This window comes from Ornithorhynchus anatinus, chromosome 8, assembly GCF_004115215.2.
Source record: "Ornithorhynchus anatinus isolate Pmale09 chromosome 8, mOrnAna1.pri.v4, whole genome shotgun sequence".
Taxonomy (NCBI): Eukaryota; Metazoa; Chordata; class Mammalia; order Monotremata; family Ornithorhynchidae; genus Ornithorhynchus; species Ornithorhynchus anatinus.
Genome location: NC_041735.1, coordinates 33,392,495 through 33,464,271, shown reverse-complemented (window position 1 = coordinate 33,464,271; position 71,777 = coordinate 33,392,495). Strand labels below are relative to the sequence as shown.

The following is a 71,777-nucleotide window of genomic DNA, read 5'->3' as shown; positions in this document are numbered from 1 at the left end:
CAAGCTAATTAAGTTGTCCCACGTGGGGCTCACAGACTTAATCCCCATTTTACAGATGACTTAACTATACCAAATTATACAAACTATACCAAACTATACAAATACCAATATTATTATTATTATCATTACTTATGATAATAATGATAATGGTATTTGTTAAGTGCTTACTATGTGCAAAGCATTGTTCTAAACGCCGGGGTAGATCCAGGGTAATCAGGTTGCCCCACGTGAGGCTCACAGTTAATCTCCATTTTACAGACGAGGTAACTGAGGCACAGAGAATTAAGTGACTTGCCCACAGTCACACAGCTGACAAGTGGCAGAGCCGGGAGTCGAACCCATGACCTCTGACTGTGAAGCCCAGGCTCTTTCCACTGAGCCACGCTGCTTCCCAATCTAAACCGAATAAAGTTATATAACAAAGCACGACTGCACCAATACAAGATCAAAAAACAAAAAGAGAGTTTGGTCGCAAAGTAAATGTTGTCTTTGAATTAGTCTTGTACTTCTTAGCACTTTTCAGGAGTGAATTTAAGTACATTTTACACAAATTATTAAAAGGATAAAAAGAACACTCCCATCCAAGACTTGGTCTGCCTACCATATGGCAATATTAATTTGTGAAATTACTCTTTAAGTGGTTGAAGTGTCACCAGTAGTCAGGATGAGCCTTTCAGTGAATCTGGAAATGAAACCAGTGGGCTAGAAGATGATGAACAGAGGCTAGATGCAGCCTGGCTCAGTGGAAGCAGCGTGGCTCAGTGGAAAGAGCACGGGCTTTGGAGTCAGGGCTCATGAGTTCGAATCGCAGCTCTGCCACTTGTCGGCTGTGTGACTGTGGGCAAGTCACTTAACTTCTCTGTGCCTCAGTTCCCTCATCTGTAAAATGGGGATGAAGACGTGAGCCCCACGTGGGACAACCTGATTCCCCTATGTCTACCCCAGTGCTTAGAACAGTGCTCGGCACATAGTAAGCGCTTAACAAATACCAACGTTATTATTATTATTATTAGATAACCAGGATGTGGTAAGACCAGATTGCCAAAGATTTTGTTAAAGTTAAATAAACTCATTTTGAGTGCAGTATAAAGTATAGAGGAAGTCTTTTTTAGGGAGATGGTTTCATCACCCTAGGATGTTATTATGTGCAGGAGCAGATCTACAGGAGGAATCAGAATCCTTTAAAACTGATACTCACTGAGGATTCAACAGACGTTGTAAGCAGCTAGGACTTGGAAGGAACTGGGTTTAAGGAAAATTAGTGATGATAACCCATGCCTGCTGGAGCCCAGGGTAAACAGGGGAGAAGGAAAGAGGGAGAGTGGATTAAGATAAAACAGCAACCTGAATGACTGTTTGAATCTATTAAAAGCCTAAATGCAAATATTAAGAGCATAAAGAATTAAATCATTCTTATGGAGATTTGGGAATAGTTTAGTCCAGTGAATTGTTGAGGGACTAGATTGTTTTTGGTGGTAGGTGAAATGAGAATGTAATGGCCTGCTAGAGTCCTAGGGATATATTTGTCTATGTGCATGTGTATGTTGGTGTCATGTGTGTGTGTTTGTGTGTTGGTGAATCCATGTGTGTGTTAGAGTGTTTGGGGGGCAGGGTTTGCCTTTCAATCAAGGGTTGAGAGAGAAGAGAGAACGGCTGCAGTAACCTGTTAATTTCAGGAAAAGACCCAGTCTAGTGGCCCTCAAACCCATAATAATGTTGGCATTTGTTGAGTGCTTACTATGTGCAGAGCACTGTTCTAAGTGCTGGGGTAGATACAAGGTAATCAAGTTGTCCCACGAGAGGCTCACAATTAATCCCCATTTTACAGATGAAGCAACTGAGGCATCGAGAATAATAATGTTGGTATTCGTTAAGTGCTTACTATGTGTAGAGCACTGTTCTAAGTGCTGGGGTAGGTACAGGGTAATCAGGTTGTCCCACGTGAGGCTCACAGTTAATCTCCATTTTACGGATGAGGTAACTGAGGCACAGATAAGTTAAGTGACTTGCCCACAGTCACCCAGCTGACAAGTGGCAGAGCCAGGAATCGAACCCATGACCTCTGACCCCGAAGCCCAGGCTCTTTCCACTGAGCCACGCTGCTTTTGTTAAGTGACTTGCCCACAGTCACACAACTGACAAGTGGCAGAGCTGGGATTCGAACCCATGAGCTCTGACTCCTAAGCCCGTACTCTTTCCACTGAGCAACGCTGCTTCTCCCCTGCCCAGCCTGTGACCAGCCCCAGCGGAAGTGTTCCTGCAGCTCTGGGAGCAGAGCAGAGGGACAGGGAGAAGTGAGAAAGGGTTTGTCTCAACCACAAATTGGAGAGACGTGCTGAAAATATGGTGGGGGGGGGGGGGGAACGGGTGTCCTGGGAAGAGTGCTGGCTCTCTGCTGACAGGTCCCCAAATCTGAGAGGGAGAAGCCTGTGCCGGATATGCAGCTGGGAGGCAGGAAAATGATGCAGAAAGTGACTGAGGATAGAATCAGAAGCAGGTGGCTCTCTCAGTACAGCCAGCCCATCTGATAGAGGGTAGAGGGACCAAGGAAGGATGAGAAATCTGCCTTGGTCTGGCGAGGAAGCTGGGGTAGTGTAATTGTCCAATTTTCGGCAGAGATTGTCTCTATCTGTTGCTGAATTGTACATTCCAAGCACTTAGTACAGTGCTCTGCACATAGTAAGTGCTTAATAAATACTATTGAATGAATGAATTGTCAGGCTTTGGGGGAACGGCCACTTCTAACAGTCATGTTACCTACTGATTTTGTTGACCAGTCCTCTCCAGGTCCAGGTCCGCATGACCCCTTTGGCTCACAAAAAAAGATGATCTCCTCTCCTGTCTGACCATACAGTCGGCAAGAAGGAGAAACTCACCGTGCTGCCATTTGATTCCAGAACCAAGTTTCTCTTGTCCCTGGGTGGTGGTCAGGTGGGTGTTTATAGGGAAGGGTTTCATGTGCTCATCTCCCTCCAGTCCAGTGATTTCCTTTTCACTAGCTGGATCCTGACATTGTCAAGCATGAGTAGGAGATGGGGAGTCCCCAGTGTCAAGAAACCACCTGTGTCTGTGCATTAGAACAACTGGCCCGACACAGAAGGGCCGCTGTTCTTCTGGCTTCCTGAACCAAATTATAATAATAATGAACATCATAATTATAACAGCACTAATACTAATGATAATTATCGTGCTATCTGTTATGCTCTTTCTAAGTCCCAGGTACTTCATTAAGTGCTGGGGTGGATACAAGATCAGACACAACCCATAACTCTCATGGTGCTTGCATTCTAAGCAGGAGGGAAGACAGCTATTGAATCCTCCTTTCACAGGTGTGGAAATTGAGGCACATAGAAGTTAAGTTACTTGTCCAAGGTCACACAGCAGGAAAATGGCAGGACCAGGATTCCTCTGATTCCCAGGACTAGTCTCTTTCCACTAGGGAACTCCCCTTCACATGTATTAAGCATTCAGTAAGTACCACTGATGGGTTGATTAACAGAGTGTGGAACTTGCAATCAGTTAGCACAGCAGATCTGAAACACTGATTCTCTATTTTCTCACCACGCAGATATATACTTCTATTTTACTAACATTATTAATGCACTCATTGATTTACACTTGCCTAGCGATATCTCAAAGGGATAGAGATAAGTGAACATGTATATAAACATACATGTAACAGTGTATCCCTAATGAAGAGAGATACATGTGTTTGTGTGTGTGTGTGGGGGGTGTTTATGGAGATTTAAAAAGAGAGAGAATATATTCCTATTCATTCGAGAGATAATGAGGAATGAAGTAGAGGAGCATGAAGTAAAACAGTTCTAGCCCACCTGAAGATCCACAGAAGGGTAGCTGAGTCCAAACTTCCCTATGGTCGTGGGACATGGTCCTTCCATAAGTGACTCATCCGACTCCTTGAGCAGTTCTGTTATTATAATGCCCGAACCATACTCAACATCAACATCGGGAAGTAGTCTGGCCTAGTGGAAAGACCCCAGGCTTGGGAATAGCGGTGCTGGCCTCTAATCATGGCCCCCCCACTTGTCTGCTGACTGACCCTGGGCAAGGCACTTAACCTCTCTGTACCTCAGCTTCCTCAGCTGGAAAATAGGGGTTAGAGCTGTAAGCCCCATAGATTACATGGACTCTGTCCAGCTGGATGTTTTTATATCAACCCCACTGCTTAGTACAGTGCCTGGCACATGGAAAACACATTAAAAAAACACTATTTTTTGTGTGTGTCAATAAGTGATCACAAACACCAAAGCCATCAAACTATAATATTTTTATTCATTCATTCAATCATATTTATTGAGCGCTTACTGTGTGCAGAGTACAGTACTAAGCACTTGGAATGTACAGTTCAGCAACAGATAGAGACAATACCTGCCCATCAAGGAGCTCACAATCTAAAAGAGTGAGACATAAAGCAAAAAAAACAACTAGTCAGGCATCAATGCCATCAAAATAGATAGAATCTTCGATATATAAACATATTAATAAAATGAATAGAGTAATAAATAATATGCACAAATATATATGAGTGCTGTGTGGAGGAGGAGGGAGTAGAGTAGAGGTAGGGGGAATGGCGAGGGGAGAAGGGGCAGACGTAAAGGGATGGTTAAATCTGGGAAGGCCCCCTGGAGGAGGTGGGCTCTAAGTAAAGCTTTGAAGAGGGGAAGAGAGTTAATTGGGTGGATTTGAGAAGGGAGGGCGTTCTGGGTCAGTGGCAGGATGTGGGCCAGGGGTCAACGGGGGGATGGGTGAGAACGAGGCTGAGTGAGGGGGTTAGCTGCCCCAGTGGAGTCGTGTGTACCAGGTGGGCTGTAGGAATAGGGAAGGAAGGTGAGGTAGGAGGGGACAAGGGGACAGAGAGCTTTGAAGCCAAGAGTGAGGAATTTTTGCTTCATGCAATGGTTGATAGGCAACCCCTTGAGATATATGAGGAGGAGTGTGAGAGGGTGACATGCAAGTCAGGTAGAGGACAGAGTTTGGGAGGGAAGAGAAGCAGCTTGGCTCATTGGAAAGAGCATGGGCTTTGGAGTCAGGGCTCATGAGATCGAATCCCAGCTCTGCCACTTGTCAGCTGTGTGACTGTGGGCAAGTCACTTACCTTCTCTGTGCCTCAGTTCCCTCATCTGTAAAATGGGGATTAAGACTGTGAGCCCCACGTGGGACAACCTGATTCCCCTGTGTCTACCCCAGCGCTTAGAACAGTGCTCGGCACATAGTAAGCGCTTAACAAATACCAGCATTATTATTATTAAGATAAAGAGCTCAGTCTTAAGCATGCAGAGTTCATTCCAGCACTCCAAGATCTCTAGGCTGACTTTCCCTACAGTCATCATGAATTGGGACTGTGGGGACCTAATTTTTTCTCCTTTGAATAACAGAGTCAATTGAGATAACATCTCTCCTGTATTTTCATTTAACTTGTCTTGCCCAGCAAAGAAATGGCACGGCTGTTTTGAGTGCTTGGGAGAGTCCAGTACAATAAAGTTGGTAGATACATTTCCTGCCCATAAGGAGCTCACAATCTAGAAGGTATTTTTTGGTATCTACTGTCTGTCCATCTGCCCCTCCCTGTTCCACTCACATGTCTTTACCTTGTTCATTCCCTCACTCGCTAGGTTAAAAACCATGAAAGTAGCGAGAGAAATACAAAAATATAACAATTACTCGGGACACCCCAACACCTTTTTTGCCTGTTAAATTCTTGGTTGAGATGTTATTCCCATTTGATTTAATGGGGAAAAGGACTATAAAATGGGGGTGAGCTTTCTATTCTCTCTATCCCTTTTACTGTGATCTCCATGTGGGACAGAGATTGTGTCAGATGTGAGTATCTTGCATTTATCTCAGTATTTTATATAGTACTTGGCGATACTAAGTGCTACACCCCCAGTCAGGTTCTGTCTGGCTCCTTCTTGACAGCCCCTTCTTCTTGTCTTCCTTGATCTTAAGTTCCACTTTGATGAGGTTAGCACTGAGCCACTCCCACCACCTATGCCATTCCAAGTCACCTTGCCACCCAGCCTCCTCCTTCCACCACCTCCTCCTGGTGTTTGGTTGTTCTGCAGTAAACCAGACTGAATTCAAAATCAGTGTAACAATCAATCGTTTGAATTTATTGAAAGCTTCCTATGTGTGGAGCACTGTATTAAACTCTTTGGACATGACAATACACAGAGTTGGTAGGCACATTCCCCGCCCACAATGAGCTTACAGTCTACAAGGTGAGACTGACAGTCACTAATATAAATAAATGAATTACACGTATGTACATAGGTTTTTGAGGGAGCGGTCAAAAAAAAGAATAACTCTAAATTCAAGGGTGATGCAGAGGGCAGTGGGAGAAGAAGAAAGGAGGGCTGAGACAAGGAAGGCCTCTTGGATGAGATGAGCCTTCAGTAAAGCTTCGATGGTGGAGAGAGTAACTGTCTGTCAGATCGAAGGGGAGGGCTTTCCAGGCCAGGGTCAGGACCCGATTTAGAGATTGGCAGAGAGATGAGATCTATGCAGAGTGCTTAGCTTGACTCCACTTCGATTTCCTTATCAAAGAGGTCTGGCAGATAGCACTCTGGTCTGAGGGGATTTGAGGGTTCTATTCCCCAGAAAATCATCTAGGAACCTAATGACCCTTCTGTCACAGGTGAGCAATACAAAGGGGCTGATAGTGGCATACCGACTGGCTATAAACATGGCTGCATTGGAGAGGGCAGCATTATTCTTCAGGGATGTCCCTAGAAACATGGAAAAGACAAGGTCTCCACGGTAGAAAACTACAAAGCAGCTCACCAGCAGCACAGTGGTCTGGGTGGCTCGTCTTTCTGGAGATGTTTTGGGGGTTTGGCTGGGGTTGTGAAGATGCTGGACCTGGTGCCCGTGTCGGTGCAGGAGAAGGACCATGTACCCACTGCAGCAGCTCATGAGCCCCAGGGCGAGGATGTCGCAGAGAGCCATGAAGTTGAGAATCAACCCCTGCAGGAGTGTGTTTATAGGCACCAAATAACAGTTGGTATCCGTGTTGGTTGTATTGGAAGAGGCGAATATTTGGAACAGAAGGTTGGTGCTTATCAGTGAGTTGGGAATCCACAAGATGGCTAAGACAGGACAGATGGCTTTTGGGATCTGAACCTTGAGCTGGAACAGATAGGAGGTGCTAGAACCGATGGTGATGGCCTGGACCACGCTCAGGAAGGAGGTAGTGCAGATGGAGAGGGCGCGGGTGATGCGGTAGACATAGATGAAGAGCTTACACTCAGCATCATTCTGGACAAGGTGCAGCCCCAACATCCCTGATGCCATGATGATCCACCTTGTAAGAAGCATCACGGTGTGGACCATGGCCAGGTGGATGATGGTGAGGTCTGTGGACTTCAGTTTGGAACCCAGGAGGAACGACGTGAGGTAGAGTGTGATGAAGAGAGAGTTCCCCAGGATACCTAGTCCAGTCTGGTAGAGGAAACTAACTCCCTGAGCCACATCAACAGCCATCATTTCAGAAATAAATTTCTACAGGAGCACACTGGAGAAATCAGGATGGATGAGAAACATGAGAATTAGATCCTGGAGATGAAAAGAAAACTTGCAAAGGATCCAAAATGAAGTATGTCAGTCAGATTGGTAGGGAATGGTCAAGTTTCCACAATCCATTTTGATCAACCCAGGTTTCAAAAGCCTTTTGAACTTCTCAGCATATTATGCCCACTGCTTACCTGACACCTACAGACTGAATGGTCAATTCAAGGAATTCCAGCACATATATAGGACACAAGGACCCTTAACAAGCAGCTGCAGCCGATGGCCAGGGGTATTTTGAGCCAAAGCCCCAGAGTGAACCACCCAATCTCTGGGAGCCAACATCCTGGAGAGAATCTACTCTCCACTCTCTCCCATGGCCCGCCCAGGCCCCTGTTCCAGTTGGGGAGTAGTCATTCAGTGGGCACAGCTTGACTCATATATGCTCACTGGAGGCTGCCCTGCTCCTTTATCTATATCGTTCATGAACTTTCCTCCCAGCATTTAGCACAATATTTTGCACATAATAAGCATTCAATGAATAATGCTGTTGAGACTGAAATGTTGACAGTGAAAGCGTTCTATTGTATTTTATAGCATACTGCTTCTGCCTACATGATCACCAAATCACTGTGGAAAGGAGCCCACCCTATCATTCAACCATATTTATGAGCGCTTACTGTGTCCTGGAAGGACTGGAGAAGAGACAAGAGAGACCAGATGAGAGACAAGGGTGAAGTAAACTAGGAAGAGAGATTGAAGAGACACAATTATCCTAATCCAGATAGGGCTGCTACCTTGATGGAGTAGCCTGAGGACAGGGAGAAGTGATGGGGGTATAGTGCTGAACTGTGTCCCGGGACAGGCAGCCTGCTGGACTACTCCATCAGACAATAAAGTCCAGCTTGCTGGAACCACAGACTCCCCTTCCTGTTCTACAGGAGGGTCAAACCATGGTTCTATGAGCACGATCTTGAAAAGTAGGACTCAAGTCCTGAATCGATCACCTGATGAAGATGAGCAAGACCCCAGGCTGACCACCAGCCCTGTAGGCCTAGGTCTTCAGAAGTGAGTTTACTGTCAAATATATTCAAAATTGGGGTGAGCCCTTCAAGGACTCAAGGCACCCCTGGAGGTCAGCCAAGATGTCAATCTAGGACCTAAAGGGACTCCAAAAGGAGGGCCAACAGTGGTCTTTGTATGTCCTATCGGGGGCACTTACTTTGTAGAAGAGGTTTGCACTCCAGGTAATAAGGTCAGCAAGGAAAAAAAGGGGCCATTCTATTCCAAGCAGTCCTGGAAGTGATGTGTCCTCCTGGAGAAAAAGGAGGCCATGTGCATCAACCTACTTCTCCCCCATATTTCTGGCAATTCATTCTCAGTCTCTTTCACAGGCTTTTCCTCTACTTGCCACCCCCTACTGTGGGTTTCCCTCAAGGTTCACTTCTCGGTCACCTTCTATTCTCCAACTACACCCAGCCCTTGGAGAACTCATTTGCTCCCATGGCTTCAACTATCAACTCTATTCAGATGAGAATCAAATCTACATCTCCATCCCCCACCTCTCTCCCTCTCTTAAGTCTCTCATCTCCATCTGCCTTCAAGACATCTCTACTTGGATGTCCACCTGTGAACTCACACTCAACATGCCCAAAGCAGACCTCCTCGTCTTCCCACCCAAACCCTGTCCTCCTCCTGACTTTCCTATCACCATAGAGAGTACCACCACCATTCCTTTCTCACAAGCCCGTAACCTGGGCCTTATCCTTTAATCCTCCCTCTCTTTTATCCCACATATTCAATGCAACACAATGTGCTGTCAGTTCCACCTTCATGAGACTGCTAAATTCTGCCCTTTCCTCTCCAGCCAAACTGCTACCATGTTCCTACAACTGCTTATCCTATCCTGCCTTGATTACTGCGTCAGTCTCTTTGCTGACATCCCAGACTCTTGTCTCCTCTCCCCTCTTCACTCCAAACTTCACTCTACTGACCAGATAATTTTTCTACAAAAACGTTCAGGACGTTTCCCCACTCCTCCACACCAAGCAGAAACTCCTCACCATTGGCTTTGAAGCTTTCAATCATCTTGTCCCTCCTACTGCACCTTGCTACCCTCCTAGTACAACACAGCCCACACACATCCCTCCTCTAATGCTAACTTTCTCATCGTACCTCAGTCTCATCTATCTTGCCACAGACCTCTCCCCCACGTCCTTCCTGTGGCCTGGAACCCCCTCCATCCTAAAATCCAACAGACAATTACTCTCCCCTCCTTCAATGCCTTGTTGAAGGCACATCTCCTCCAAGAGGCCTTCCCTGGCTAAGTCCTCCTTTCCGCTTCTTCCTCTCCCTTCTGCATGCCCTGAATTGCTCCCTTCCTTCATCCTCACTCCAAGCCCCACAGCACTCAAGTACGAATATGTAATTTATTCATTTATATTGATGTCTGCCTCTGGTTATTGACTCTAAGCTCACTGTGGGCAGGGAATGTGTCTGGCATAGTGTTGTACTGTTGTGTCCCAGGTTCTTGGTATAGTGTTCTGCACACAGCACATGCTCAGTAAATATGATTGATGGACATCTCAGCCTTAATGGAAGAGGCTAGAGCCTCCAGGAGGTTAAGGAGGCCCATCAGGCATTTATGAGTCACTTGACCACGGTCGTGGAACTGAGGTCACCACAGTTACAGGAAAAGACAAAGGAGAGAAGGGACCAATGAAAGGCATAGAGAAGTAGTTCTGAGGCCTCTACGAGAACTTAGCTCAAGTGGGGGGATGAACTCCCGGAGTCTGTCCCATGGCGTCCTCAGAAAAATAGGGGACATTGTACCCAGAGCCTCTGAGGGCACAGAACGATCCCATGCCTGTGAACGGTATGGTGATTTCCCCAACCTAGGGAGGGACCATAAGGATAGAAGCAGTGTGGCCACGTGGAAGAAGTGCAGGCTTGGGAGTCTGAGGACCTGTGTTCTAGTCCAAGCACTACCACTTGTTGGCTCTGTGACCCTTGGAAAGCCACTTCAATTTTCTTTGCCTCAGTTATGTCATGTTTAAAATGGAGTTTGAGACCGTGAAGCCCTCGTGGACTTGGACTGTGTCCCACCTGATTACCTTGTATGTATTCCAGAACTCAGTACAGTGTTGGGCCCACATTAAGCACTTAAATAACATTATGAAATCAACCTCAGCCAAAACTAAGATGCCAAGGAGTTTCTGTGTGGACACATGGACATGGACCCTTGATTTCGCAGCAGTCCATAGACCTCTGGACCCTGAGGCAATATTCACTCTCTCAAACTAGACTTTTGCATTCTCCTCTCCCCAGTGCTTAACACAGTTTCCTGCACTAAATAAGCACTCAGTAAATACCACTGAGTGATTGGTTTTATAATTCATTCGAGGAGGCAACCTGAGGTGTGACACAAGCAGGAAATAAAAGAGACCCTAAGGAATTTGTGTGAGGTGCAGGGCAGCCTACTCTGTAAGATAAAGTTACTTTAAAAAGACATATTAATCAGTGCATTTGCTAGAAGTAAGGAGACATCTTGAGAGGGAGTGGAATAATGGGAGGAAATTTGGGGAGATGGATTGATTTAGAAATCCAACGACTTAAGGAATTAAAGAGGACATTTGCACTGGGGAGTACAGACAGAGAAATGGGATGACGTAAAGGTATGACAGAGTGCATTGGAGAAAGATGAAGTTGAGCAAGAGTTCAGACATTGTTTACATGAAGACTACACCTTCTCTTTTAGACCTCATGATCAATTAAATCAATCTATCGATGGTATTAATGAGTAATAATAATAATAATAATGTTGGTATTTGTTAAGCACTTACTCCGTGCAGAGCACTATTCTAAGCGCTGGGGTATACAAGGGAATCAGGTTGTCCCACATGAGGCTCACAATCTTCATCCCCATTTTACAGATGAGGGAACTGAGGCACAGAGAAGTGAAGTGACTTGCCCACAGCCACACAGCTGACAAGTGGCAGAGCTGGGATTCAAACCCATGACCTCTGGCTCCCAAGCCCGGGCTCTTTCCACTGAGCCATGCTGCTTCTCGTATATAGTATATATAGTATATAGTATATGCAGGCCCTCTCAGGATTAGAGAAGCAGTGTGGCTTAGGGGAAAGAGCACAGGATTGAGAGTCAGAGGGGGTGGGTTCTGATCCTGGCACTGCTGCTTTTCTGCTGTTTGACCTTGGTCAAGTCACTTAACTTCTCTGACTCAGTTATCTCATCTGTAAAATGAGCAATAAGACTGTGACCCCCAAGCGGGATAACCTCATTATCTTGGATCAACTGCACGGTTAGAACAATGCTTGGCACAGAATAAGACCTTAACAAATGCCATCGTTATTATTATCACACCTGGAGAGTTTCCAGTACTCTACCAGTATCTGCTGTGGATGGCACGACCATCCTTCCTGTCTCTCAGGCCCGCAATCTCGGTGTCATCCTTGACTCGTCTCTCTCGTTCACCCCACACATCCTATCCGTTACCGAGACCTGCCGGTTTCACCTTTACAATATCGCCAAGATCCACCCTTTCCTCTCCACCCAAACGGCTACCTTATGGCTACGGGCTCTTGTTATATCCCGGCTAGACTACTGTGTCAGCCTTCTCTCTGATCTCCCTTCCTCTTCTCTTGCCCCGCTCCAGTCTATTCTTCACTCCACTGCCCAGCTCATCTTCCTGCAGAAACAATCTGGGCATGTCACTCCCCTTCTTAAACACCTCCAGTGGTTGCCTATCAACCTCCGCTCTAAACAAAAACTCCTCACTCTAGGCTTCGAGGCTCTACATCACCTTGCCCCTTCCTACCTCTCCTCCCTTCTCTCTTTCTACTGCCCACCCCGCCCACTACGCTCCTCTGCCGCCCACCTCCTCACCGTCCCTCGGTCTCGCCTATCCTGCCGTCGACCCCTGGGCCATGTCCTCCCGCGGTCCTGGAACGCCCTCCCTCCTCACCTCCGCCAAACTAATTCTCTTCCCCTTTTCAAAACCCTACTTCAAACTCACCTCCTCCAAGAGGCCTTCCCAGACTGAGCTCCCCTTCTCCCTCTACTCCCTCTACCACCCCCCCTTAACCTCTCTGCAGCTTAACCCTCTTTTCCCCCCATTTCCCTCTGCTCCTCCCCCTCTCCCTTCCCATTCCCTCAGCACTGCACTCGTCTGCTCAACTGTATATATTTTCATTACCCTATTTATTTTGTTAATGAATTGTACATCACCTTGATTCTGTTTAGTTGCCATTGTTTTTACCAGATGTTCTTCCCCTTCACTCTATTTATTGCCATTGTTCTTGTCTGTCTGTCTCCCCGATTAGACTGTAAGCCTGTCAAAGGACAGGGACTGTCTCTATCTGTTGCTGACTTGTTCATTCCAAGCGCTTAGTACACTGGTCTGCACATAGTAAGCGCTCAATAAATACTATTGAATGAATGAATGAATGAATGAGTGAATGAATACGACAACCCCGTATCCTATCTTGCCTTGATTACTGCATCAATCTCTTTTGCTGACCTCCAGGTCTCCAGTCTCTCCCCTTTCCAGTCCATACTTAATAATGTTGGTATTTGTTAAGTGCTTACTATGTGCCGAGCACTGTTCTAAGCGCTGGGGTAGACATAGGGGAATCAGGTTGTCCCACTTGGGGCTCACAGTCTTAATCCCCATTTTACAGATGAGGGAACTCAGGCCCAGAGAAGTTAAGTGACTTGCCCACAGTCACACAGCTGACAAGTGGCAGAGCTGGGATTCGAACTCATGAGCCCTGACTCCAAAGCCCGTGCTCTTTCCACTGAGCCACGCTGCTTCTCATACTTGACTCTGCTGACCAGATCATTATTCTACAAAAGAGTTCAGGACATTTCCCTACTCCTCCACACAAAGCAGAGACTCCTCACCAATGACTTTGAAGCACTCAATCACCTTGCCCCACTCCTGCTGCCCCAGGCTACACTCCTAGTTCAACCCACCCCACACACTCCCCTCCTCTAATGCTATCTCACTGTCCCTGAGTCTCATCTATCTTACCACAGACCTCTCGCCTATGTCTTTCCTCTGGCCTGGAATCCCCTCCATCCTTCAGTGTAGCAGACAGTTACACTCCCCCAATTCAAGGCTTTATCAAAGGCACATCTCCTCCAACAGGCCTTCCCTGACTAAGCCCTTCTTTCCTCTTCTTCTTCTCCCTTCTGCTTGCCCTGACTTTCTCCCTTCATTCATCGCCCCCGCCCCCCAGCCCCACAGCACTCAAGTATGCATATGTAATTCATTCATTTATATTGATGTGTGTCTCTGCCTCTTGTCTCTAAGCTCACTGTGGGCAGGGAATGTTTCTGGCATAGTGTTCTATTGTTCTTTCCCAAGTTCTTAGTATAGTGTTCTGCACACAATAGATGCTCAATAAATATGATTGACTGATATCACAGCCACAGCCACAGCCACAAATGAAGAGGATAGAGCCTCCAGGAGGTTAGGTAGGCCCAGCAGGCAGTCATGATTCCGTTGACCATGGCTGTGGAGGTGAGGTCACCACAGTTACAGGAAAAGGAAAAGGAGAGAAGGGGCAACTGAAAGGCATAGCGAAGATGCTCTGAGGCCTCTAAGAGACCTAAGCTCAACTTGGGGGATTAACTCCTGGAGTCTATCCCTTGGTGTCCTCAGAAAAATGGGGGACATTGTACTCAGAGGTGTTGAGGGCACAGAATGATCCCATGCCTGTGAACCCATATGGTATTTGCACCAACCTAGGGAGGAACCACAAGTAGAGAAACAATGTGGCCAAGTGGAAGAAGCGCAGGCTTGGGAGTCAAAGGACCTAGTTTCCAATCCCAGCTCCACCACTTGTTGGCTGTGTGACCCTTGGAAAGTCATTTCAATTTTCTGTGCCTCAGTTACCTCATTTTTAAAATGGGGTTTGAGACTGTGAGACAATCTGGGACATCGACTGTGTCCAACCTGATTACCTTGTGTCTATTCCAGCACTTAGTACAGTGTCTGGCCCACAGTAAGCACTTCAATAACATTATCAAATTAACCTCGGCCAAAACTCTACTGCCACGAAGTGTCTGTGTGGATATGTGGATACGGACTCTTTGATATATCAGCAGTCCACAGAGCTCTGGACCCTGGGGCAGTATTCATTCTCTCACAGTAGACGTTTGCATTCTCCTCTCCCAAGTGTTGAATACAGTTCCCTGTACTAAATAAACACTCAATAAATACCATTGATGGATGGATTGATTGGTTTTACCATTCATTTGAAGAGGCAATCTGACAGGTTGCACAAGTGGGAAATAAAAGAGAAATAAAAGCGACCCCAAGGAATTTGTATGAGGTGCAGGGCATCCTACTCTATAAGATAAAGTTACTTTAAGAAGACATTAATCGGTCTGTTAGGTAGAGGTAAGGAGACGTCTTGGGAGGGACTGGAATAACGGGAGGAAATTTGGGGAGATTTCTTTAGAAATCCACCTAATTGACATTTGCACTGGGGAGTACTGACAAGCAGAGAAATAGGATGATGTAAAGGTGTGATGGCGTTCAGTGGAGACAGGTGAAGTTGAACCAGAGTTCAGACTTTATTTACACGAAGAATGCACCTTCTCTTTAAGACCACATAATCAATCAAATCAATCTATCAATCTATCAGTGATATTTATGAGTACATATTTTATATATATATATGGCAATCTGTTAGAAGTCAGATCTCATCGGTGCTGGGCAGCAGCTGTACGAGAGAGGTTTGAGGGCAGAAGCTCTAATGTATGCAGGTTAAGAAGGTTATGGTAAACCAGTTCCATATTTTAACCAAGAAACCTCTATGGATACACCTCCCAGAATTGCAGATGTAGAGTGGGGCATTCTGGGAGATGTGTGTCTGTGGAGTCACTATGGGTCCAGATGACTGGATGGCACAATACAAGATGTTATATGCATATCAGGGTGCTTGGAAATGCTTGGAAGAGTAGAACAGAATAAAGTTGGTACACTTGTTCCCTGCCCATGGTGAGCTTACAATAAAAACCTCAATTTTAAATTGTCTCTTAAGAGTTAATTTTAGAATAATTTCTTTGGGAGAAGGGTGCAGCATAACATGGTGGGGTGCTTAATTGCCAAGCAATACAAAGAAAAGTGAATGGCAAAGAAAAATTCTGGATTTCTCTTGAAATGTAAATTGTGTTTTCTTCTGAAGAGACTCAGGGAAGTTTTAGGACTTGGATTCCTAGGATTTAGGCAGTCACAGTTGAAGGGTCATTTTGTGCTATGGAGTATGATCAGAAAAGAATTGTTTCAGATTTTACCAACTGTGTCTGACTACCTGATTCTACTGGGTGTTTTTCTACCTGCCAATCGTTTGGTTAGGATTGACCCTTCCTAGGATTTTACAGGACATCACTGATGCAATGGGCCACTCTGGTTTTGATCTCTGGAGATGCCTCAAGCCTGAGCTGGGATTTGAAAACATAAGAGAAGGGGCGTTCTCTGGCAGATCAACTGGTCCAGGAAAAACAGACAGTGGCATCATCTGAAGAAAGATGAGGCCTTCCAAACCACAAGGACATTATTTGTTTTTATTTCACCCCAAATTGGCATGAATCATTGGATGCCATTTTCTGTCTACTACTACCACTACTAATTATTCATGGTATTTGTTAAGCACTTAGTATGTTCCAAGCACTATTCTATGCACTGGAATAGATACAACCTAATCAGGATGTCCCATGTGGGGCTCACAGTCTTAATCCCCATTTTACAAATGAGGCAACCGAGGCTCAGACAAGTTAAGTGGCTTGCCCAAAGTCACACAGCTGACAAGGTGGCAGTGCCAAGATTGGAACCAACATCCTCTGACTCCCAAGCCCAGGCTCTTTCCACTAAACCAGATCGTACTGACTTACGAGAAGAGAGAGAACTGATCTCAGAAAGGTTTCTGTCTCACCATGTGCTCAATCCCAAGACCCCAAGACATACCAGGAAAACAAGCCACACAGACTTCCAGTTTACATAAGAAACACGTTTTAAAAAGCATTTTGTGAAAGCTTACAGAGGGTCCAAGTAGTAAGTAAACTCATAAGTATCAATCTAGACTGAATAAAGTTATATAACAAAGCAAGACTGCACAATACAAGATAAAGAAAAAAAAGAGAGTTCAGTCACAAAGCAAATTCTGTCTTTGAATTAGTCATGTGGTTCCTGGTAAAGTTCAGGAGTGAATATATTTACATTTTACACATATTATTAGAAGAACAAAAAGAATACTCACATCCAAGACTTGGTCTGCCTACCACATGGCAATATTAATTTGTGAAATTACTCATTAAGCAGTTGAAGTGTCACTGTAGTCAGGACGAGCCTTTCAGCGAATCTGGCAATGAAACTGGAGGGGTAGAAGATGATGAACAGAGGCGGGATGACCAGGTGTGGTAAAACCAGATTGCCAACAATTTGTTAAAATAACTCAATTTGAGTTCAATGAAAAGTATAGAGGAGGTCTTTTTTAGGGAGATGGCATCATGGCCCTAGGATGTTATAATATGCAGGAGCGTTTCTACGGAAGGAATCAGAATCATTTAAAAGTGATACTCACCGAGGATTCAATAGATAATTTAGGCAGTGAGGACTTGGAAGGACCTGGATTCAAGGAAAATTAGTGTAGTTATCCCACGCCTGCTGGAGCCCAGGGTAAGTAGGGGAGAAGGAAAGAGGGAGAAGTGGATTAAGATAAAACAGCTGCCTGAATGACTGTTTGCATCTATTCAAAGCCTAAATGAATTAATTAATATCGCCAAGATCCACCCTTTCCTCTTCAACCAAATGGGCTATCTTACTGGTACAGGCTCTCATAATATCCGGTTTGTATTATTGTGTCAGCCTTCTCTCGATCTCCCTTCCTCCTGTCTCTCCCCGCTCCAGTCTATTCTTCATTACGCTGCCCGGCTCATTTTCCTGCAGAAACGCTCTGGGCATGTCACTCCCCTTCTTAAAAACCTCTAGTAGTTGCCTATCAACCTCCGCACAGAACAAAAACTTCTCACTCTAGGCTTCAAGGCTCTCCATCAACTTGTCCCCCCTACCTCTCCTCCCTTCTCTCTTTCTACTCCCCACCCCGCACGATCCACTCCTCTGCTGCCCACCTCCTCACCATCCCCCGTTCTCGCCTATCCTGCCGTCGACCCCTGAGACACGTCCTCCCGCTGTCCTGGAATGCCCTCTGCACTCACCTCTGCCACACTAATTCTCTTCAAAGCCCTACTTAGAGCTCACCTCCTCCAAGAGGCCTTCCCAGACTGAGCTTCCTCTTTCCCTCTGCTCCCTCTGCTCTCCCTCTACTCCCCCTTCACCTCCACTCAGCTAAGCCCTCTTTTCCCCCCTTTCCCTCTGCTCCTCCCCCTCTCCCTTCCCCTCCCCTCAACACTGTGCTCGTCCACTCAATTGTATATATTACCCTATTTATTTTGTTAATGAGATGTGCATCCCCTTCTTTCTATTTATTGCTGTTGTTTTTGTCTGTTTCCCCCAATTAGACTGTAAGCCCATCAATGGGCAGGGACTGTCTATATCTATTGGCGATTTGTACATTCCAAGCGCTTAGTACAGTGCTCTGCACGTAAGAGCTAATAAATACTATTGAATGAATGAATGAATGAATGAATGAATGAAGAACCTCTTCATTTCAGGAAAAGACCTAGGGGTGTGGCCCTAAAATCCATACTGTTCCCTTCCCAACCTCTGGAGAGCCCCAGCAGAGGTGGCCCTGTGGCTCTGGGGCCAGTTGAGGGACGGGGATAAGTGAAAAATCGTTTGTTTCAATCACAAATTGGAGAGACTTTCTGAAAATCTGGGGTGCATGGGTGTCCTGGGAACTGGGCTATCTCTCTGCTGAAAGGTCCCCAAATGTGGGAGGGAGAAGCCTGTTCTGGACATACAGCTGGGAGACAGGAAAATGATAGAGAAAGTGACTGAGGATACAGTCAGAAGCAGGCAGCATTCTCAGTCAGCCCATCTGCCAGAGGGTAGAGGGACCAAAGAGGGATGGGAAATCTGCCTTGGTCTGGCAAGGGTACCAGGTTGGTGTCATTGTCAGGGTTTGGGGGAATGGCCACTTGTAACAGTCATGATTTTGTTGACCAGCCCTCTCCTGGTCCACATCTACATGACCCCCTTGGCTCACCAAAAAATGATCTCCTCTGCTTTCCCGACCATAGAGTCAGGAAGACGGAGAAACTCACCATGCTGCCATTTGATTCCAGAACCGTGTTTCTCTCGGCCCATTGTGGTGACCAAGTGGGTGTTTATAGGGAAGGGTCTCATGTGCTCATCCCCCTCGAGGCCAGTGATCACCTTCTGTCACAGGTGAGCAACACAAAGGGGCTGATAGTGGCATATCCACTGGTCCTAAACATGGTAGCATTGAAGACGTGAGCATTAATCTTCATGGATGTCCCTTGAAACAGGGAAAAGACAAGATCTCCACAATAGAAGACTACAAAGCAGCTCACCAGCAGCACAATGGTCTGGGTGGCTCATCTCTCTGGCGATGTTTCGGGGGCTTGGCTGGGACTGTGAAGATGCTGGACCTGGTGCCCGTGTCGGTGCAGGAGAAGGTCCATGTACCCCCCGCAGAAGCTCATGAACCCCAGGGAGAGGATGTCACGGAGATCCATAATGGTGAGAATCAGCCCCTGGAGGAGTGTGTTTATAGGCACCAAATAACAGTTGATATCTGTGTTGGTTGTATTGGGAGAGGAAAACATTTGGAACAGAAGGTTAGTGCTTATCAGCTAGTTGGGAATCCACCAAATGGCTAAGACCAGGCGGATGGCATTTGGGATCAGAACAGATAAGAAGTGCTAGGACTGATGGTGATGGCCTGGACCATGCTCAGGAGGGAGGTGGTGCAAATGGATAGGGCCTGGGTGATGTGGTAAACAAAGGCCAAGAGCTTACACTCAGCATCATTCTGGACAAGCTGCAGCCCGAACACCCCTGCTGCTATGAGGATACACCTTGTTAGGAGCATCACAGTGTGGGCGAGGGCCAGGTGGATGATGGTCAGGTCTGTGGGCTTCGGTTTGGAACCCAGGAGGAACGAAGAGAGGTAGAGTGTGATGAGAAGAGAGTTCCCCAGGTTACCTGCTTGGGTCTGGGAGAGGAAACATATTTCCTGAGCCACATCAACAGCCATCGCTTCCTGATATGAATTTCTGCAGGACCACTGGAGAAATCAGGATGGACCACAGACATGTGAATTAGTACCTGGAGGTGAAAAGAAGACTTTCAAAGGATCAAAAATGAATTGAGTATGTCAGTCAGGTTGTTAGGGAATTGTCATATTTCTATAGTCCATTTTAATCAAGCCCAGGTTTCAAAAGTCTTTTGAACTTCTCAGCATACTATGCCCACTGCTTACCTGACACCTACACAATGAATGGTCAATTTAAAGAATTCCAGCACATGCGTAGGATGCATTGAATCTTTAGCATTTAGTACAGTATTTTGCATATAATAAGCATTAATTGAATACTGCTGTTGAGAATGAAATGTTGACAGTGAAAGTGTTCGTGTGTATATTATAGCAAACTGCTTCTGCCTATGTGAAAGCCAAAACAGTGTGGAAAGGAACCCGTCCTATCATTCAATCATTCAATCGTATGTATTGAGCCCTTACTGTTTCTCTGAAGGACTGGAGAAGAGACAAGCGAGACCAGATGAGAGACAAGGGAGAGATAACCTAAGAAGAGAGATTGAGGGGACACAATTAGCAAAAACCAGGCAAGGCTGCTTCCTTGATGGAGTAACCTGAGGACAGGGAGAAGTGATGGGGTATGGTGCTGAACTGTTTCCTGGGACAGGCAGCCTGCTGGGCTACCCTATTAGGCAATCAAGTCCTGCTTACCATGGACTTGAACCATGGACTCCTTTTCCTGTTCTACCAGAAGGTCCACTGGAGTTTTGGGCTAAAATGTTGGCTCTGAGAGCACGATCTTGAAACGTAATACTCAGGTCCTGGATTGATCACCTGGAGAGGATGGGTAAGACCACAGGTTGACCACCAGCCCGACAGGCCTGGGTCTTCATTGGAGAGTTTATTGCCAAATATATTCAGAATAGGCATAGGCCCCAAGGTCCCAAGACATCCCAAAATGTGAGGTAAGATGTCAATCTAGGACCTAAAAGAGACCCCAAAAGGAAGGCCAACAGTGGTCTTGGGGTGTCCAGTGAGGGGCATTTACTCACTGAGTAGACAAGGTTTGCTCTCCAGGTAATAAGGTCAGCGAGGACAGAAAGGGGCCATTGTATTTCATTCATTACTGGAAGAGATGAGGGTCGTCTTGGAAAAAATGGAGACCATGTGCATGAGCCTAGTTCTCCCCCTAACTTTCTGACATCTTATTCTCAGTTTTTTCACGGGTTTCTCTTCTACCTTCCGCCCACTAACTGTGGGCTTTCCTCGAGGTTCAGTTCTGGGTCCCCTTCTATTCTCCAGCTACACCCATTCCCCTGGAGAAAGCATTTGCTCCCATAGCTTCAACTACTCAAATCTCCATCTCCAGACACCATCTCTCTCCCTCTCTGCAGTCTCGCATCTCCACCTGCCTTCAAGACATCTCTACTTGGATGTTCTCCCGTGACCTCACATTCAACGTGCCCAAAACAGACCTCCTCATCTTCCCACCCAAACCCTGTTCTCCTCCTGACTTTCCGATCACCATAGACAGCACCACCAACATTCCTGTCTCACAAGCCCGTAACCTTGGCCTTATCTTTTCATTCAATCGATAGTATTTATGGAGCACTTACTATGCTCAGAGCACTGACCTAAGCGCTTTGAATGTACAATTTGGCATCAGATGGAGAGAATTCCTGCCAATGATGGGCTCACAATAATAATGTTGATTTTTATTAAGCGCTTACTATGTGCAGAGCACTGTTCTAAGCGCTGGGGTAGACACAGGGGAATCAGGTTGTCCCACGTGGGGCTCACAGTCTTAATTCCCATTTTACAGATGAGGTGACTGAGGCACAGAGAAGTTAAGTGACTTGCCCACAGTCACACAGCAGACAAGTTGCAAAGTCTGGATTTGAACCCAAGACCTCTGACTCCAAAGCCACTGAGTCACGCTGCTTCTTACAATCTAATCGGGGAAGACAGACAAAAACAAAACATAATCACGATAAATAGAATCAAGGGGATGTACACCTTATTAGCAAAATAAATAAGGTAATAAAATATATACAAATGAGCACAGTGCTGAGGGGACGGGTAGGAGGAGGGGGAGGAGCGGAGATAAAGGGTGCTTAGCTGAGGAGAGGGGTGGGGGAAGGGGGAGGTGCAGAGTGCGGGGGGGAGCAGGAAGGGAGCAGAAGAAAAAGGGGAAGTTCAGTCTGGGAAGGCCTCTTGGAGGAAGTGAGCTTTCAGTAGGGCTTTGAAGAGGGGAAGAGAGTTAGTTTGGCGGAGTTGAGGGGGGAGGGCATTCCAGGATAGTGGTAGGTTGTGGGCCAGAGGTCGACGGTGGGATAGATGTGAATGGGGGACGGTGAGGAGGTGAGCAGCAGAGAGCAGAGCGTGCAGGCTGGGCAGTAGAAAGAGAGAAGGGAGGTGAGGTAGGAGGTGGCAAGGTGATGGAGAGCCTTGAAGCTAAGAGTGAGGAGTTTTTATTTCGTGCAGAGGTTGATACGCAACCACTGGAGGTTTTTAAGGAGGGGAGTGACATATCCAGAGAGTATCTGTAGGAAGATGATCTGGGCAGCAGAATGAAGAATAGACTGGAGTGGGGAGAGACAGGAGGAAGGGAGATCAGAGAGAAGGCTGACACAATAATCCAACCGGGATATTGTGAGAGCCTGTACCAGTAAGATAGCCCGTTTGGTTGTAGCGGAAAGGGCGGATCTTGGTGATATTAATTAATTCATTTAGGCTTACAATGGATTCAAACAGTCATTCAGGCTGCTGTTTTATCTTAATCCACTTCTCCCTCTTTCCTTCTCCCCTACTTACTACTCTCCTCCACTCCAACGGACAATTACTCTCCCACTCTTAAATGTCTTATTGAAGGCACATCTCCTCCAAGAGACCTTCCCTGACTCAGGCCTACTTTTCTCTGCTTCCTGTCCTTTCTACCAGCCCTGACTTTCTCCCTTCATTCATCCCCCCTCCCAGCCCCACAGCACTCAAGTTTGTTTATGTAATTCATTTATTCAAATTAATGTCTTTCTCTGCATCTTGATTCTAAGCTTATGGGGGGCAGGGAATGTGGCTGGTATATTGTACTATTGTTCTCTCCTAAGTATTTAGTTTAGTGTTCTGTGCACAGTACATGCTCAATAAATATGAGTGGTTTACATCACAGCCTTAATGGAAAAGGATAGAACCTCCAGAAGGTTAAGGAGGCCCATCAGGCTGTCATAAATCAGTTGACCATGGCCGTGGAGCTGATGTCACCACAGTTGTAGAAAAAGACAAAGGAAAGAAGGGGCAATTGAAAGACAGAGCGAAGAAGTTCCAAGGCCTCTAAGTGACCTTGGCTCAACTCGGGGGATGAACCTCTGGAGTCCGTCTTTTGGTGCCCGCAGAAAAATAGGGGACTTTGTACCCAGAGCCATTGAGGGCATAGAACGATACCATATCTGTGAATGGTATGGTGCTTTCCCCAACCTAGGGAGGGATCATAAGGAGAGAAGCAGTGTGGCCAAGTGGAAGAAGCAGAGACTTGGGAAGTCGAGGTTCTGGGTTATAATCCCAGCTCCACCATTTGTTGGCTATGTGAACCTTAGAATGTCTCCTAAATTTTCTGTGCCTCATTTATGTCATGTTTAAAATGGGGTTTGAGACCGTGAGGTCCATGTGGGACATGGACTATGACCAACCTGATTATCTTGTATCTATTCCAGAATTTAGTACAGTGTCTGGCCCACAGTAAGCATTAGTCGATTAGACTGTAAGCTGTCAGTTGGCAGGGATAGTCTCTAACTTTGCCAAATTGTACACTCCAAGTGCTTAGTACAGTGCTCTGCACATAGTAAGTGCTCAATAAATACTATTGAATTGAATGAATGAATAAGCACTTAAATAACATTAACAAATTAACCTCGGACAAATCTAAATTGCCAGGGAGTTTCTGTATGGACACAGGGACATGGACCCTTGATTTATCAGCAATGCACAGCCCTCTGGACCCTGGGGCAGTGTTCACGGTCTCTCACTAGACTTTGGCATTCTCTTCTCCCCAATGCTTAGTACAGTTCCCTGCACTAAATAAGCACTCAATAAATACCAAGGATGGATGGATCGATTCGTTTTACCATTCATTTGAGGAGACAACCTGAGGGGTGGCAGAAGTGGGAAATAAAAGAGAACCTAAAGAATTTGTGTGAGGTGCAGGGCAGCATACTTTGTAAAATAAAGTGACTTTAAAAAGAAATATTAATCGATGTTTTTGCTACAAGTAAGGAGATATCTTGAGAGGAAGTGGAATAATGGGAGGTAATTTGGGGAGATGGATTGATTTAGGAATCCAACCAATTAAGGAATTAAAGAGGACATTTGCACTGGGGAGTAGTGTCAAGCAGAGAAATAGGATGACATAAAGGTGTGATAGAGTGCAGTGGAGAAAGATGAAGTTGAACAAGGGTTCAGACATTATTTACATGAAGAATACACCTTCTCTTTTAGACCACATCATCAATCAAATTAATCTATCAATGACATTTATCAGTATATATTATATGCAGCCCTTCTGAGGATTATAGAAGCAGTGTGGGTTTGTGGAAAGGGCACGGGCTTAGGAGTCAGAGGACGTGGGTTCTGATCCCGGCTCTGCAGCTTGTCTGCTGTGTGACCTTGGGCAAGTCACTTAACTTCTCTCTTCCTCATTTATCTCTTCCATAAAATGTGCATTTAGACTGTGACCGCCAAGTGGGAAAACCTGATTATCTTGTATCTACCCTATGATTAGAACAATGTTTGGCACATAGTAAGAGCTTAACATATGCCATCATCATTGTTATCACACCTGGAGAATTTCCACTACCCTACTAGTATCTGCTATGACAGGGAGAGTCCAGCAGAGGCAAACCCATTCTATTCCTAGCTTGGGCTAGTGGCTAGTGAGAGGAAAGCAATCTGTTACAAGTCAAAACTCACCCGTGCTGGGCAGCAGCTGCACCAGCAATAATGGAGGACAGAAACTCTAGTGTACTGCAGGTACACTATGCAGTAGTGTATAGAAGAAGGCTATGGTAAACCACTTCCATATTTTTAACAAAAAACCTCTATGGATACATCTCCCAGAATTGCAGATGGAGAGTGGGATGTTCTGGGAAGGGTGCATCTGTGGAGTCATTATGGGTCCAGACGACTCCACAACATGACATTATATGCAGATCATTGTGCTTGGTACTGCTTGGAAGAGTAAAGTGAGTTTACAATTAAAACCCAAACATTAAAATGTCTATTAAGAGTTAATTTTGGAATAATTTATTTGGGAGAAGGGTGCAGCGGAACATGGTGGGGTGCTTAATTGCCCAGCCCTACAAAGAAAAATGAATGGCAAAGAAAAATTCCAGATTTCTGTTTTAAAGCAAATTGTGTTTTCTTCTGAAGGCACTCAGGAAAGTTTTAGGACTTGGATTCCTAGGATTTAGGCATTTACAGAAGGGCCATTTTGTGATAGGGAGTATGATCTGAAAAGAATTGTCTCAGATTTTATCAATTGTGTCTGAGTAGCTTATTCTACTGGGTGTTCATCTGCTTGGCAATCGTTTGGTTAGGATTGAAACTTCCTAGGATTTTACAGGACATCACTGATGCAATGGGACACTCTGCCTCTGATCACTGGAGATGCCTTAAGGCTGAGTTGGGATATGAAGGCATCAGGATAAGGGGAGTGCTCTGGTAGATCACCTGGTCCAGGAAAAGCAGGCAGGGACATCATCTGAAGAAAGATGAGGACTTTCTAACTACAGGGACATTAATTGTTCTTATTTCACCCCGAACTGGTATGAGTCATTGGATGCCATTTTCTATCTATTAATAATCATAATTAATAATTATGATATTTGTTAAGCACTTAATATGTGCCAGGCACTATTCTATGCACTGAAATAGATACAAACTCATGAGGTTGTCCCACGTGGGGCTCACAGTCTTAATACCTGTTTTACAGATGAGGTAACAGAGGCACAGAGAAGTTAAGTGACTTGCCCAAGGTCACAAAGAGGACAAGGTGGTAGAGTCAGGATTAGAATCCACATCCTCTAACTCCCAAGCCCGGGCTCTTGCCAATAAAGTACACTTTACTGACTTTTGAGGAGAGAGAGAACTGATCTCAGAAAAGTTTCTGTCTCATCGTGTCCTCAATCAGGAGATCCCAGGACATACCAGGAAAACAAGCCATACAGACTTCTATTTCATAAAGAAACATGATTAAACAGTGAAGCAGCATGGCTCAGTGGAAAGAGCACGGGCTTTGGAGTCAGAGTTCATGGGTTCGAATCCCGGCTCGGCTACTTGTCAGCTGTGTGACTTGGGGCAAGTCACTTAACTTCTCTGTGCCTCAGTTACCTCATCTGTAAAATGGGGATTAAGACTGTGAGCCCCACGTGGGACAACCTGATTCCCCTGTGTCTACCCCAGCACTTAGAACAGTGCTCGGCACATAGTAAGCGCTTAACAAATACCAACAAAAAAAGAATTTTGTCAAAGCTTAAAGATGGTTCAATTAGTAAGTAAAATCATAAGTATCAATCTAGACTGAATAAAGTTATGTAGGAAAATTGACTGCTCCAATACAAGATCAAAGAACAAAAAGAGAGTTCGATCACTAAGTAAATCCTGTCTTTGAGTTAGTCATGTAGTTCCTGGTACAGTTTGGGAGTGAATAGAAGTATGTTTTCCTCAAATTGTTAAAAGGATAAAAAGAATACTTACATTCAAGAGTGGGCCTGCCTACCACATGGCAATATTAATGTGTCAAATCAGCCTTTTAGCAGTTGAAGTGTCACCCGTCATCAGGACGAACCTTTCAGCGAATCTGGAAATGAAACCAGCGGGCTAGAAGATGATGAACAGAGGTGGGATGACCAGGCTGTGGTAAAACCAGATTGCCAACTATTTGTTAAAGTTAAATTAACCCAATTTGAGTTCAATGAAAAGTAGAGAGGAGGTCTTTTTAAGGGAGATGGCATCATTGCCCTAGAAAGTTATAATATGCAGGAGCAAGTTTACAGAAGGAATCAGAATCATTTGAAACTGATACTCACTGAGGATTCAACAGAAGAAGTAGACAAGGAGGAACTGGAAGGAACTGGACTCCAGGAAAATTAGTGAAGATATCCCATGCCTGCTGGAGCCCAGGGAAAAGAGGGGAGAAGGAAAGAGGGAGAAGTGAGGTAAGATAAAATAGCAGCCTGAATGGCTGTTTGAATCTATTCAAAGCCCAAATGTGATTTTTAAGAACATAAAGAATTATATCATCCTTATAGAGATTTGGGAATAGTTTAGTCCAGTGAACTGTTGAGGCACTAGATTGTTTCTGGTGGGAGGTGAAATGAGACTTTAATTGTCTTGCCAGAATCGTAGGGATATATTTATGTGTGTGCTTGTGTATGTTGGTGTCATTTGTGTGTGTATGTGTGTGTGTGTGTGTGTTTGTGTGTGTTGGTGAAACCATTTCTGTGTTAGAGTGTTTGGGGGACAGAGTTTGCCTTTGAATCAGCCGTTAAGAGAGAAGAGAGAAAGTCAGCAGTAACCTTTTCATTTCAGTAAAAGACCCAGTCTAGTGGCCCTAAAACAGATCCTGTTCCCCTTCCCAGCTTATGGCCAGACCCAGCGGAGGTGTCCCTGCCGCTCTGGGACCAGCAGAGGGATGGGGAGAAGTGAGAAAGTGTTTGTCTCAACCACAAATTGGAGAGACCTACTGAAAATCCAGGAGGCACGGCTGTCCTGGGAACAGGGCTGTCTCTCTGCTGAGAGGTCCCCAAATCTGGGATGGAGAAGCCTGTGCCGGACATGCAGCTGGGAGGTGGGAAAATGATGGAGAAAGTGACTCAGGATACAATCAGAAACAGGCAGCTCTCTCAGTACAGTCAATCTCGTAGAGGGTAGATGGACCAAGGAAGGATGGGAAATCTGCCCTGGTCTGGCCAGGGTGCCCAGGCAGTATCATTGTCAGGATCTGGGGGAACGGCCACTTCTCATAGTCATGCTTCCTACTGATTTTGTTGACTAGCCTGGTCCAGGTCTACATGACCCCTTTGGCTCACGAAACTAGATGGAGAAAGTCACTGTGCTGCCATTTGATTCCAGAACTGAGCTTCTCTCAGCCCAGTGTGCTGGCCAGGTGTGTGTTTATAGAGAAGGGTTTCAGGTGCTCATCTCCCTCCAGGCCAGTGATTTTCTTTTTACTAGCAGGATGCTGGCACTGTCAGGAATGAGCAGGAGAGGGCAAGTCCCCAGTTTTCAGAAACCACCTTTGTCAGTGCATCATAGCAATCAGTCAGATTTAGCTGGGCCACAACTCTTCTGGCTTTCTGAACCAAATCATAATGATAATGAACATCATAATGATAACAGTAATATAAGTAATGATAATTATTGTGACATCTGTTAAGCTCTTTCTAAGTGTCATGCACTGCATAAAGTGCTGGGGTAGATACAAGATCAGACACAGCCCATAACCCTCGTGGGGTTCGCATTCTAAGTAGGAGGGAAGATAGCTATTGAATCCTCACTTTACAGATGTGGAAATGGAGGCATATAGAAGTTAAGTTTCTTGCTCAACGTCACACAGCAGGAAAATGTCATGGGCAGGATTAGAACCTGGGGCTTCTGACTCCCAGGCCTGGTCTCTTTCCACTAGGCAACTCAGCTTTACATATAGTAAGCATTAAGCAAGTCCCACTGATGGGTCGATTAACTGAGTGTGGAACTTGCGATGAGTTAGCACAGCAGAACTAAGACACTGATTCCCTATTTCCTCATCACGCAGATATACATGTCTAATATACTGACCTTAATAATGCACTCACTGATTTACACTTACCTATAAATATCTCAAAGGGACAGAGCTATGTGAACAGATATATAGAAACATACATGTAACAGTATATCCCTTTTGAAGAGAGATACATGTATAGGTGTTCGGGGGTGTATGGTGATTTCAAAAGAGAGAATATATTTCTGTCTCTTCGAGAGCTAATGAGGTAGAACAGCATGAAGTAATACACTTCCAGCCAAACTGAAGATCCACAGAAGGGTAGCCGAGTCCAAACTTCCCCATGGTCATGGTGCATGGTCCTTCCATAAGTAACTCATCTGAGTCCTTGAGCAGTTCTGTTGGTATAATGTCTGAACCATACTCACCATTAACATCGGGAAGCAGTGTGGCCTAGTGGAAAGATCCCAGGCCTGAGAATAGAGGTCCTGGGTTCTAATCATGGCCCTACCACTTGTCTGCTGAGTGACTTTGAGCAAGTCACTTAACCTCTCTGTACCTCAGCTTCCTCAGCTGTAAAATAGGGGTTAGAGTTGTAAGCCTCATGGGTTCTGTGGACTCTATCCAGCTGGATGATCTTATATCTATCGCGCAGCTTAGTACAGTGTCTGCCACATAGAACACGCCTAACAAACACTATTCTTAGGGGGAAATAAGTGATCACAAACACCAAAGCCATCTAGCTATGATATCTTCATTCATTCATTCATTCATATTTACTGAATGCTTACTGTACGCAGAGCACTATGCTAAGCACGGGATGTACAATTCGGCAACAGATAGAGACAATCCCTGCACAACAGGGGACTCATAGTCTAAGAGGGGGAGACAAAGAGAAAAACAAAGCAAGAAGACAGGCAACAATACCATCAAAATAGACAGATAGAATCATAGATATATACATATCATTGATCAAATAGAGTAAAAAATAATATATGCAATATATGTGCTGTGGAGAGGGGAAGGGGATAAAGGGAGGGGAGGAGGGGCAGATGGAAAGGGGGGGCTTAATCTGGGAAGGCCTCCTGGAGGAGGTGAGCTCTCAGTAGGGCTTTGAGGAGAGGAAGAGAGGTAATTTGGCATATGAGAGAAGGGAGGGCATTCCTGGTCAGTGGTAGATTTGGACCAGGGGTCGACGGCAGGACAGGTGAGAACAAGGTCCATTGAGTTAGTGGTGGCAGATGAGCAGAGTGTATGGGGTGGGCTATAGGAGGAGAGAAGGGAGATGAAGTAGGAGGGGCAAGGGGATGGAGAGGTTTGAAACCAAGAGTGAGGTGTTTTTGCTTCATGTGAAGGTTGACAGGCAACCACTGGAGGTTTTTGAGGAGGGGAGTGAGCGTTTCTGTGGAAAGATAATCCGGGCAGAGGAATGAAGTATAGATTGAAGCAGGCAGAGACAAGTGGATGGAAGATCAGAAAGGATGCTGACACAGCAATCCAAGTGGGGTATGATGTGATATTGTACCAACAAGGTAGCGGTTTTGATGGAGATGAAAGGGCAGATATTGGTGATGTTGTGGAGGTGAGACCAGCTGGTTTTGCTGACAGATTGGTTGTGTGGGGAGAATAAGGGAGCGGAGTCAAAGATGACACCAAGGTTGCGGGTTCGTGGTACGGGAAGGATGGTAGTGCCGTCCACAGTGACAGGAAACTCATGGAGAGGACAGGGTTTGGGAGGGAAGAGAAGGAGCTCAGTCTTGGACATGCTGAGCTCAGTCTTAGACATTCTGAGTTCATTCTAGCCCTCCGAGATCACTGGGGTAGCTCTCCCCACAGTCATCATGTATTGGGTCTGTGAGGACCTAATTTTCTCTCCTCTGTATAACAGAGTCAGCTGAGTTTCCATCTCTCCTGTATTTTCTTCATTTAATTTGTCTTGCTCAGCAAAGGCAAGACATGGCTGTTCTGAGCGCTTGGGAGAGTCCGGTACAATAAGGTTGGTAGACACATTCCCCGCCCATAAGGAGCTCACATTCTAGAGGGTATTTTTTGGTGTCTACTGCCTGTCCACTTTCCCATCCCTGTCCCAGTCACATGTCTTTACCTTGTTGATTCCCTCTCTCACTAGGTTAAACACAGCGACGATAGCGAGGGAAGTACACAAATACAAGAATTTCTCTCATTCCCCCCACACATCCAATCTGTTACCAAGACCTGCCTGTCTCACCTTTACAATATCACCAACTTCCGCCTTCCTCTCCACCCAAATGGCTATCTTACTGGTACAGACTCTCCTAATATCCCGGCTGGATTATTGTGTCAGCCTTCTCTCTGATCTCCCTTCCTCCTGTCTCTCCCCGCTCCAGTCTATTCTTCATTCCGCTGCCCGGCTCATCTTCCTGCAGAAACGCTCTGAGCATATCACTCCCCTTCTTAAAAACCTCCAGTGGTTGCCTATCAACCTCCGCACGAAACAAAAACTTCTCACTCTAGGCTACAAGGCTCTCCATCACCTTGCCCCCTCCTACCTCTCCTCCATTCTCTCTTTCTACTGCACACCTCGCACGCTCCGCTCCTCTACCGCCCACCTCCTCACCACACCCCGTTCTCGCCTATCCCACCGTCGACCCCTGGGCCACGTCCTGCTACTGTCCTGGAATGCCCTCCCTCCTCACCTCCGCCAAACTAACTCTCTTCCCCTCTTCATAGCCCTACTGAGAGCTCACCTCCTCCAAGAGGCCTTCCCAGACTGAGCTTCCCCTTTTCCTTCTGCTCCCTCTGCTACCCCTCTACCCCCCTCTTCACCTCCCCACAGCTAAACCCACTTTTCCCTTCCTTTCCCTCTGCTCCTCCCCCTCTCCCTTCCCCTCCCTTCAGCACTGTGCTCATCAGCTCATTTTTTTGTAAATCTGGTGATTCCATGGGCCTCAAGTCCATGGGCCTCAACTGGTCTCTTAAATAATAGTAATGATGGTAATAACAATGATGATGACAGTGTTTGTCGAGTGCTACCTATGTACATTAATTAATTCATCCATTCATTCAGTCGGTCATATTTATTGAGCGCTTACTGTGTGCAGAGCACTGTCCTAAGCTCTTGGAAAATACAATCCAGCAACAAATGGAGACAATCCCTGCCCACACCGGGCTTACAGTCTAGAAGGGGGGAGACAGGCATCAAAACAAGTAAACAGGCATCAGTGGCATCAATAAGAATAAATAGAATTACAGATACATACACATCATTAATATAAACAGAATTATAAATATGTACATATATACACAAGTGCTGCATGGCGGGGAGGGAGGTAGAGCAGAGGGAATGAGTCAGGGTGATGAGAAGTGGAGGGGGAGCAGAGGAAAAGGAGGGCTTAGTCTGGGAAGGCCTCCTGAAGGAGGCTAGCCTTCAGAAGGGTTTTGAAGCAACGAAGTATGCTAGTTTGGTGGGTTTGAGGAGGGAGGACATTCAAGGCCAGGGTTCGGATGTAAGACAGGGGTTGATGACGGGACAGGGTAGAAGGAGGTCCAGTGAGGAGGTTAGAAGCACCAGAGGAGTGGAATGTGTGGGCTGGGTGGAGAAGGAGAGAAGGAAGGTGAGGTAGGAGGGGAAAGGGGGATGGAGAGCTTTGAAGCCAAGAGTGAGTAGTTTTTGCTTCATAGGAAAGTTTATAGGCAACCCCTGGAGATTTTTGAGAAGGGGTTGACATGCCCCAAACGTTTCTGTAGCAAGATAATCTGGGAGGCAGAAAGAAGTATAGACTGAAGAGGGCAAAGAAAAGAGGATGGGAGATCAGAAAGGATGCTGATGCTGTAATGTAGTCAGGATAGCATGAGCGATTGTACTGAGGTGGTAGCGGTTTGGAGGAGAAGAAAGGGTGGATCTTGGCGATGTTATGAAGGTGAGACTGGCAGGTTTTGGTGACTCGATATGTGGGGTGAATGAGAGAGCAGAGTCAAGGGTGACACTGAGGTTGTGGGTTTGTGGTACGGGAAAGATGGTAGAGCCATTCACAGTGACGGGAAAGTCAGGGACAGGACAGGGTTTGGGAGGGAAGATAAGGAGCCCAGTCTTGTACATGTCGAGTTTTGGGTGGCAGGAGGACATCCAGGTGGAGGTGTCCTGAAGGCCGGAGGAGATGCAAACCTGGAGGGAGGGAGAGAGAGCTCTTCTAAGTGGTGGGGCAGATACAAATTGATTATGTCGGGCACAGTGCCTACTCCAGAAAGGACTCATAGTCTAGTAGGAGGGAAAAAAGGTATGGAATCCCCATTTTACAGTTGAGGGAATGTAGCTACGATGAAGTGAAAGACTTGTCCAAGATCACACAGCACATAAGTGGCAGAACTGGGTTTAGCATCGAGACTTATGAATCGCAGATCTGTTCTCTTTCCACTAGGCTTCTCTGCTTCCCCACATCAAGAGAGACAGAGGGCAGATCCCGTGAATTTTCCAGAGAGATCCAGCATAGCTTTGTGGGAGTTGCTAAAGCCACTAGAGGGATCTTGGCCATGAGACGGGGAAATGTTCCAGAAGAGGGATGTCTGGACAGATTCTCGGTGCCGTAACCCCTCACCTGGCCCCCACCAGTGAAGCCCTGATTTTCTGCAGGGATTGGATCTAGGAATATCCTTTGTTTACTGGTGATATTGTTCCCCCAAGATCTCATTGCTTGTGAAACAGGATCTCCATTTGGATTTCCATGTCAAAGAGGGCTGGCAGATAGCATTGTGGTCTGAGGGGATTTGAGGGTTCTAGTCCCCAGAAAATCAGCTAGGAACTTAATGACCCTTCTGTTACAGGTGAGCAACACAAAGGGGCTGATAGTGGCATATCCGCAGGCCACAAACATGTTAGCATTAAAGAGGACAACATTATTCTTCATGGATGTCCCTAGAAACATGGAAAAGACAAAGTCTCCACAGTAGAAGACTACAAAGCAACTCACCAGCAGCACAATGGTCTGGGTGGCTCGTCTCTCAGGCGAGGTTTTGGGGGCTTGGCTGGTACTGTGAACATGCTGAAGCTGGTGCCTGTGTCGGTGCAGGAGAAGGACCATGTACCCACTGCAGCAGCTCATGAGCCCCAAGGACAGGATGTCACGAAGAGCCATGAAGGTGAGAATCAGCCTTTGGAGGAGTGTGTTTATAGGCACCAAATAACAGTTGGCATCCATGTTGGTTGTACTGGAAGAGGCAAACATTTGGAACAGAAGATTGGTGCTTATCAGCGAGTTGGGAATCCACAAGATGGCTAAGACCGGGTGAATGGCATTTGGGATCTGAACCTTGAGCTGGAACAGAAAGGAGGTGCTAGGACTGATGGTGATGGCCTGGACCGCGCTCAGGAGGAAGGTGGTGCAGATGGAGAGGGCCCATGTGATGCGGTAGAGATAGGCAAAGAGCTTACACTCAGCATCATTCCGGACAAGCTGCAGCCCCAGCATCCCTGCTGCTGTGACGATCCACCTTGTAAGAAGCATCACGGTGTGGACCAGGGCCAGGTGGATGATGGTCAGGTCTGTGGGCTTCGGTTTGGAACCCAGGAGGAATGAAGTGAGGTAGAGTGTGACGAGGAGAGAGTTCCCCAGGATACCTACTCCTGTCTGGGAGAGGTAACAGACTCCCTGAGACACATCAATGTCCATCGCTTCCCGATACAAATTTCTGCAGGACCACTGGAGAAGTCTGGATGGACCAGAGACATGAGAATTAATTTCTGGGGATGAAAAGAAAACTTGCAAAGGGTCCAAAATGAATTAAGTCAGTCAGATTGGTAGGGAATGGTAAAGTTTCCACAATCCATTTTGATCAACCCGTGGTTTGAAATGCCATTTGAAATTCTCAGCATACTATGCCCATTTCTTACCTGACAAGCAACAGACTGAATGGTCAATTCAAAGAATCCCAGCACATGAGTAGGACTCAGTTACCCTTAACCAGCACTTAGAACACTGCTCTGCAAGTAGTAAGTGCTCAATCAATACCATGAATTGATTGATTGGTTAACACATGTCATGTTGTCTTTCTTCCAGCGGACAATAGTTTTTTATGGGCCTAAACTTGATGGCAACCCCTCAACCATTTACAGTTAGAGAAAGGACTGAGCAATCCTGAAGGGAAAGGTGATAGGTGAATGCTTTTCCACATTGGGGTCCGGAGGTTAGGGTCCCTGAGGAGGAGGCTTCCATCCCTGGGGTGTCCTCCTGGGACTCGGGAAATCAAGAGAGGGTAGACATGCAACCTGGGATTTCTGAAGAGGCTGAAGGGCAAGGGTCAGAGAGAACGAAACCTACAGGAAAATAGGGTCCTGGGGAAGGGAAATGTATGAATGGAAAGGTCATGGCATTATTATAGAGGAATCATTTCACATTAACTAATTCGTTGGTTAAAGATCCTGTCGATTCAAGTGTTACAAATCCAGTAACATTCTAACATTTCTGTGTAGCTGGGGTAGAGAGTCAGTGAGTCCCTGGGTGTTCGAGGGCCAAATTTGCCTAGGACTCCAAGGGAGGCGGGTGAAGAGACAGGAGGGCGACTGACAGGATTGTGAATGATCCCACTGCAGTTCGGGGGCTTATATGAAATTCGAATTCTGTCCCGTTCCTGGATGGGAAACAACAAAGGGCCTTAGGATGCAGCTGACATAACTGGAGGTCTGACCCCTCCTAAAGTGACTCTAGGGCCCTTTTCATCCAGGGGAAGAGCTGAGGAGATCAGAGTGACCACACAAAGATGAAAGTGTGATTCACTTGTTTTCAAGACACAGTGTAGTGAGTAATTTTAAGATGGATCATGAGTCTGATAATATGACCAAATATAAGGAATTTGTCATGGAATGTGATTTCCTTCTTCTTCTTTAGTATGCGGAAAACCCTCGGCGAATGACTTAGCCCAAATGTGGTCAAAATAATCAACTGACAGGGCATTTGGAAATCAAAAGATTCATTTGAAGAACAGTGCTGAATGGCAGCTGGAGCCAAGGGCCAGAAGTATTTGGAACCCAAACCCCAAAGTGATCAACCTGATCTCTGGGGTGCACCATCTTGGAGATCACTACCCATCACTCTCAACCATGGCTCACACAGGCCCCTGGTCCAGTTGGGAAATAATCATACGCTGGCAACAGCTTGACTGAACCATGATCACTGGAGACATCCCTGCTCCTATATCTATATCGTTCATGAACTTTCCCCCACAGTATTTTGCATATAATAAGCATTAATTGAATACTGCTGCTGAGAGTGAATTTTGACTGTGAAATAATAATAATGATAATGTTGGTATTTGTTAAGTGCTTACTATGTGCCGAGCACTGTTCTAAGCGCTGGGGTAGATACAGGGTAATCAGGTTGCCCCACGTGAGGCTCATAATCTTAATCCCCATTTTACAGATGAGGTAACTGAGGCACAGAGAAGTGAAGTGACTCGCCCACAGTCACACAGCTGACAAGTGGCAGAGCTGGGAGTCAAACTCATGACCTCTGACTCCGAAGCCCAGGCTCTTTCCACTGAACCATGCTGCTGAAAGAGTTCGTGTGTATATTATAGCATACTGCTTCTGCCTATGTGAAGACCAAATCAGTGTGGAAAGAAACCCACCTTATCATTCAATCATTCAATAGTATTTATTGAGCGATTACTGTTTCCTTGAAGGACTGGAGAAGAGACAAGAGAGACCAAATGAGAGATAAGGGAGAGATAACCTAAGAAGACAGATTGAGGGGACACAACTAGAGAAAACCAGATAAGGCTGCTACCTTGATGGAGTAACCTGAGGACAGGGAGAAGTGATGGGGTATAGTGCCGAACTGTTTCCTGGGACAGGCAGCCGGCTGGGCTACTCCATTTGGCATTAAAGTCCTGCTTGCTGGAACCATGGATTCCTTTTCCCATTCTGCGGGAAGGTCCACTGGAGATTTGGGCTCAAATCATGGTTCTGTGAGCACGATCCTGAAACGTAAGACCCAGATCCTGATTTGATCACCTGGAGAGGATGGGCAAGACCACAGGCTGATAACCAGTTCTGCTGGCCTGGGTCTTCAGAAGTGAGTTTATTGTCAAACATATTTGAAATTGGGGTGGGCCCTTCAAGGACCCAAGGCACCCCAGGAGGACAGACAAAATGTCAATTTTGGACCTAAAGGGACTCCAAAAGGAGGTCCAACAGTGGTCATCTTGTGGCCTGCCGGGGGGACTTACTTTGTAGAGGAACATTGCTCTCCAGGTAATAAGGTCAGCAAGGACAAAAAGGGGCCATTCTATTTCAAGCAGTACTGGAAGAGATAAGGGTTCTCTTGGAGAAAAAGAGGGCCATTTGCATCAACCTAGTTCTCCCCTAAATTTCTGGCCTTTCATTTTCAGTCTATTTCACTTTTTCTCTACCTCCCACCCATTACTGTGGGTTTCCCTCAAGGTTCAGTTCTGGGTCCTCTTCTATTCTCCAACTACACCCATCCCCTTGGAGAACTCATTTGCTCCCATGGCTTCAACTATCAACTCTATTCAGACGAGAATCAAATCTCCATCTCCGGTCACCATCTCTCTCCCTCGCTACAGTCTCGCATCTCTATCTGCCTTCAAGATATTTCTACTTGAATGTCCTCCCATGACCTCACACTCAACATGCCAAAACAGACCTCCTCATCTTCCCACCCAAGCCCTGTCCTCCTCCTGATTTTCCCATCACCACAGACAGCACCACCACCATTCGTGTCTCACAAGTCCGTAACTTGGGCCTTATCCTTGACTCCTCCTTCTCATTTAACCCACATATTCAATCCACCACAATGTTCTGTCAGTTCCACCTTCACGACACCGCTAAAATCTACCCTTTCCTCTCCACCCAAACTGTCACTATGTTCCTACAACCGCTTATCCTATCCTGCCTTGAATAGTGCATCAGTCTCTTTGCCGACCACCCGGCCTCATGTATCACCCCTACCCACTCCATACTTCACTCTGCTGAACAGATCATTTTTCTGCAAAAAGGGTCAGGACGTTTCCCCACTCCTCCACATCAAGCAGAAACTCCTCACCATTGGCTTTGAAGCACTCAATCATCTAGAACCCTCCTACTGCACCTTGCTACCTCCTAGTACAACACAGCCCAGGCACTTCCCTCCTCTAATGCTACTTTCTCACTGTACCTCAGTCTTGTCTATCTTGCCGCAGACTTTTCCCCCACATCCTTTCTCTGGTCTAGAACCCCTTCCATCCTAAAATCCAACAGACAATTACTTTCCCCCCCTTCAATTCCTTTTTGAAGGAACATCTCCAAGAGGCCTTCCCTAGCTAAGTCCTCCTTTCCTCTTATTCCTCTCCCTTCTAGATGCCCTGAATTGCTCCCTTCATTCATCCCCCCTCCAACACCCACAGTACTCAAAAAGGTATATGTCATTTATGTGTTTATATTGATGTCTGTCTCTGGCTCTTGACACTAAGCTCACTGTAGGCAGGGAATGTGTCTGGGATAGTGTTCTATTGTTGTCTCCCAAGTGGTTAGTGTAGTGTTCTGCACACACTTTATGCTCAGTAAATATTACTGACTGACATCACAACCTTAATGGAAGAGGATAGAGCCTCCAAGAGGTTAAGGAGACCAATCAGGCAGTCATGAGGCAATTGACCATGGCTTTGGAACTGATGTCACCACAGTTACAGGAAAAGACAAAGGAAAGAAGGGACCAATGAAAGGCATAGAGACGTAGTTCTGAGGCCTCTAAAAGACCTTAGCTCAAGTAGGGGACATGAAGTCCTGGAATCTGTCCCCTGGCATCCACAGAAAAATAGGGGACATTGTACCCAGAGCCGCTGAGGGGATAGAACGATCCCATGTCTGTGAAGGGTATGGTGATTGCCCCAACCTAGGGAGGGACCATAAGGAGAGAAGCATGGTGTCCAAGGGGAAGAAGCCAAGGTTTGGGACTCTGAGGACCTATGTTCTAATCCCAGCGCCACCCCTTATTGGCTGTGTGACCCTTGGAAAGTGACTTCAATTTTCTGTGCCCCAGTTATGTCATGTTTATAACTGAGTTTGACACCGTGAGGCCCACAAGGGACTTGGACTGTGTCCCACCTGACTACCTTGTACCTATTCCAGAACCTACTACAGTGTCGGGCCCACATTAAGCACTTAAATAACATTATCAAATTAACCTGGGCCAAAACTAAACTGCCAGGGAGTTTCTTTGTGGACACGTGGACACGGACCCTTGATTTCCCAGCAGTCCACAGACCTCTGGACCCTGGGGCAGCATTCACACTCTCGCACTAGACTTTTGCATCCTCCTCTCCCCAGTGCTTAATACAGTTCCCTGCACTAATTAAGCATTCAATAAATACCCCTGATGGATGGAGCGTTTGGCTTTACCATTCGTTCGAGGAGGCAACCTGAAGGGTAGCACAAGCAGGAAATAAAAGTGAACCTAAGGAATTTGTGTGAGGTGTAGGGCAGCCTACTCTGTAAGATACATTTACCTTAAAAAGACATATTGATCGGTGGGTTTGCTAGAAGTAAGGAGACATCTTGAGTGGGAGTGGAATAATGGGAGGAAATCTGGGGAGTTGGATTAATTTAGAAATCCAACCAATTAAGGAATTAAAGAGGACATTTGCACTGTGGAGTAGTGACAAGCAGAGAAATGGGATGACGTAAAGGTGTGATAGAGTGCAGGAGAAAGATGAAGTTGAACAAGAGTTCAGACATTATTTACATGAAGAATGCACCTTCTCTTTTAGACCTCATAATCAATTAAATCAATCTATCAATGGTATTGATGAGTCTATATTATATGCAGCCCCTCTCTTGATTAGAATAGCAGTGTGGCTTAGGGGAAAGAGCACGGGCTTGGAAATCAGAGGACATGGGTTCTGATCCCGGCTCTGCCGCTTGTCTGCTGTTTCACCTTGGTCAAGTCACTTAACTTCTCTGCCTCAGTTATCTCATCTGTAAAATGAGCAATAGGACTGTGATCCCCAAGCGGGATAACCTCATTATCTTGAGCTACTGCATAGTTAGAACAGTGCTCAGCACATAGTAAGAGCTTAACAAATGCCATCATTATTATTATCACACCTGCAGAATTTCCAGTACTCTGCCAGTATCTGCTATGGGAAGGAGAGTCAAGCAGAGGCAAACCCTTCCTATTCCTAGCTTGGGCAGTGGTTTACGAGTGGAAGGCAGTCTGTTACAAGTCAAAATTTACCCGGGCTGGTCAGCAGCTGCATGAGAGAGATTCGAGGGCAGAAACTCTAGTGTACCACGGGTAAGAAGGCTATGCTAAACCAGTTCTATATTTTTACCAAGAAACCTCTATGGATACACCTACCAGCATGGCCGATGGAGAGAGGCATGTCTGTAGAGTCGCTATGGGTCCAGAGGACTCGACAACTTGCGACAACATTATATGCAGATCACTGCATTTGGAACTGCTTGGAAGAGTACTGTGAGATTACAAGTAAAAGCCTATACATGAACATGTCTCTTTAGAGTTAATTTTTGATTGATTTATTTGGTAGAAGGGTGCAGCATAACATGGTGGGGTGCTTAATTGCCAAGCACTACAAAGAAAAAAATGAATGGCAAAGAAAAATTGTGGATTTCTGTTTTAATGCCAATAGTGTTTTCTTCTGAAGGGACTCAGGAAAGTTTTAGTATTCGGGTTCTTAGGATTTAGGCATTTGCAAGAAGGGTCATTTTGTGATAGAGAGTATGATCAGAAGAGAATTGTTTCAGATTTTACCTATTGTGTCTGAGTAGCTGACTCTACTGGGTGTTCATCTGCATAGTATCGTTTGGTTTTAGGATTTTGTAGGACATCACTGATGCAATGGGACACTCTGCCTCTGATCACTGGAGATGCCTTAAGCCTGAGCTGGGATATGAAAGCATCAAGATAAGGGGTGTCCTCTGGCAGATAGCCTGGTCCAGGAAAAACAGGCAGGGACATCATCTGAAGAAAGACAGGGACATCCCAACCATAAGGACATTAATCATTATTATTTCGCCCCAAACTGTCATCAATCACTGGATGCCATTTTCTATCTAGTAATAATAATAATTAATGATTACGGTGTTTGTTAACCACTCACTATGTGCCAAGCACTATTTTATGTGCCGAAGTAGATACAAGCTCATTAGGTTGTCCCAAGTGGGGCTCACAGTTTTAATACCTATTTTACAGATAAGATAACCCAGGCCCAGAGAGGTTAAGTGGCTTGCCCAAGGTCCCACAGCAGGAAAGATGGCGGAGCCAGGATTGAAATCTATATCCTCTGACTCCCGAGCCTGGACTCTTTCCATTAAAGCACACTGTACTGACTTAAGAGTAGAGAGAAAACTGATTTCAGAAAGGTTTCTGTCTCATCATTTCCTCAATCACGAGATCCCAGGACATACCAGGAAAACAAGCCATACAGACTTCCATTTCATATAAGAAACACGATTTAAAGAGCAATTTGTGAAAGCTTAAAGATGGTCCAAGTAGTAAGTAAAATCATAAGCATCAATCTCAACAGAATAAAGTTCAATAGCAAAGCAGGACGGCACCAATACAAGATCAAAGAACAAAAAGAGAGTTTGGTGACCAAGTAAATCCTGTCTTGGAATTAGTCATTTAGTGACTGGTACAGTTGGGAAGAGAATACAAGTATGTTTTCCATAAAATTATTACAAGGATTAAAAGAATACTCACATCCAAGATTGATTCTGCCCACCACATGGCAATATTAATTTTTGAAATCAGTCTTTAAGCAGTTGACGTGTCACCAGTAGTCAGGATGAGCCATTCAGCATATCTGGAAATGAAATCAGAGGTTCTAGAAGATGATGAACAGAAGCGGGATGACCAGGCTGTGGCAAGAGCAGATTGCCAACAATTTGTTAAAGTTAAATTAACCTAATTTGAGTTGAATGAAAAGTAGAGAGGAGGTCTTTTTTAGGGAGATGGCATCATGCCCCTAGGAAGTTCTAATATGCAGGAGCAGATCTATGGAAGGAATCAGAATCATTTAAATCTAATACTAATGAGGATTCCACAGAAGATGTAGGCAACGAGGACTTGGAAGGAACTGGATTCAAGGAAAATTAGTGAAGACATCCCACGCCTGCTGGAGCCCAGGGTAAAGAGGGGGGAAGGAAAGAGGAAGAAGTGTATTAAGATAAACCGGTATCCTGAATAATTGCTTGAATCTATTCAAAGCCTAAATGCAAGTGTTAAGAACATAAAGAATTAAATCATTCTTATAGAGATTTGGGAATAATTTAGTCCAATGAACTGTTGAGGAACTAGATTGGTTCTGGTGGGAGGTAAAATGGGACTGTAATTGTCTTGCCAGGGTTCTAGGGTTATGTTTGTGTTTGTGCGTGTGTGTGTGTTTATGTTGGTATCATTTGTGTGTGTGTGTGTGTGTGTGTACTGGTGAATTCATGTCTGTTTTAGAGTGTTTGGGAGACAGAGTTTGTCTTTGAATCCGGGGTCGAGAGGGAAGAGAGAAAGTCAGCAGTAACCTCTTAATTTCAGGAAAAGACCCAGTCTAGTGGCCCTAAAACCCATCCTGTTCCCCTGCCCAGCTTCTGGCAAGCCCCAGCAGAGGTGGCCCTTCAGCTCTGGGACCAGCAGAGGGATGAGGAGAAGTGAGAGAGTGTTTGTCTGAACCTCAAATAGAAGAGACTTTCTGAAAATCTGGGGGGCATAGGTGCCCTGGGAAAAGGGCATTCTCTCTGCTGAGAGGTCACCAAATCTGGGAGGGAGAGGCCTGTACTGGACATACAGCTATGAGGCAGGAAAATGATGGAGAAAGTGACTGAGGATACAGTCAGAAGCAGGCAGCTCTCTCAGTACAGCTAGCCCATCTACTAGAGGGTAGAAGGACCAAGGAAGAATGGGAAATCTGCCTTGGTCTAGTGAGGGCGCTGTGGTAATGTCATTGTGCGGGTGTGGGGGAAAGGCCACTTCTGACAGTCCTGATTTTGTTGATCAGCCCTGTCTGGCCCACGTCTACATGACCCCTTTGGCTCACAAAAGAAGACGATCTCCTGTCCTTTCCCAACCATAGAGTCAGGAAGAAGGAGAAACTCACCGTGCTGACATTTGATTCCAGAACCGTGCTTCTCTCAGCCCAGTGTGGTGACCAGGTGGATGTTTATAGGGAAGGATTTCATGTGCTCATCTCCCTCCAGGCCAGTAATTTTCTTTTCACTAGCAGGATCCTGACACTGTCAAGCATGAGCAGGAGATGGGGAGTCCCCAGTGTCCAATAACCACCTGTGTCAGTGCATCATAGAAATCAGTCAGATTCAGCCGCCCCACAACTCTTCTGGCTTTCTGAACCAAATCATAATAATAACGAACATCGTAATTAAAACAGTCATATAAGTAATGATAATTACCTTGACATCTGTTATGCTCTTTCTAAGTGCAGGCACTGCATTAGTGATGGGGCAGATAGGAGATCAGACACAGCGAATAACCCTCATGGGGCTTGCATTCTAAGTAGGAGGGAAGACAGCTATTGAATCCTCATTTCACAGATGTGGAAAATGAGGCATATAGGAGTTAAGTGATTTGCCCAAGGTAACACAGAAGGAAAATGGCAGGACCAGGATTAGAATCCAGTTCCTTTGACTCCCACATCTGGGATCTTTCCACTAGGCAACTCTGCTTTACATATATTAAGCATTCAGTAAGTTCCACTGATGGGTTGATAAACTGTGTATGAAACTTGCAATCAGTTAGCACAGCAGATCTGAGACACTGATTCTCTATTTCCTCACCACACAGTTATACATGCGGACTATGCAGAAATTATTTACGCATTCATTGATTTACACTTACCTATAAATATCTCAAAGGGATAGAGATATGTGAACATGTACATAAGCATATGTAACAGTATATCCCTACTGAAGAGAGATACATGCATTTGTGTGTGTGGGAGGTTATGGAGATTTAAAACGAGAGAGAATATATTCCTATTCAATCGAGAGATAATGAGATACAGCAGCATGAAGTAATGAACTTCCAGCTAAACTGAAGATCCACAGAAGGGTAGCTGAGTCCAACCTTCCCTATGATCGTAGGACATGGTCCTTCCATAAGCGACTCACCGGACTCTTGAGCAGTTCTGTTAGTATAATGTCTGAACCATACTCAGCATCAGTATCGGGAAGCAGTATTGCCTAGTGGAAAGACCCCAGGCCTGGGAATAGAGGTCCTTGGTTCTAATCATAGCCCTACCACTTGTTGGCTTAGTGACCTTGGGCAAGTCACTTAATTTATCTTTACCTCATCTTTCTCAGCTGTAAAATAGGGGTTAGAGCTGTAAGCCCCGTGGGTTACATGGACTCTGTCCAGCTGGATGTTTTTATATCTACCCCACTGCTTAGTACAGTGCCTGGCACGTAGAAAGCACTTAACAAATGCTATTTTTTTGTGGCAATAAGTAATCACAAACACCAAAGCCATCCAACTAAAATATTTTTATTCATTCATTCATTCATTCCATCGTATTTATTGAGTGCTTACTGTGTGGAGAACACAGTACTAAGCACTTGGAATGTACAATTCGGCAACAGATAGAGACATTCCTTGCCCAGCAAGGGCTCACAGTCTAAAACGGCGAGACAGATAGCAAAATCAAACCAGTAGTCAGGCACCAATACCATAAAAATAGATAGAATCATAGATCTATACATATTAATAAAATAGAGTGATAAATAAAATGTACAAATATACATGAGTGCTGTGTGGAGGAGAAAGGAATAGAATAGAGGAAGGAGGGGGAATGGGGAGGGGAGGAGGGGCAGATGGATAGGGAGGGCTCAGTCTGGAAAGGCCTCCTGGAAGAGGTGAACTCTCAGTAGGGCTTTGAATAGGATAAGAGAGTTAATTTGGCCGATGTGAGAAGTGAGGGCATTCCAGGCCAGTATAGGACGTGGGCCAGGGGTCGATGGCGGGATGGGTGAGAACGAGGCCCAGTGAGGAGGTTAGCAGCGGCAGATGAGCAGAGTGTACAGGATGGGCTGTAGGAGGAGAGAAGGGAGATGAGGTAGCAGGGGGCAAGTGGATGGAGAGCTTTGAAGCCAAGAGTTTTTGCTTCATGGGAAGGTTGATAGGCAACCACTGGAGATTTTTGAGGAGGGGGGTAACAAGCCTAGAACGTTTCTGTAGAAAGATAATCCAGGCAGAAGAGTGTAGTATCTATTGAAGTGGGGAGACAGGAGTTTGGGAGGTCAGAAAGGATGCTGATGCAGTAATGTGGTCAGGATAGGATGGGCGATTGTATTAATGTGGTAGAGGTTTGGATGGAGCGGAAAGGGCAGCTCTTGGCGATTTTATGAAGGTAAGACTGGCAGGTTTTGGTGACTGATTGGAGATGTCGGTTGAATGACAGAGCAGAGTCAAGGATGACACCGAGGTTGCGGGCTTGTGAGACGGGAAGGATGGTATTGGCGTCCACAGTGACGGGAAAGTCAGGGAGAAGTCAGGGTTTGGGAGGGAAGATAAGGAGCTCAGTCTTAGACATGCTGTGTTCATTCCAGCACTCCAAGATCACTAGGCTGGCTTTCCCCACAGTCATCATGAATTGGGTCTGTGGGGAACTAATTTTCTCTCCTCTTTATAACAGAGTGAGCTGAGATTCCATCTGCCCTGTATTTTCTTCATTTAACTTGTCTTGCCCAGCAAAATCATGGCATGGCTGTTTTGAGCACTTGGGAGAGTGCAATACAATAAGGTTAGTAGGCATAATCCCTGCTCACAGTCTAGAGGGTATTTTTTGGTGTCTACTGCTTGTCGATCTGCCTGTCCTGTCCCAGTCACATGTCTTTACCTTGATCATTCTCTTGCTCACTAGGTTAAAAACCATGGAAGTAGCGAGAGAAGTACAAAAATACAAGAATTACTCAGGTCACACAGACATCTTTTATGCCTGTTAAATTCTTGGTTGAAAGGCTATTCCCATTTAACTTAATGGGGAAAAGGACTATAAAATGGGGGTGAGCTTCCTATTCTCTCTATCTCTTAGACTGGGATTGCCATGTGCGACAGAGACTGTGTCAGATGTGATTATCTTGTATTTACTTCAGTATTTAACATAGTACTGGGCTATATTGAGTGCTACACCCCCAGTCAGGTTCTGTCTGGTCCCGTATTGTCAGCCCCTTTTACTTGCCTTCTTTGGTATTGAGTTCCATTGATGAGGTTAGCATTGAGGCACTTTACCACATAGGCCATGCCAAGTCACCATGCTGCCCAGCATCCTCCTTCCCCCACCTCCTCCTGGTGACATGGGGCCTCCATGTGGAACTGATGTGGCTATGAGGCACCTGCAAGTTGCTGCAATTGTTTCTCCTCAATCCCCCTATTCTCTCCACCTCCTCCATAGTAAGCACTTAACAATTGCTACAGTTTTTTTTAATTTTTATTATTATCTTTGGTATCTGGTTGTTCTGCAGTAATCCAGTCTGAATTCAAAATCAGTGAAACAATCAATCGTTTGAATTGATTGAGAGTTTCTTATGTGCAGAGCACTGTACTAAACTCTTTGGAGAGTATGAAACAAAAGAGTTGATAAACACGTTCCCTGCCCACGATGAGCTTACAGTGTACAGGGGGAGAACAACAGTCACTAATATAAATATATAAATTCCAGATATGTACATAAGTGCCATGTTTTGAGGGAGGGGTCAAAAAAAGTAAATCTAAATTCAATGGGTGATGCAGAAGAAAGTGGGTGAAGAAGAAAGGAGAGTTTAGACAGGGAAGGCCTCTTGGAGGAGATGGGCCTTTAATAAAGCTTTGAAGATGGAGAGAGTAACTATCTGTCAGATCAAAAAGGGAGGGCTTTCCAGGCCAGTGTCAGGACACGATGGAGAGATTGGCAGAGAGATAGATGAGATCTAGGAAGAGTTCACTGCTTGACTCCACTTGGATTTCCATATCAAAGAGGGCTGGCAGATAGCACTGTGGTCTGCGAGGATTTGAGGGTTCTATTTCCCAGAAAATATGCTAGGAACTTAATGACCCTTCTGTCACAGGTGAGCAGCACGAAGGGGCTGATAGTGGCATTTCCACTGGCCACAAACATAGCTGCATTCAGGAGGGCAGCATTACTCTTCAGGGATGTCCCTAGAAACAGGGAAAAGACAAGGTCTCCACAGTAGAAGACTAGAAAGCAGCTCACCAGCAGCACAATGGTCTGGGAGGCTCATTTCTCTGGTGAGGTTTTGGGGGTTTGGCTGGGGCTGTGAAGATGCTGGACCTGATGCCCGTGTTGATGCAGAAGAAGGACCATGCACCCACTGCAGCAGCTCATGAGCCCCAGGAAGAGGATGTCGCGAAGAGCCATAAAGGTGAGAATCAGCCCCTGGAGGAGTGTATTTATAGGCACCAAATAACAGTTGGTATTCGTGTTGGTTGTATGGGAAGAGGCGAACATTTGGAACAGAAGACTGGTGCTTATCAGCGAGTTGGGAATCCACAAGATGGCTAAGACCGGTCGGATGGTATTTGGGATCTGAACCTTGAGCTGGAACAGATAGGAGGTGCTAGGACTGATGGTGATGGTCTGGACCACGCTCAGGAGGGAGATGGTGCCCATGGAGAGGGCCCGTGTGGTGTGGCAGACATAGGCGAAGAGCTTACCCTCAGCATCATTCTGGACGAGCTGCAGCCCCAAATCCCTGTTGCCATGATGATCCACCTTGTAAGAACCATCACGGTGTGGACCAGGGACAGGTGGATGATGGTGTGGTCTGTGGGCTTCAGTTTGGAACGCAGGAGGAATGAAGTAAGGTAGAGTGTGATGAGGAGAGTTTTCTCCAGGATACCTACTCCTATCTGGGAGAGGAAACTGACTCCCTGAGCCACATCAACAGTCATCGCTTCGGAAACAAATTTCTATGGGACTACTGGAGAAATCAGGATGGAGCAGGGACATGCAAATTAGTGCCTGGAGATAAAAATAAAATTTGCAAAGGATCCAAAATGAAGTGAGTATGTCAGTCAGATTGGTAGGGAATGGTCAGGTTTCCACAATCCATTTTGATCAACCCAGGTTTCATACACTTTTGAACTTCCCCGCATATTATGTCCACTGCTTACCTGACAGATATAGACTGAACGGTCAATTCAAAGAATTCCAGCACATGAGTAGAACACAATGACCCTTAACAAGCATTTAGAAGAGTCCTCTGGACATAGTATATGCTCAACCAATATCATTAATTGACTGACTGATTAACACACGTGATGTTGTCTGTCGCAGCAGACAGTAGTTTTCTATGGGCCTGAACTCTATAGCAACTCTTCACCTATTTACATTTAGAGAAAGGACTGAGCACTCTTGAGGGGAGGGGTGATAGGTGAATGCTTTTCCACGTTGTGGTCCGGAGGTTAGGATCCCTGAGGAGTGAGGTTCCCATCCCTGGCCTTTTTTCCCGGACCTCAGGAAATCTGGAGAGGGTGGACCTGCAACCTGGGATTCCTGGAGAGGCTGAATGGCAAGGATCAGAAAGCACGATACGTACAGGAAAGTAGGGTCCTGGGAAAGGGATATGTATGAAAGTAAAGGTCAAGGCATTTTTATAGAGGAATCATTTCACATTAACCCATTCATTTGTTAGAGATCATGTGGATTCAAGTGTTAAAAACCCAGTAGCATTCTAACCTGTCCGTGTAGCTGAGGTAGAGTGTTGGTGAACTGCTGACTGTTTGAGGGACAAATTTGCCTAGGACACCAAGGGAGGAGGGTGAAGAGACGGGAGGGTGACTGACAGGATTCTCTATGATCTCACTGCAGTTCAGGGGCTTATATGACATTCAAATTCTGTCCTGTTCCTGGAAGAGAAACAGCGGAGGGCCTTGGGATGCAGCTGACATAACTGGAGGTCCAACCGCTCCTAAAGTGACTCTAGGGCCATTTCCATCCAGGGGAAGAGCTGAGGAGATGAGAGTGATCACACAAAGATAAAAGTGTGATTTACTTTTCTAGTTTTCGAGGCACAGCGTAGTAAGTTTAAGAAGGACCCTGAGTCAGATAATACGACCAAATTTAAGAAATTTCTCATGGAATGTAGTGTCCTTTTTCTTCTTTAGTTTCCGGGATACCCTCAGTCGAATAATGTAGCCTCCAATGTGGACAAAATAATCAACTAACAGGTCATTTGGAAATCAAAAGATTCATTTGAAGAGCAGTGCTGTATGGCAGCTGCAGCCATGGGCCAGGGGTATTTTGAGCCAAAACCCCACAGTGAGCAACCTGATCTCCAGGAGCCAACATCTTGGAGATAATGTACTCCCAACTCTCAACCATGGCTCGCACAGGCCCCTGTTCCAGTTAGGGAGTAGTCATCCGGTGAGCCCAGCTTGACTCATCCATGATCACCGGAGGCTGCCCTGCCTCTCTATCTATATTGTTCATGTCTTTTCCCCCCAACATTTAGCATGCTATTTTGCCCATAATAAACATCCAATGAATAATGCTGATGAGAGTGAAATGTTGACAGTGGAAGGATTCTTGTGTCTATTATAGTATACTCCTTCTGCTTACCTGAAGACCAAATCACTGTGGAAAGGAACCCACCCAATCATTCAGTCATTCGGTCATATTCATTGAGTGCATACTGTGTGCTGGAAGGACTGGAGAAGAGACAAGAGAGACCAGATGAGAGACAAGGGAGAAGTAACCTAGGAAGAGAGATTGAGGAGACACGACTAGCCAAATTCAGATAAGGCTGCTACCTTGATGGAGTCACCTGATGCCATGGAGAATTGATGGGGTATAGTGCTGAACTCTGTCCTGGAACAGGCAGCCTGCTGGGCTTCTCCATTAGGCAATAAAGTCCTGCTTGCTGGAACCACGGACTCCTCTTCCTGTTCTGTGGGAGGGTCCATTGGAGATTTGGGCTTAAATCATGGCTCTCTGAGCACGATCCTGAAAGGTAAGACCCATGTCCTGAACTGATCACCTGATGAGGAAGAGCAAGACTACAGGCTGACCACCAGCCCTGCAGGCGTCGGTCCTCCGTGGAATTCGGACTTGGTGTGGGCCCTTCAAGAACTCAAGGCACCCCAGAAGGTCAGACAAGATGTCAATCCAGGATGTAATGGGACTGCGAAAGGGGGGCCGACAGTGATCATCGGGTGCCCCGTGGCGGGCATTTGCTCACTGAGTAGAGGAGGGTCGCTTTCCAGGGAATTAGGTCCACAAGGACAAAAAGGGGCCATTTTATTTCAAGCATTAATGGAAGAGATAAGGGTCCTCTTGTAGGACAAGGAGGCCATGCGCATGAACCTCGTTCTCCCCCGTCTCAGTCTCTTTCACGGGTTTCTCCTCTCCTTCCCACCCCTAGACTGTGGGTTTCCCTCGGCGTTCAGTTCTGGGTCCCCTTCTCTCCTCCTTCTCCACCTATTCCCTTGGAGAACTCATTTGCTCCCATGGCTTCAACTACCAACTCAATGCTGATGATACTCATATCTACATCTACGGCCACCATCTCTCTCCCTCTCCCGTCACACTTCTCTACCAGCCTTCAAGATATCTCTACTTGGATATCCTCACCCTCAACAAGCCCAAAACAGACCACCTCATCTTCCCACCTAAACCCTGTCCTCCTCCCAACTTTCCCATCACCATAGACAACACCACCACCTTTCCTGTCTCACAAGCCCATAACCTGGGCCTTATCCTTGACTCCTCCCTCTCATTTAACCAACATATTCAATCCACCACGATGTTCTGTCAGTTCCACCTTCACGACACTGCTAAAATCTGCCCTTTCCACTCCAGCCAAACTGCTACCATGTTAATACAACCACTTATCCTATCCTGCCTTGATTACTGCATCAGTCTCTTTGCTGACATCCCAGACTCTTGTCTGCTCTCCCCTCTCCAGTCCATACTTCACTCTACTGACCAGATCATTTTTCTACAAAAACGTTCAGGACATTTCCCCACTCCTCCTCACCAAGCAGAAACTCCTCACCATTGGCTATGAAACACTCAAGTCATTTTGCTCCCTCCTACTGGTCTTTGCTATCCTTCTAGTACAACACAGCCCACACATTTCCCTCCTCTAATGCTAACTTTCTCATTGTACCGCAGTTTCGTCTATCTTGCCACAAACCTCTTCCTCACATCCCTTCTCGGGCCTGGAACCCCCTCCATCCTAAAATCCAACTGACAATTACTCTGCCCCCCTTCAATGCCTTGTTGAAGGCACATCTCTTCCGAGAGGCCTTCCCTGGCTAAGTCCTCCTTTCCTCTTCTTCCTCTCCCTTCTCCATGCCCTGAATTGCTCCCTTCATTCTTCTGCCCCCCAAGCACCACAGGACTCAAGTACGTATATGTAATGTATTTATTTATATTGATGTTTGTCTCTGGCTCTTGACTCTAAGCTCACTGTGGGCAGGGAATGTTTCTGGCATAGTGTTCTATTGTTCTCTCCCAAGTGCTTAGTATAGTGTTCTGAACACAGTAAATGCTCAGTAAATATGACTGACATCACAGCCTTAATGGAAGGGGATAGAGCCTCCAGGAGGTTAAGGAGACCAATCAGGCATTCATGAGTCAGTTGACCACGGCCGTGAAGCTGAGGTCACCACAGTTACAGGAAAAGACAAAGGAGAGAAAGGGCAATTGAAAGGCATAGCGAAGAGGTTCTGAGGCCTCTACGAGACCTCAGCTTAAGTGGGGGGATGAACTCCTGCAGTCTGTCTCGTGGCATCCTCAGAAAAATAGGGGACATTGTACCCAGAGCCGCTGAGGGCACAGAACGATCCCATGCCTGTGAACGGTATGGTGATTTCCCCAGTCTAGGGAGGGACCACAAGGATAGAAGCACTGTGACCAAGTGGAAGACGTGCAGGCTTGGGAGTCTGAGGACCTGAGTTCTAGTCCAGGCACCACCACTTGTTGGCTCTCTGACCCTTGGAAAGCCACTTCAATTTTCTTTGCCTCAGTTATGTCATGTTTAAAATCGAGTTTGAGACCGTGAGGCCCACGTGGGACTTGGACTGTGTCCCACCTGATTACCTTGCACCTATTTCATTCATTCATTCATTCAATAGTATTCATTGAGCGCTTACTATGTGCACAGCACTGTACTAAGCACTTGGAATGTACAAATCAGTAACAGATAGAGACAGTTCCTGCCCTTTGACGGGCTTACAGTCTAATCGGGGGAGACAGAAGGACAAGGACAATGGCAATAAATAAAGTCAAGGGGAAGAACATCTCATTAAAAAAATAGCAAATAAATAGAATCAAGGTGATGTACATCTCATTAACAAAATAAATAGGGTAATGAAGATATATACAGTTGACCAGACGAGTACAGTGCTGAGGGGTGGGATGGGACGGGAGAGGGGGAGGAGCAGAGGGAAAAGGGGGAGAAGACGGTTAGCTGGGGAGAGGTGAAGGGGGGGTAGAGGGAGCAGAGGGAAAGGGGAGCTCAGTCTGGGAAGGCTTCTTGGAGGAGGTGAGCTCTAAGTAGGGTTGTGAAGAGGGAAAGAGAATTAGTTTGGCAGAGGTGAGGAGGGAGGGCATTCCAGCACCGCGGAAGGACGTGGCCCAGGGGTCGACGGCCGGATAGGCGAGAACAGGGGACGGTGAGGAGGTGGGCATCAGAGGAGAGGAGCGTATGGAGTGGGCAGTAGAGAGAAGGGAGGAGAGGTAGGAAGTGGCAAGGTGATGGAAAGCCTTGGAGCCTAGAGTGAGAGGTTTTTCTTTTGTGCGAAGGTTGATAGGCAACCACTGGAGGTTTTTAAGAAGGGAGTGTCATGCCCACAGCGCTTCTGCACGAAGATGAGCAGGGCAGTGGAGTGAAAAATAAACTGGAGTGGGGAGAGAGAGGAGGAAGGGAGATCAGAGAGCAGGCTGACACAGTAATCTAGCCGGGATAGTACGAGAGCCTGTAGCAGTAAAATAGCCGTTTGGGTGGAGAGGAAAGGGCGGTTCTTGGCGATATTATAAAGGTGAGACCGGCAGGTTTTGGTAACGGATAGGATGTGTGGGGTGAAGGAGAGAGCCGAGGTTGCGGGGCCTGAGAGACGGAAATGATGGTCGTACCTTCCACAGTGATAGGGAAGTCAGGGAGAGGATGGGGCTTTTGAGGGAAGGTGAGGAGCTCAGTTTTGGAGATGTTGAGTTTTAGGTGGCGGGCAGACATCCAGGTAGAGATGTCTTGGAAGCAGGAGGCGATACGAGCCTGAAGGGAGGGGGAGAGGACAGAGGCAGAGATGTAGCTCTGTGTGTCATATGCATAGAGATGATGGTGGAAGCCGTGAGAGCGAATGAGTTCATCAAGGGAGTGAGTGAAGATGGAGACAGAAGAGGGCCAAGAACTGACCCTTGAGCAACCCCTACAGTTAGAGGACGGAAAGGGGAGGAGGAGCCTGCGAAGGAGACCGAGAATGAACAGCCAGAGAGATAAGAGGAGAACCAGGAGAGGACGGAGTCCGTAAAGCCAAGGTGAGATAAGGTGTGGAGGAGAAGGGGATGGTTAACAGTGTCAAAGGTAGCTGAGAGGTCAGGGAGGCTTAGGATAGGGTCGGAGCCATTGTATTTGGCAAGAAGGAGGTCACGGGTGACCTTAGAGAGAGCAGTCTCGGTAGAGTGGAGGGGACGGAAGCCAGATTGAAGGGGGTCCAGGAGATAATGGGAGTTAAGGAATTCTAGGCAACGAGTGTAGACAACTCGTCCTAGGAGCTTGGAAAGGAAGGGTAGTAGGGAGATAGGGTGATAACTGCAAGGGGAAGTGGGGTCGAGAGAGGGGTTTTTTTAGGATGGGGGAGACATGGGCATGTTTGAAGGCAGAGGGGAAGAAGCCATTGGAGAGTGAGCGGTTAAAAATAGAAGTTAAGGAGGGGAGGAGGGAAGGGGTGATGGTTTTTATAAGGTGAGCGGAATGGGGTCCGAGGCACAGGTGGAGGGGGTGGCACTTGCAAGGAGGGAGATCTCCTCTGAGGATACTGCAGGGAAAGATGGGAAAGTAGGGGAGAGGGTTGGGCGGGAGGCAGGAGGGGGAGGGGTGACTTTGGGGAGCTCAGACCTGATTGTGTTAATTTTCGTGATGAAGTAGGTGGCCAGATCGTTGGGAGTGAGGGATGGGGGAGGGGGAGGAACAGGGGGCCTGAGGAAAGAATTAAAGGTCCGGAACAATTGTCGGGGGTGACGGGCATGGGTGTCGATGAGGGGAGAAAAGAAGTTTTGCCTGGTGGAGAAGAGGGCAGAGTTAAGGCAGGAAAGGATAAAGTTCAAATGGATAAGGTCGGCTTAGGACTTGGACCTTGGCCAGCAGCGCTCAGCAGCTCAAGCATAGGAGAGTAGGAGGTGGCCAGAGGCAGTGACACAGGGCTGTCGGTTAATGGAGCGAAAGCAGCAGAGGTAGAGGGGGGCGAGAGAGTTGATATGAGTAGAGAGGGTGCAGTTGAGCGCGGTGACCTGATCATCGAGAGTGGGAAGAGAGGACGGAGGGCAAGGTGGGGAGAGATGTTTTTGGAGAGATGGATTGGATCAAGAGAGTGGAGGTCTCTGTGGGAGAGTAGTACAGATTTGCAGAGGGAGAGAGTGTGAGAGAGGAGGCAGGTGAGAGAGATTTCGGAGGTGGTGAGGGATGAGATAGTGCAGCCGTAGGAGATGACGAGATTGAGGGTGTGACCGAGTCAGTGAAGGGGCGAGGTATGGTGGAGCAGGAGGTCGGCAGAGTCGAGGAGCGATAGCAGGCGGGTGGCAGAGGAGTCAACGGGTACATCCATGTGGATGTTGAAGTCTCCGAGGATCAGAATGGGCAGAGAGAAGGAGAGAAGGATGGTGAGAAAGGGGTCAAGGTGGTTGAAGAAGTCAGAGGTGGGACCAGGAGGGCAGTAGATGACGACTACAAGTATCTGGAGGGGGTGGTAGAGGCAAATGATATGGGCTTCAAAGGAGGGGAAGGAGAGGGAAGGGGGAGGAGGGATAGTGCGGAGGCGGCAACGGGGTGAGAGAAGGAGGCCGACACCTCCTCCCTTTCCGGTGAGTCTGGGGGAGTGGGAGAAGGAGAGGCCTCCGCTGGAGAGAGCAGCAGAGGCGACCGTGTCTCCAGAAGTGAGCCAGGTTTCCTTAAGGGCGAGGAGGAGGAGAGAGCAGGAAAGGAAAAGGTCATGGACGAAAGGTAGTTTACCTGTAATGGAGCGGGGGTTCAAGTGTGGGCTTGGGAGTCAGAGGATGTGGGGTCAGATCCCGGCTCCGCTGCTTGTCTGCTTTGTGACCTTGGGCAAGTCAATTAACTTCTCTCTGCCTTGGGTATCTCATCCATTGAATGGGGATTAAGACTGTAAGCCCCAAGTGGGACAACCTGATTATCTTGGATCTACCCCATGGTTAGAACAATGTTTGGCACATAGTAAGAGCTTAGCAAATGCCATCAATATTTTGATCACACCTGGAGAATTTCCAGTACTCTACCAGTTTCTGCTATGAGAGGGAGAGTCAAGCAGAGGCATACCCTTTCTATTTCTAGCTTGGGTAGTGGCTAGCAAGTGGAAGGCAGTCTGCTGCAAGTCAAAACTCACCTGTGCTGGGCAGCAGCTGTATGAGAGGGATTCAAAGGCAGAAACTCTAGTGTACTGCAGGTAAGAAGGCTATGGTAAACCACCTCCATATTTTTACCAAGAAACCTCTGTGAATACACCTACCAGAATTGCAGCTGGAGAGTGGGGTGTTCTGGGAGAGGTGTGTCTGTGGAGTCGTTATGGGTCCAGCCGACTCGACAGCATATGACAAGACATTATATGCAGATCACTGTGCTTGGAACTGCTTGGAAGAGTACTGTGAGCTTACATTAAAAGCTTAAACATTAGCAGGTCTATTAAGAGTTAATTTTGGAATAATTTATTTTGGAGAAGGTGCAGCATAACATGGTGGGGAGCTTAGTTGCCCAGCACTACAAAGAAAAATGAATGGCAAAGAAAAATTCTGAATTTCTCTTTTAATGCAAATTCTATTTTCTTCTGAAGGCACTCAGGCAAGTTTTAGTACTCGATTCTTAGGATTTAGGATTTACAAGAAGGGTCATTTTGTGATAGGGAGTATGATCAGGAGAGAATTGTTTCAGATTTTACCAATTGTGTCTGAGTACCTCACTCTATTGGATATTTGGCAATCGTTTGGTTAGGATTGAACCTTCCTAGGATGTTCACTGATGCAATGGGACACTCCGCCTCTGATCACTGGAGATGCCTTAAGCCTGAGCTGGGATATGAAAGCAGCAAGAAAAGGGAGGGGTGTGCTCTGCAGATCATCTGGTCCAGGAAAAATAGGCAGGGACATCATTTGAAGAAAGATGAAGACTTCCCAACCACAGGGACATTAATCATTATTATTTCACCCCAAACTGGCATCAATCATTGGATGCCATTTTCCATCTAGTAATAATAATAATTAACAATTATGGTATTTGTTAAGCACTCAATCTGTGCCAAGCACTATTTTATGTGCTGAAGGAGACACAAGCTCATGAGGTTGTCCCACGTGGGGCTCACTGTGTTAATACCTTTTTTACAGATGAGGTAACCAAGGCACAGAGAAGTCAAATGGCTTGCCCAAGGTCGCACAGCAGGAAAGGTGGCGGAGCCAGGTTTGGAACCTATGTTCTCTGACTCCCAAGCCCGGGCTCCTTCCACTACAGCACACTGTACTGACTTACGAGGAGAGAGAGAAATGATTTCAGAAAGGTTTCTGTCTCATCATTTCCTCAATCATGAGATCCCAGGACATACCAGGAAAACAAGCCATACAGACGTCCATTTCATATAAGAAACACGATTTAAAGAGTGTTTTGTGAAAGCTTAAGGGTGGTCCAAGTAGTAAGTAAAATCATAAGTATCAATCTAGACAGAAAACGTTAAATAGCAAAGCAGGACGGCATCAATACCAGATCAAAGAACAAAAAGAGAGTTCGGTCACAAAGTAAAGTCTGTTTTCGAATTAGTCATTTACTTACCGGTACAGTTTGGGAGTGAATATAAGTATATTTTCCACAAATTATTACAAGGATAAAAAGAATACTCTCATCCAAGGCTGAGACTGCCTACCACATGGCAATATTAATTTGTGAAATCACTCTTTAAGCAATTGAAGTGTCACCAGTAGTCAGGACCAGCTTTTCAGCATATCTGGAAATGAAACCAGAGGTTCTAGAAGAGGATGAACAGAGGTGGGATGACCAGGCTGTGGCAAGACCAGATTGCCAACAGTTTGTTAAAGTTCAATGAACCCAGTGTGAGTTCAATGAAAAGTACAGAGAAGGTCTTTTTTAGGGAGATGGCCTCATGGCACTAGGATGTTAGAATATGCAGGAGCATATCTACGGAAGGAATCAGAATCATTTAAAACTGATATTCACTGAGGATCCAACAGAAGATGTAGGCAAGGAGGACTTGGAAGGAACTGGATTCAAGGAAAATTAGTGAAGATATTCCACACCTGCTGGAGCCCAGGGTAAATGGGGGGAAGGAAAGAGGGAGAAGTGGATTAAGATAAAACAGCAGCCTGAATGTTTGTTTGAATCTATTCAAAGCTTAAATGCAAGTGTTAAGAACATAAATAATTAAATCATTCTTTTGGAGATTTGGGAGTAGTTTAGTCCATTGAACTGTTGAGGAGCTAGATTGTTTCTAGTGAAGGTGATACAGTGAAATGAGGTGAAATGAGACTGTAATTGGCTTGCCAGGGTCCTAGGGATATATTTTTGTGTGGGCGTGTGTATGTTAGTGTTCTGTGTGTGTCTTTGTGTGTGTGGGTGTTGGTGAATTCATGTCTGTGTTAGAGTGTTTGGGGGATAGAGTTTGCCTTTGAATCAGGTGTCGAGAGAGAAGAGAGAAAGGCAGCAGTAACCTCCTCACTTCAGGAAAAAGACCCAGTCTAGTGGCCCTAAAACCCATCCTATTCCCCTGCCCATCCTGTGGCCAGCCCCAGTGGAGGTGGCCCTGCAGCTCTGGGATGAGCAGAGGGATGAGAAGTGAAAAAGGGTTTGTCTCAACCACAAATTGGAGAGATATGCTGAAAATATAGGGGGCATGGGTGTCCTGGGAACAGGGCTGTCCCTCTGTTGAGAGGTCCCCAAATCTAGGAGGGAGGAGCCTGTGCCGGACATGCAGCTGGGAGGCAGGAAAATGCATTCATTCATTCATTCATTCAATAGTATTTATTGAGCGCTTACTATGTGCAGAGCACTGTACTAAGCACTTGGAATGTACAATTCAGCAACAGATAGAGACTATCTTTGCCCACTGAGGGGCTTACAGTCTAAACGGGGGAGACAGACAGACAAAAACCATAGCAATAAATAGCATCAAGGGAATGTACATCTCATGAACAAAATAAATAGGGTAATAAAAATATATACAAATGAGCAGACGAGCACAATGCTGAGGGGAGGGGAAGGGAGAGGGGAAGGAGCAGAGGGAAAGAGGGGAAGCTCAGTCTGGGAAGTCCTCTTGGAGGTGGTGAGCTCTCAGTAGGGTTTTAAAGAGTGGAAGAGAGTTAGTTTGGCGGAGGTGAGGAGGGAGGACATTTCAGGACAGCGGGAGGACGTGGGCCAGGGGTCGACGGTGGGATAGGCGAGAACGGAGGATGGTGACGAGGTAGGAGGCAGAGGAGTGGAGCCTACGGGGTGGGCAGTAGAAAGAGAGAAGGGAGGAGTGGTAGGAGGGGCCAAGGTGATGGAGAGCCTCGAAGCCTAGAGTAAGAAGTTTTTGTTTCGTGCGGAGGTTGATAGGCAACCACTGGAGGTTTTTAAGAAGGGGAGTGTCTTGCCCAGAGTGTTTCTGCAGGAAGATGAGCAGGGCAGCGGAATGAAGAATAGACTGGAGGGGGGAGAGACAGGAGGAAGGGAGATCAGAGAGAAGGCTGACACAATAATCCAGCTGGGATATTATGAGAGCCTGTACCGGTAAGATAGCCGTTTGGGTGGGGAGGTAAGGGCGGATCTTGGCAATATTATAAAGGTGAGACCGACAGGTTTTGGTGACGGATTGGATAGGTGGGGTGAATGAGAGAGCCAAGTCGAAGATGACACCGAGGTTGTGGACTTGAGAGACGCGGGAAGGATGGTGGTACCGTCCACAGTGATAGGGAAATCAGGAAGAAGACAGGGCTTGGGAGGGAAGATAAGGAGCTCAGTTTTGGACATGTTGAGTTTTAGGTGGCGGGCAGATATCCAGGTAGAGACGTCCTGAAGGTAGGAGGAGATACGAGCCTGAAGGGAGGGGGAGAGGACAGGGCAGAGATGTAGATATGTGTGTCATCTGCATAGAGATGATAGTTGAAGCCGTGGAGCGAATGAGTTCACCAAGGGAGTGAGTGTAGATGGAGCACAGAAGGGGGCCTAGAACTGACCCTTGAGGAACTCCTACAGTTAGAGGACGGGAGGCGGTGGGGAGGAGCCTGTGTTGGAGACCGAGAATGAAAGGCCAGAGAGATAAGAAGAGAACCAGGAGAGGACAGAGTCCGAGAAGCCAAGGTGAGACAAGGTGTAGAGGAGAATGGGATGGTCGACAGTGTCAAAGCCAGCTGAGAGGTCAAGGAGGATTAGGATGGAGTTGGGGCCATTGGATTTGGCAAAAAGGTAGACATGAGTGACCTTAGAGGGAGCAATCTCGGTAGAGTGGAGGGGACAGAAGCCAGATTGCAGGGGGTCCAGGAGAGAATGAGAGTTAAGGAATTGTAGGCAGCGAGTGTAGATGACTCGTTCTAGGAGCTTGGAAAGAAAGGGTAGTAGGGAGATAGGGCGATATCTGGAAGGGGAAGTGGGGTCGAGAGAGGGTGTTTTTAGGAGGGGGGAGACATAGGCATGTTTGAAGGCAGAGCGGAAGAAGCCATTCGAGAGCGAGTGGTTAAAGATAGACGTTAAGGAGGGGAGCAGGGAAGGGGCGATGGTTTTTATAAGGTGAGCGGGAATGGGGTCCGAGGCACAGGTGGAGGGGGTGGCACTTGCGAGGAGGGAGGAGATTTCCTCTGAGGATACTGCAGGGGAAGATGGGAAAGTCGGGGAGAGGGTTGGGGTTCGGGGGGAGGCAGAAGGGGAAGGGGTGACTTTGGGGAGCTCAGACCTGATTGTGTTAATTTTCGTGATGAAGTAGGTGTCCAGATCGTTGCGGGTGAGGATGGGGGAGGGGGAGGAACAGGGGGCCTGAGGAGAGAATTAAAGGTCCAGAACAATTGGTGGGGGTGACGGGCATGGGTGTCAATAAGGGAAGAAAAGTAGTTTTGCCTGGCGGAGGAGAGGGCAGCATTAAGGCAGGAAAGGATAAAGTTGAAATGGATAAGGTTGTCTTGGTGCTTGGACCTTTGCCAGCAGCGCTCAGCACCTCGAGCATAATAGCATAGGAGGCGGACAGAGACAGTGACCCAGGGCTGTGGGTTAGTGGAGCGAGAGCAGCGGAGGGAAAGGGGGGCGAGTGAGTTGAGATGAGTAGAGAGAGTGGAGTTGAGAGTGGTAAGCTGATCATCGACAGTGGGAAGAGAGGATAGGGAGGCCAGGTGGGGAGAGATGCTTTTGGAGAGATGGAGGGGATCAAGAGAGCGGAGGTCTCTGTGGGGGAGTAGTACAGATTTACAGGGGGAGAGAGTGTGAGAGAGGAGGCAGGTGAGAAGTTATGGTCTGAGAGAGGGATTTCAGACTTGGTGAGGGAGGAGATAGTGCAGCGATAGGAGATGACGAGATCGAGGACGTGACCAAGTTGGTGAGTGGGCGAGGTATGGTGGAGCAGGAGGTTGGCAGAGTCGAGGAGCGATAGCAGGCGGGGGCCAGAGGAGTCACCGGGTACATTCATGTGGATGTTGAAATCTCCGAGGATCAGAGTGAGCAGAGAAAAGGAGAGAAGGAAGGTGAGAAAGGGGTCAAGGTGGTTGAAGGAGTCGCTGGTGGGACCAGGAGGGCGGTAGATGATGACTACAAGTATCTGGATGGGGTGGTAGAGGCCAATAATATGGGCTTCAAAGGAGGGGAAGGAGAAGGAAGGTGAGGAGGGATAGTGCGGAAGCGGCATCGGAGTGAGGGAAGGAAGCCGACGTCTCCTCCCTTTCCGGTGAGTCTGGGGGAGTGGGAGAAGGAGAGGCCTCTGATGGAGAAAGCACCGGAGGCGACCACGTCTTTACGAGTGAGGCAGGTCTCCGTAAGGGCGAGGAGGAGGAGAGAGCGGGAAAAGAAAAGGTCAAGGATGATAGGTAGTTTACCTGTAATGGAGCGGGGATTCCAGAGGCCACACTTGAAAGTAACTGTGGGTGCACGTGGGGGAGAGTGGGGGGAGAGGTGGGTTTGGATGGGAACGAGGTGGCGGGGCCCTGGATGGGGAGAGGAAGAAGAGGAGTGGTGGTGGGACAGGAGGACTGGGATGGGACATGGGTGGGGAAGAGGGAAGGTGGGAGAGTGGGAGGAGGGTGTCTGGTCGGGTGGAGCATAGGGGGAGGGGGAAGAGGGGTGGTGCTGGTAAAGTGGGGTTCTAGGGTGGGGGAGAGGAACGGGGGAGGAGGTAGAGAAGAGAGTGGGAAAGAGCTGGGTGAGAGAGCAGAAGTGGACCGAGTGGATTGGGAGGGGCAGTGGGGAGGAGGGGGAGTGGAAGGACATGGTGAGGCCAGAGAGGTAGGTAGGTAGGCACTGAGAACAATTAACAATAACATGTGAAAGCATTAATATAGTAACATGATACAATAAAATATTATTAATAAGCAGGTGATAACCAGGGTCGGGTGTTGACTAAGGGTCTACCTGATCGAAATCTAAGTCAAAAGGCTAGAAGCAAGGAGAGTCCTGGGACTCATGGTCCTAATGTCTCTGAGGCGATGGAGGGAGCCCTGAGGATGTCTGATGTGGGTTGCGGGTGTAGGTGGCGGCTAAACCCGTAGGTGGAGAAAGTGATTGAGGATACATTCAGGAGCAGTCGGCACTTTCATTACAGCCACCCCAGCTGCTAAAGGGTAGAGGGACCAAGGAAGGATGGGAAATCTGCCTTAGTCTGGCGAGGGTGCCGGGGCAGCGTCATTCTCAGGGTTTAGGGGAAATGACCACTTCCAACAGTCATGTTGCCTACTGATTTTGTTGACCACCCCTTTCCTGGTTTAGTTCTACATGACCCCTTTGGCTCACAAATAAAGATGATCTCCTCTCCTTTCCAGCCACAGAGTCAGCAAGAAGGAGAAACTCACCGTGCAGCCATTTGATTCCAGAACCGAGCATCTCTCGGGGCTGGGTTATGGCCAGGTGTATTTTTATAGGGAAGGATTTCATGTGCTCGTCTCCCTCCAGGCCAGTGATTTTCTTTTCACTAGCAGGATCCTGACGCTGTCAGGAATGAGCAGAAGATGGGGACTCCCTAGTGTCCAGAAACCACCTGTGTCGGTGCATTAGAGCAACCGGCACGACACAGCAGGGCCACAGATCTTCTGGCTTCCTGAACCAGATCATCATAAAAACAAGCATCGTAATTATAACAATAATAATGCTACTGATAATTATTATGACTTCTGTTATGCTCTTTCTACGTTCCAGGCACTGCATTAAGTTCTGGGGTAGATACCAAGAACAGACACCACCCATAACCCTCGTGGGGCTTGCATTCTAAGAGGAAATACAGCTATTGAATCCTCATTTTACAGATGTGGAAATTGAGGCTTATAGAAGTTAAGTGATTTGTCCAAGGTCTCACAGCAGGAAAATGGCAGGGTCAGGATTAGAATCCAGGTCCCCTAACTCCCAGGTCTGGCCTCTTTCCACTAGGAAACTCCCCTTTACATAGATTAAGCATTCAGTAAGTACCACTGATAGGTTTATTAACTGAGTGTGGAACTTGTAATCAGTCAGTACAGCAGATCTGAGACACTAATTCTCTAATTCCTCACAACGCAGATATACATGCATATTATACTGACATTATTAATGCACTTATCAATTTACACCTACCTATAAATATCTCGAAGGGATAGAGATATGTGAATGTGCATAGAAACCTACATGCAACAGTATATTAGAGAAGCACCGTGGCTCTGTGGAAAGAGCCCGGTCTTGGCAGTCAAAGGTCGTGGGTCCTAATCCCGACTCTGTCACTTAATAGCTGTGTGACTTTGGACAGGTCACTTGACTTCTCTGGTCCTCAGTTCCTTCATCTGTAAAATGGGGATGAAGGCTATGAATCAGGAGGTGTGGGGGTGTGTATGGAGATTTAAAAAGAGAGAGAATATATTCCTATTTCTCTGAGAGATAATGAGGTAGAACAGCATGAAGTATACACTTGCAGCCAAACTGAAGATCCACAGAGGGGTAGCCGAGTCCAAACTTCCCTATGCCCGTGGCGCATGGTCCTTCCGTAAGTGACTTGTCCAACTTCTTGAGCAGTTCCGTATAATCTCTGAAACATACTCAACATCAACATCGGGAAGCCGTATGGCCCAGTGGAAAGATCCCGGGTTTGGGAATAGTGGTCCTGGGTTCTAATCATGACCCTACCATTTGTCCGCTGAGTGACCCTGGGCAAGGCACTTAACTTCTGTGTACCTCAGTTTCCTCATCTGTAAAATAGGGGTTAGAGCTGTAAACCCCCGGATTACATGGACTCCATCAAGCTGGATATTTTTTACATCTACTTCACTGCTTAGTACAGTGCCTGGCATATGGAAAACACTTAACAAATGCTATTTTTTTTGTGTCAATAAGTGATCACAAACACCAAAGCCGTCAAACTATAATATTTTTATTCATTCATTCATTCATTCGTATTTATTGAGTGCTTAATGTGTGCAGAACACCGTACTAAGCACTTGGAATGTACAATTCAGCAACATATAGGGACATTCCCTGCCCACCAAGGGGCTCACAGTCTAAAAGGGGGAGACAGACAGCAAAACAAAACCAGTAGTCAGGCATCAATACCATCAAAAGAGATAAAATCATAGATACATAAATATCATTAATAAAATAGAGTGATAAATAATATATACAAATATGCACGAGTGCTGTGTGGAGGAGAAGGGAGTAGAGTAGAGGGAAGGAGTAGGGGGAATGGGGAGGGGAGAAGGGGCAGATGTAAAGGGATGGTTCAGTCTGGGGAGGCCTCCTGGTGGAGGTGAGCTCTCTGTAGGGCTTTGAAGAGGGGAAGAAAGTTAATTTGGCATATGTGACAAGGGAGGGCGTTCCAGGTCAGTGGTAAGGCATGGGGGTTGATGGTGTGATGGGCGAGAACGAGCCCCAGTGAGGAGGTTAGTGGCTCCAGTGGAGCAGCGCGTATGGGGTGGGCAGTAGGGGGAGAGAAGGCAGGTGAGATAAGAGGCGGCAAGGGGATGGAGAGCTTTAAAGCCAAGATTGAGGAGTTTTTGCTTCATGCTAAGGTTGATAGGCAACCACTGGAGGTTTTTGAGGAGGGGAGTGACATGCCCAGAGCATTTCTGTGGAAAGATAATCAGGGCGGAGGAGTGAAGTATAGACTGGAGTGGGGAGAGACAGGAGGATGGGAGATCAGAGATGAAAATATTGTTCTTACTCTGTGCCAAGCACTGTTCTAAGCACTGGAGGAGCTACAAGGCAATTCAGTTGTCCCACTTGGGGCTCACAGTCTTCATCCCCATTTTATAGCTGAGGTCACTGAGGCCCAGAGAAGTGAAGTGACTTGCCCAAAATCAGTCAGCTGATCATTGGCGGAAGTGGGATTAGAACTCACGACTTCTGACTGAGAGATGGTCAATCAATCAATCCATCAATTGTATTTATTAAGCACTTATTCTGGGCAGATCACTATATTAAGAGCTTGGGAGAGTACAATGTAACAAACATTCCCCAGCCACGGTGATCTTACAGTTTAGCAGCTGAGACAGACAGACAGACATTGATAGAAATAAATGAATTACAGATATATGTATAAGTGCTATGGGGCTGAAGGTGTCTGGTAAATAAAGGGAGCAAATTAAGGTGACACAGATGTAAGGGGAAGAAAAGGAAATGTGGGCTTAGTCAGAGAAGGTCTCCTGGAGGGTAAATGCCTTTAATATGGCTTTGATGTGTGTATTGCAAATGAAAAGTGAGAGCATTCCAGGTCAGAGGCAGGATGTGGGTGAGAGGATGGTTTTGAGATGGTTAAGATCGGAGTACAGGGAGTAAGTTGGCCTTAAAGGGGCATCATGTGTGGGCTGGATTGTAGTAGGAGAGCAGTGAGACGAGTAAGGAGGGGGCAAGGTGATTGAATACTTTAAAGCTATCAATAAGGAGATTCTGTTTGACGTGGAGGTGGATGGGCAACCACTGGAGGTTCTTGAGGAGTAAGGAAATAAGGACTGAACGATTTTGTAGAAAAGTGATAGAGGAGAGTGGAGAGGTCTGCAAGGAGGCTGATAGAGTAATCAAGGTGGGATAGAATAAGTGCTTGTATGAACATGGGCGCAGTTTGGATGGAGAAGAAAGGGCGGATTTTAGTTGTGTTGTGAAGGTCAAACCAACAGGATAGATTAGTGATAGATTTGGTATGTGTACTGAATGAGAGGAATAATTCATGGATAAAGCTCAAATTACTGGCTTAGGAGGCATGAAGAATGGTGGTGCTGTCCACAGTGATAGGAAAGTCAGGGAAAGGACAGGGTTTGTGAGGGAAGATATTGAGTTCAGTTTGGAAGTGTTAAGTTTATTGGTGATGACAGGACATCTAGGGAGATATATCCTGAAGTCAGGAGGAAATGAGAAGCTGCAGGGAGGGAGGAGATGAGGAATGGAGGTATAGATTGGGGAATCATCCGCTGGCAGTTGGTAATTGAAGCCGTGACAGTGAGTGAGTTCAAGGGAGTGGGTGTAGATGGAGAATAGAAAGGAATCCAGAAATGAAACTTGAGGGACCCTCATAATTAGGGGATGGGAAGCAGAAGAGGAGATTGCGAAAGAGACTGGGGAAAAGTGCCCAGGGAGATGGAGGCAGAAGCGGGACAGGAAAGTATTAGGGAAGCTGAGGTTGGAAAGTATTTTCAGGTGAAGGGGGTGGTCAAAGTGTCAATGGCAGTTGAAAGGTCGAGGAGGATTAGGATGGAGTAGAGGCCTTTGGATATAGTAGGAAGGTGATCTTCTCTGACCTATGAGCCAGTGGTGCCTGGAGAGTGAAGGGGAGAGAAGCCAGATTGGAGGGGTTTAAGGCGAGAACTGGAGGAGAGGAACTCGAGACAACTGGCATAGAAAACTTGCTTATGGAGTTTGAAAAGAAATGGTAACAGCGGGCTGGGGGGATAGCTGGTTAGAGTCATGGGGTCAAGGGAGGGTTTTTTTAGGATAAGGGAAACATGGGCATGTTTGCAAGCCGTTGGGGGGAAAACATTGGAGAGTAATCAGATGAAGATGGCAGTCAAGGAGAGAAGGAGGGAGGGGGCAAGTGGTTTTGAGAAGATGTGAAGGGATGGGATCGTTCGAGCAGGGGGTGGTGGTGGATTTTGAGAAAAGACAGATCTCCTCTTGAGATACACCTGGCAAAGATGAGAGAGTTGAAGAAGGGGCAGAAGGAGGGAGGGACCGGAGGGGAACAAAGGGAGACTTGGAGAGGTCATGTCTGATAGTTTCAATTTTCTCAAGAAAGTAGGTAGCCCAGTCATTAGGGCCAGAACATGGGGGAGGCAGGGACAGGGGATTTGAAGAGGGAGTTCGACATCTGGAACAATTGACTCGGGGCAGTGATCTATTTGGTACTGCCACTCTGATTCACTGAGCCCCCAAACAAATGCCGATTTTCTATTGTGAGAGCACTGCTGAATGGGGAGGGGTAGGAATGACTGATTCATTCTCAGGTTTCATTCATTCAAAAGTATTTTTTGTACAGAATAATGCTTAGAAAAATGAAAAAAAGTAAAAGTCAGTGTGTGCCTTCAAAGAGTGTACAAGTCCAATGTGGGGAGACCAAAAGACATAAATTGAGGAATGGAGTGATATTCATTTGTAATGTCATCTATATGGTAAATAATGACTAGTCTTCAACATATAGATATAGTTGTATACATCTATACAACTAGTTAGTTGTATAGATCTACACTAGCTGTAGTGTGGCCAAGTGGAAAAAGCATAAGTCTGGGAGACAGAGGACCTGGGTTTTAATCCAGGCTCTATGTATTACCTGGTCTTTGACCTTGGGAAAGTCACTTAATTTTTCTCTGTCTCGTTTCCTCATCTACAAAATGGGGATTCAATATCTGTTCTCACTCCTATTTAGACTGGGAGCCCCACGTGGAACCTGATGATCTTGGATCTACCCATAGTAAACATAGTAAACGCTTTGCCAATACTACAATTATTATTATCATCATTATTATCATTGTTATTATTATTATCTTTAGATACTCAATGCAAGGCAGAATTACTCATACTGGGTGCATAATTAATATATCAAACAATGATGGTGGATTATAAACCAATATTAAATTACGGATTCAACAATTTGTGTATCAGTGTTCACACTACGTAGCTAAAAATGGTACTTGGAAGGGAAGCCTCAGGCTTCTCCCTTCTCCGGGCAACAGAGTAAGTGCTCAGAACGATGATCCAGGTAGCAGAGTTAATGAATTGTACATCGCCTTGATTCTATTTAGTTGCCATTGTTTTTATGAGATGTTCTTCCCCTTGACGCTGTTTACTGCCATTGTTCTTGTCTGTCCGTCTCCCCCGATTAGACTGTAAGCCCGTCAAACGGCAGGGACTGTCTCTATCTGTTGCCGACTTGTTCATCCCAAGCGCTTAGTACAGTGCTCTGCAATAGTAAGCGCTCAATAAATACTATTGAATGAATGAATGAAAGAGTGTATTGAAGAATTTGTGAAGCCCTGAGTGCTTACCACAGTGCTTGGCATGTAGTAGGCTGTAAATAATAACCTGACTAACTAATTTAGAATGAAAAGCTGGGAAGCAAGGAGACAAGTGTGGAGCTCCATGACTAGAATAGTCCACAGGGGAGGAAAGTTTGTTGCGGGGATATTGCCATGGAGTTGGAGAGGAAACGGCTGATACAAAATATCAGATTTGGGGTTTTCTCATCTCCCTTGGAAATTCGTAGCTGCTTTTGGTTCTGAGATGAATCTCTCGGGTTTTGTCCATGAGATTGTCTTAATATTGCCCAAAGAGCAGTGGTGAAAAGAATGCATTTACCTCACATCTGGACACTCACGGGATTGGTACCTATGGATTTTCTTAGGTGTGGGTGTCCTAGGGGAAGGAACATGGCATAATAAGTAGGGCAAGGGCCAGCGAGTCAGAAGGTCAGGGGTTCTTATCCTGACTCTGCTACATGATCTGCTGTGTGGCCTTGGGCAAGTTACTTTACTTCTCTGTATCTCAGTAAGATGGGGATTAAGACACAGAGAGCCCCATGCAGGACAGACTGTGTCTAACCTGATTCGTTCATTTATTCATTAAGTGGTATTTTCTGAGCATTTAATGTGTGGAGAGGACTGTACCGAGTGCTTGGAAAGTACAATTGGGCAACAGATAGAGAAAATCCCTACCCAACAATGGGCTCACAGTCTAGAAATTTGCTTGTATCCAGCCCAGTGCTTAATATAGTGCCTGACACATAGTAAAGTACTTAACAAATATCACAATCACTGTTATTATCATTATTATTACTATCCCTATCGTTGCTAAACTCTTTGTCCCTGTATCCTGCTTTAAGTGAGAAAAATGGGGAAGATGACAAAGAATGAGGAGAAATGAGGGAGTAAGAAAATCTGGTCACACCATGGGTCTCAGATGGTTTCTGTAATAATAATAATAATAATAATAATAATACTGTAATTATGGAGATGATAATGATATGGTCTTTGTTAAGTGTTTGCTCTGGGTCAGACACTGTGCTAAGTGCTGTTAGGTACAAGTTAATCAAGTTGGGCACAGTCTCTGCCTTACAGGGAACTCACAATCTACGGAGGAGGGAAAAGTGATATTGAATCTTCATTTTACAGTGGAGGAAACAGAGGCTCAGAAGTGCTAACTGACTTATCTAAGGTCACACATCGTGTGAGTGTCGGAGCTGTGATTAGAGTCCAGGACCTCTGAATGCCAGCCCCGTGTCCCTTCCATTAGGCCAAGCTGCTATCCAGCTAAAGATCATCTGAGGAGATAGAACGTGCCGTGCACAGATCCAGCCATCAAACGAGACATAAAGCTACAGCAAAGCAAAATAGGAGATGGAGGGACCGTAGTCAGGAGTCGGGGACAGCTTCCCGAGGAGGGATGTCTCCAGTAGAAATTATCAGTGCTGCAAACCCTCACCCACTACTGAAACCCTGATTATCTCCAGGGACTATGGCTAGGAACATCCTTGGTTTAAAGGTGATACTGCTCTAGCATGGTCTCCCTTGTTCGAGACACAAGATCATCACTGGGTTCCCATATCAAAGGGGGTTTACAGATAGATACATGGTCTGAGAAGATCTTGGGGTATTATTACCCAGAAAATCACTTAAGAATTTGATGACTCTTGTGTCACAAGTGAGCAAGACAAAAGGGCTGACAGTGGCATACCCACTGACCACAAACATGTTAATATTCAAGATGGTGACATTATTCTTCATGGATGTCTCTAGAAACAGGGAAAGGAAAAAGTCTCCACAGTAGAAGACTACAAAGCAGCTCACAAGCAGCACAATGGTCTCGGTGGCTCGTCTCTCTGGTGATGTTTTAGGGGCTTGACCCATACTATGGAGATCCTGGACCTGATGCCTGTGTCGATGCAGGAGGAGGACCATGTAGCCACTGGAGAAGCTCATTAGTCCCAGGGAGAGGGTGTCACAGAGAGGCATCAGGATGAGAATCAGCCCCTGGAGGAGAGTCCTTACGGGCACGGCGTAACAGTTGCTCTCAGTGGAGGTTGCATTACATGAAGCACCCACTTGGTACAAAAGGTTGGTGGTTATCAGCAGGTTGGAAATCCACAAGATGGCTAAGACCGGGAGGATGCAGTTTGGGATCTGAGCCTTGAGCTGGAACAGATAGGAGGTAATAGGACTGATGGTGATGGCCTGGAGCATGGTCAGGAAGGAGGTTGTGCAGATGGAGAGACCCCGGGTGCTGCGGTAGACATAGGTAAATGGCTTACATTCAACATTGGTCTGTAAAAGACACAGCCCCAACATTTCTGCTGTTCTGGTTATCCACCTTGCAAGGAGCATCGTGGTGTGGACCAGAGCTAGGTGAATGATGACCAGGTCTGTGGGATTTGGTTTGGAACCTAGGAGGAACGAGGAGAAGTAAAGCATGTTGAGAAGGGGGTTCCCCATGATACCTACTCCAGTCTGGGAGAGGAAAAAGACTTCCTGAGCTACATCAGTGTTCATCGCTTCCTCATCCAAATATCTGCAGCAACACTGGAGGAAGAAGGATAGGTCAGAGATTGTGAGAATTTCATTCCTGGAACTGAAAGAAAATTAGCAAAGAATCCAGAAAGAAATGAGTATTTCATCCAATTGTTAGGGAATGATAATTTTTTGGCAGTTATGCCACAACCATTTGCATGTAAACCATTGTTATAAGAGGCCCTATGAAAATCTAAATCTATATGTTTCATCTAACTCCAGCCAATGTGTAGGGCTTAATTTCCCCTTAACAGGTAGCATGTTGTCTTACCCCCAGGAGAGAGTGACTTTCCATGGGCCTCCTGGGCCTAAATCATCTTACAGACTGCACTGGTGTGGCCAGGCTGAGACAGTCACTCAGACTAATCTCACACAAAGTGGTCAGAGGGGCAGATACTCAGAAGTTGCTAGAACTGATAGAAACTCACTCCTGATGACCTCCTCCCTGAGGGGCAGGTAACGGATTTCAATGAAAGGTAAGAGGGGAGACGTAACTTAGTAAAATGGTGAGAGCCATCTCAGGGGACCACTGAGACAAGAGGAAGGGGCTGATAATTTGGAATGCCCCTCAAGCATTTTGAGTTAGAGATGGGAATGAGCAATCCTGGGGAGACAGGGAATAGGAGAAATGGTTAAGACATTAAGAGCCTTGAGGAGTCAGGCAACTATCAGAGGGGCAAGAAAGAGATCATGTGAACCGAAGGACTTTTGCTCTGTTCTCAGAATATCCTGACAGAAGAATCACGAGAGGGTGGACCTGAGAACTGGAATTCCTTGAGGAGTCTGAGCAGCAAGGACCAGAGAGCACGATACACACATGAAACATAAGGTCCTGGGGAAGGGAAATGAGATATAAGCTCATTGTGAGCAGGGAATGTATTGCCACCTCTCGTGTATACACCTCTCTTGTCTTATACACTGCCAAGTGCTTACTACAGTGCTCTGGACATAGTAAGCACTCGAGAAAAACTGCTAATGATGATGAGGTAAGGCCAAGACATTTTCTACAGGAATTATTTTGTATTGGCCAATTCTTTTGTTATAGATCCTTTCAATTTAAGTATTAGAAAATAATGTTTTTGTACAGCTGGAGTAGTCTTTCATTTAGCTTTTCAGGAGTAGAAGGAAGAAATCTGCCCCGACAGCTAGAGGGTAGCGAGAAGAGTGGGCCCCTTCAGGCTTAGTGCATCCACGGAGAGAAGATGACTAACAGAATGTCCGATGATCCACTTAAGGATTGGGGGTGCTTATTTCTCCAGCCAGTGGATGGTAGCGTTGGTCTAAGGGATGGAGGAATTGAGATTCACTTGATAGGACCCCAGATTTTGGGCCCTTTCCAAAAGGGAAAAACCGGAGGGTTTTAGGATGCAGTCGACATTTTCGGATGTGCAATCTCTCCAAAAATGACTCCCCATTTTGGTTGGGGAAAAGAGCTGAGGTGATCCCAATTACTCACACAAAGTGTGCCTCACTCATTTAGCTTTTAAGACAAAATATACCAAGTAAAATTAAGACGGACATTGAGCCTCTTTCCATTGTCACATTTAAGAAATTTGGCAGTGGAATTTGGCTTCCTTCTCCTTTCTTCTTCTTCAAACGCTGTGGAGTTGTTTCTGAACCACAGCAACTCCCTGGAGACACACCCTCCTCGGAATATCCCATCTCTGGTCATCAAGTCATTCTGGTGGGTGTATCCAAAGAGTTTTCTTGCTAAAGATATGGAAGTGGTTTAATTAATGATGGTATTTCTTAAGCGCTTAGTATGTGCCAGGCACTCTTCTAAGCTCTGTGGATACGAGCAAATTGAGTTGGACACAGCCCCTGCGCATGTGGGCTCACAGTCTCAATTCCCCATGTTAGAGATAAAGTAACTGAGTCCAAGAGAAGTAAAGAGACTTGCCCCAAGTCACCCAGCAGACAAGTGGCAGAGCTGGGATTAGAACCCACAACCTTCTGACCTC

At 46.4% G+C, this 71,777-nt stretch overlaps 2 protein-coding genes and 4 pseudogenes across 2 annotated transcripts; all 6 read right to left on the bottom strand.

The window, feature by feature from the left end:
* Nucleotides 1-6,558: 6,558 nt before the first annotated feature.
* ORNANAV1R3109 (vomeronasal 1 receptor ornAnaV1R3109) lies at nucleotides 6,559-7,503 on the bottom strand. Its single transcript, NM_001253501.1, has one exon. It carries the CDS (start codon nucleotides 7,501-7,503, stop codon nucleotides 6,559-6,561), a length of 945 nt encoding a protein of 314 aa, NP_001240430.1.
* ORNANAV1R-PS3405 (vomeronasal 1 receptor ornAnaV1R-ps3405 pseudogene) lies at nucleotides 18,883-19,730 on the bottom strand (annotated as a pseudogene).
* Nucleotides 33,183-34,124, bottom strand: ORNANAV1R3228 (vomeronasal 1 receptor ornAnaV1R3228). Its single transcript, NM_001253620.1, has one exon. It carries the CDS (start codon nucleotides 34,122-34,124, stop codon nucleotides 33,183-33,185), a length of 942 nt encoding a protein of 313 aa, NP_001240549.1.
* On the bottom strand, nucleotides 46,420-47,360 carry ORNANAV1R-PS3602 (vomeronasal 1 receptor ornAnaV1R-ps3602 pseudogene; annotated as a pseudogene).
* Nucleotides 68,857-69,231, bottom strand: ORNANAV1R-PS3906 (vomeronasal 1 receptor ornAnaV1R-ps3906 pseudogene; annotated as a pseudogene).
* Nucleotides 69,298-69,798, bottom strand: ORNANAV1R-PS3211 (vomeronasal 1 receptor ornAnaV1R-ps3211 pseudogene; annotated as a pseudogene).

Coding starts and splice junctions, on each gene's coding strand:
- ORNANAV1R3109 (NM_001253501.1), bottom strand. CDS start 7,503: ATGATGGCTGTTGATGTGGCTCAGGGAGTTAGTTTCCTCTACCAGACT.
- ORNANAV1R3228 (NM_001253620.1), bottom strand. CDS start 34,124: ATGGACATTGATGTGTCTCAGGGAGTCTGTTACCTCTCCCAGACAGGA.